The sequence below is a fragment of the Polypterus senegalus genome, chromosome 3 (genome assembly GCF_016835505.1).
Source record: "Polypterus senegalus isolate Bchr_013 chromosome 3, ASM1683550v1, whole genome shotgun sequence".
NCBI classification, from domain to species: domain Eukaryota; kingdom Metazoa; phylum Chordata; class Cladistia; order Polypteriformes; family Polypteridae; genus Polypterus; species Polypterus senegalus.
The window spans coordinates 291,289,796-291,361,884 of NC_053156.1; the positions used below are offsets into that span (position 1 = coordinate 291,289,796).

Consider the following 72,089-nt stretch of genomic DNA (forward strand, 5'->3'; position numbering starts at 1 on the left):
CATATTGTTAAATTACAAAAAAGTCCACTAGATGTCAGTATTGCTCAAATTAGGCACTAGCTTATTGGTAATATGAGATCCAAATCAATAAAGTTTATCGTTAAACAGTATCAACAAACTTAAAGTACATTAATGTAACAACATAAAACTATTATTAAATAATATTGCTGCATGTAAATAACACTAAGGCACATTCCCAACATATAAACGCTAAACAGTACACTTTAAACAACGTTGCGTCTTAACGTATAACAAACATACAATACAAGTCAAATGAAAATAAACCCACATCTGGTCATTAACGCATACTTCGTGGCTAATTTGGTATATTACTATTGTCATTATTATAAGTCCTTAAGGAAAATAACAAACAAGGAAAAACAAACACACATGAATCTTACATCTTGGCTAACATCCCATAATATGTGCTCTCCTGCATGATGGGAGGTGCACCTTGAAATGTGAGCCGTGTCTCTGAATTATTGCTGTCTCTCTAATAGTAACAGACGGACAGATCTTAGAATCTATATATCTATATCTATATCTATATCTATGTATATATAAAAGCCAAATACCACTGACTCACTCGTCACAAAATCTCCTGAACCAGGAGGACTTGGGACTTGAAATTTGGAATGTGGGTTACCCTTGGCCCATAGGTTCTCGCTAAGAAACTGTTTAAAAAATTTCTTGGTCCAAGCGCGTTCTGTCCATATGTCTGTCTGCTTTTCACAAGAGAATTACTTAATGGATTTAGATTGGGTTGTTTTCTATAATTTGCTTGTGTCCCAGAGTTCACTTGTGGTACCGATGTGTTTATGCGGCAGGGGGGCGGGGGCCTTCCTCATTCACCCGCCAGCCTCTGTTCGAGTCGCTCTACGTCTCGCCACGTGTTGCAGTGCACTTTGCCTCCGCTTAGCTAGCGATACCCGTTTGTTCAGCATAAATTATCATCTACAGATTGTGAAGGAGTAACGTTTGACGTTTTTGAGAGAGAGATCAGTGCTACGTGTGTATTAGAGGGTAGCTGCTGATTGCCAGAAATATCACGGCCATGTGCTTTGCTCCCCAGGCAGAGGACGCTCTCCCATGAGAGCTGAACACGATCAGATACACTGGCAACATCTATTGATTTTTAAAGTTTGTCTTGTTTCATTACTATGTGGGTGAAGCCACCGGGTACAGCTAGTTTATATATATTTAGATCCAAAGATAATGTATTCAAAGTTGAATTTAAAACTGCTACAAATCATAACTTTGTTTTGGCATCAAATCCTAAAATTAGAACAACAACGACGTTTATTTCTATAGCATATTTTCATACAAATAATGTGGCTCAAAGTGCTTTACAGGATGAAGAAAAGAAAAATAAAAGACAAAATAGGAAATTAAAATAAGACAACATTAGTTAACATAGAAAAGGAGTAAGGTCCGATGGCCAGGGAGGACAGAAAAAACAAAAAATAAACTCCAGACGGAGTCACCATGAATGATAATAATTAAATACATATACAGAATATCAGGGTTACACTAAAATGAAGCTACTGTATGAGAAAACCATGTTAAAGTAATGAGTTTTTAGTTTCAGTTTGTTTAAAGTGCTCCACTGTATCAGCCTGGTGAATTTCTATCAGTCAGCTATTCCAGAGTTGAGGTGCCTAACAGCAGAAGGCCGCCCACCCCACCACTTCTTTTAAGTTTAGCTCTTGGAATTCTAAGCAGACCCTCATTTGAAGATCTAAGGGTACGATTTGGAGTGTAAAGGGGGGAGGCAGAGCAGATTATTGAAGGCTTTGTAAACCATAAGCCGTATTTTAAAGTCAATTCTAAATGGCACCGGTAACCAGTGTAGTGACACTCAGACTGGGGTGATGCGCTCGGATTTTCATTTCCAAGTTAACATTCTAGCAGCTCCATTCTGCACTCGTTGCAATCGATTGATGTCTTTTTTGGGTGGTCCTGAGAGGAGTGCGTTACAGTAATCTAGTCGACTGAAAACAAAAGTGTGAACTCATTTGTCAGCATCTTTCAATGATATAAGAGGTCTAACTTTTGCTATATTTTTAAAGTGAAAAAATGCTGTCCTAGTAATCTGATTAATATGTGATTTAAAATTCAGGTCACAGTCAGTAACTACCCCTAAACTCTTTACCTCCGTCTTGACTTTTAATCCTAATGGATCAAGTTTATTTCTAATACCCTCATTATATATTATTATACAGCCTCCTTATGAAATATATATTGCTCAGAAAAATGAAGAGAACACTTAATCAGCCCAGTTTCACACCAGCAGGCAGTGTGGTGCAGTGGCTAAGGCTTTAGACTCTAAAACCTGAGTTTGTGGGTTCAGATCCCCCTTGTGTTTTACTGATTTTATTTATTATTTTATTTTTTCTCTAGCCATCTGGAGTTTTTTTTTTGTTTTTTCTGTCCACCCTGGCCATCGGACCTTACTCCTTTTCTATGTTAACTAATGTTGTCTTATTTTAATTTCTTATTTTGTCTTTTATTTTTCTTTTCTTCATTATGTAAAGCACTTTGAGCTACTTTTTGTATGAAAATGTGCTATATAAATAAATGCTGTTGTTGTTGTGTGACCCTGAGCAAGTCACTTCACGTTCCTGAGCTCCAATTGGAAAAACAAAAGAAATGAGACCCATTGTAATGTTGTCCGCCACTTTGGATAAAAGCATCGTTCAATTTAACAAATGTAAATGTATTAGTCAGTGACACTTGAGGGATATCAGTTAAGATGTCCTATTAGGAAGCACAGGCGACTGTGAATCAACGTCACCTGCTTTGGTGCAAATGAAAATGATGACAGGAGAGGCAACAGCAAGGCAGACCCCCCCAAAAAGGGAATGGTGGACACAGACAGTTGCTCTCTCCTTATCCTTCCTGACTGATTCTTCACAAGTCTTGTATTTTGCTGATGTCCTTGTCACGACTGGTACCTGCAGCTGATTCAGGTTGCACAGGTAGTCCAGCTCCTCCAGGACTGCATATTCATATGTGCCATCGCAAGAAGGTTTGCCAGGTCTCCCAGCACAGTCTCAAGAGCATGTGGGGGCTGTTACATGAGGAGAGCTGGTTAGGGTGGTAGAAGGGTATCAACCCAACAGCAGGACCAGCATCTGCTCCTTTCATGTGAGGAGGAACAGGAAGAGCACCACCAGAGACCAAATCAGGCCTTGAAATACCAGCTGTGGACTGAACACTTCTCTCTATTATAAAAAGAAATCCTGAAATACAAAAGCAAGGTGACGATTCGTGATTTTCTCAGAAGTTCTCGAAAGACATTTAAAAGACCTGCGAGGCACTTGCCACAGAGCGTCTCGCGGGGACCGTAGACATGAGGATTTTGAATTATTTAATCTTTACTATCCATCCATTTTCTAACCCGCTGAATCCGAATACAGGGTCACGGGGGTCTGCTGGAGCCAATCCCAGCCAACACAGGGCACAAGGCAGGAACCAATCCTGGGCAGGGTGCCAACCCACCGCAGGACACACACAAACACACACTAGGGCCAATTTAGAATCGCCAATCCACCTAACTTGCATGTCTTTGGATTGTGGGAGGAAACCCACGCAGACACGGGGAGAACATGCAAACTCCACACAGGGAGGACCTGGGAAGCGAACCCAGGTCTCCTAACTGCGAGGCAGCAGCGCTACCACTGCGCCACCGTGCCGCCCTTAATCTTTACTAATTCATGTGTTAATAACATAACGTTCGTATTTTTAGCATTACTTTTAAGGATAAGAACTTAAGAAATCTGACAAGCAAGAGGAGACCATTCAGTCCATCAAGCTCATTTGTTTAGCGAATAGCTAAGCTGTCCCAACATCTCACCCAGGTGTTATTAAGGTTTCTGCTGTCAGCTACACAACTTGGTAGTTTTTTCCCGATCCAGATAATTCTTTGAATAAAGACGTGCTTCTTTGTTTCAGTTGTAAATGCTCTTCCTATTAATTTCCATTGGTGTCCTCATGCACGTCATTCACTTCCTTCTCATTAGTTGAAAGAATTGTACTGGATGGACACCACTGGTCAAAAGTTAAAAATACCTCCGTTTTTCCATTTTTTTTTTCTAATTTAATCAAATGAAATGAAGTGAATGACCAGAAATGGTGAAAGGGAAAGCAGTAAACTGCCAGAGATTTAAATTTAAACCTTAGGTTAGCCAAAACTGAAAAAAGAAAAGATATTTACGAATATTACAAATGGACCTTCTTCAGGGAACAAATAACAGGCTACAATCTGCAGCAATTCAAGTAAATGAAGTCTTGCAGGTTGAAGCAAACAATTTGCACGGGTGTCCCAAATTCTGTTGATTACTTAAAAACCTTCTGTCTGTCTTAAAGTTGGGACAGACTACTGTGTTACTACACCCTCTGAAGTACTGCTTGGACAATTTTCCAGTGATAATAGTGATAAAAAACAGCAGTTAACAAATGAAATGAGACCGAGCATTGTTACTCTAAGAAGTGTAGGCCTTTCATTTTGAGAAATTGCAAAAAAAAAAAATAATCTGTGGTAATAGGGTGTTGTATCACGTTAGCCATTATGAATGTAGTAAGAAAGTCAAACGAAATGACACCTTTTAGTAGCCAACTGAACGGATTACAGTATGCAAGCTTTCGATGCAACTCAGGGCCCTTCTTTAGGTGAGATGTAATAAAGAAACTGGAGTTCCCTGTGTGTATATAATGACCAGGACATATACAGCATTAGAAAACCGTTAAGTGAAGACATCTTGCATGGAAAAAAAATAATAGACCTCTTCAGGCTAAGAGTCATTTAGCAAGAGAGGAGACCAACGTATAGTCAAGATCTTTGGATAAGATGACCGTCCAACAAAGTCTTTGGATGTTTCTAATGAGGTTTTCAATACAATGTGGGTCTGTAGTCAGGTGGTCTGTCAGTCCGAGAGATGCAAACAATCCTCAAACAGTTGTGCTTGAAAGTTTGTGAACCCTTTAGAATTTTCTGTATTTCTTCATAAATATGACCTAAAACGTCATCAGATTTTCACTCAAGTCCTAAAAGTAGATAAAGAGAAACCAGTTAAACAAATGAGACAAACATATTATACTTGGTCATTTATTTATTAAGGAAAATGATCGAATATTACATATTTGTGAGTGGCAAAAGTATGTGAACCTTTGCTTTCAGTATCTGCTGTGACCCCCCAATAACTACAACTAAACGTTTCCGGTAACTTCTGATCATTCCTGCACACCGGCTTGGAGGAATTTTCGCCCATTCCTCCGTACAGAACAGCTTCAACTCTGGGATGTTGGTGGGTTTCCTCACATGAACTGCTCGCTTCAGGTCCTTCCACAACATTTCGATTGGATTAAGGTCAGGACTTTGACTTGGCCATTCCAAAACATTCACTTTATTCTTCTTTAACCATTCTTTGGTAGAACGACTTGTGTGCTTAGGGTCGTTGTCTTGCTGCATGACCCACCTTCTCTTGAGATTCAGTTCATGGACAGATGTCCTGACATTTTAATTTAGAATTCTCTGATATAATTCAGAATTCATTATTCCATCAATGAAGGCAAGCCGTCCTGGCCCAGATGCAGCAAAACAGGCCCAAACCATGATACTACCACCACCATGTTTCACAGATGGGATAAGGTTCTTATGCTGGAATGCAGTGTTTTCCTTTCTCCAAACATAACGCTTTTCATTTAAACCAAAAAGTTCTATTTTGGTCTCATCTGTCCACAAAACATTCTTCCAATAGCCTTCTGGTTTGTCCACGTGATCTTTAGCAAACTGCAGACGAGCAGCAATGTTTTTGGAGAGCAGTGGCTTTCTTCTTGCAACCCTGCCATGCACACCATTGTTGTTCAGTGTTCTCCTGATGGTGGACTCATGAACATGAACATTAGCCAATGTGAGAGAGGCCTTCAGTTGCTTAGAAGTTATCCTGGGGTCCTTTGTGACCTCGCCGACTATTACACGTGTACCTTGCTCTTGGAGTGATCTTTGTTGGTCGACCACTCCTGGGGAGGGTAACAATGGTCTTGAATTTCCTCCATTTGTACACAATCTGTCTGACTGTGGATTGGTGGAGTCCAAACTCTTTAGAGATGGTCTTGTAACCTTTTCCAGCCTGATGAGCATCAACAACTCTTTTTGTGAGGTCCTCAGAAATCTCCTTTTTTCGTGCCATGATACACTTCCACAAACATGTGTTGTGAAGAGCAGACTTTGATAGATCCTGTTCTTTAAATAACACAGGGTGCCCACTCACACCTGATTGGCATCCCATTGACTGAAAACACCGGACTCGAATTTCACCTTCAAACTAACTGATCATCCGTGAGGTTCACATACTTCTGCCACTCACAGATATGTAATATTCAATCATTTTCCTCAATTAATAAATGACCAAGTATAATATTTTTGTCTCACTTTTTTAACTGGTTTCTCTTTATCTACTTTTAGGACTTGACTGAAAATCTGATGTTTTATTTCATATTTATGCAGAAATATAGAAAATTCTAAAGGGTTCACAAACTTTCAAGCACAACTGTATCTGGCAATAAAACTCTCGTCTGTATATATGTTATGTTGTCAGCCAGTCATCTTCCAATCCGGGGTCACAAGGGTCTGCTGGAGCCAATCCCAGCCAACACAGGGCACAAGGCAGGAACAACCCACTGCAGGGCACACACACACACACCAAGCACACATTAGGGACAATTTAGGATCGTCAGTGCACCTAACCTGCATGTCTTTGGACTGTGGGTGGAAACCCACACAAACACGGGAAGAACATGCAAACTCCACGCAGGGAGGACCCCAGAAGTGAACCCAAGCCATGTTGTAATGTGTTCAATTGTACCGTAAGTTTAACTTCCCATTCTTTTCTCTCTTGCTGTGTTCTGAAGTTGCCCATAAGCCCTGTGACTTTAAAGTCCCTCTCACAGTGTCCATGGCTGTTGAAGTGGGCTGCTACAGGAAGATATGTGATGCCAGGCTTGAAGTGGCACCTGTGTAAATTTCATTCTCTGGCAGAGTGTTTCTCCAGTTTCTCCCGCATAGACTGCAGCATCAGGACATTTCATGCAGAGAATTAGGTAGACCACATTAGATGATCTGCAGGAAAACGATCCCTTTATGAGATGTTCAAGTCGGCATTGTGGTATAACTATGCGGTCTGTATTATAAATGTGGGCACATATGTTGCATCTTTTCTGTAGGCAGGGAGATGAGCCATTTTCTGTTGGTTCACTTAGGGAGCTTTGGACAAATAGTTGCTGCAGGTTTGGTGGTTGTCTGCATGGCAGGACGGGAGGTTCTGGAAATTCATTTTTCAGCATTTCGTCATTGTGTAGTATTGGCTGAAGTTCTTTTAGAATTTTTCAAAGTGCTTTAAGATGTGGGCTATAGGTGACAACAATGGCTTTTTAGTGAGCCAATAAAAGGTGTCACTTTGCTTGACTTCTCACTAAAAAAAAATATACAGTTTTTACTCTTGCACCACACGCCCTCGTGTAGGACGTGCACCCTAATTTTTACAAAGAAAATCGCGAAAATGGCTTTGCCCCGTGTACGACACGCATTGTGATTGTATAGGAAGCGTTTAGGGCACGTTTTCCGCGAGCGAGAGAGAGAGAGAGCGCGCGAGTGAGCGAGCCCAAGCAGAAGGAGGAAACACATTTCCACGTGTATGACGCGCACCTGATTTTCTAATGCTAATTTTCGGGAAAAAATGTGCGCGTGGTACACGCGTAGATACGGTATATCAAAGTGTCAGGGAGTCCAGTGGTGTCCTACACAAGCAATCCAAAGGCAACTGGAAACTGGAAGAAACTCAAAAGGAAGAGAGGAAGTCACAAGCCAATCAGAAGACAAGTTTCTGAGGGTCACCAGGTCACATGATCACAGGCGCCTCACAGCATAGCATCTTCAAGCACAGCTGAACAGTGCGGGTTGACAGAAGCAAAGGGTCAGTTTGTACTGCGAAGAGGAGACTCGGTGCTTCAGGTTTGACAGGACAAGAGTGGCAGGAAGAAAGCCATTCCTTAGAGGACAAAAACGAGGAGGAGGTACACCGCCAAACATGGAATGGCCAGCGCAGTCTCCAAACTCGAACCCCACTGAGTTAGTTTTGGAGGAACTGGAAATGGAAAGAAGGGTGACGGGCAAAGCAAACCTACAAGTGCAACACATTTGTGGGAACTTCTGCAACAGTGTTGGGGAGATCTTTCTGTCTGATACTTGATTTCCCTTATAGAAAGAATGGCACACGTGTGTGTTGGGCTGTTATATCAGCAAAGGGTGGCTACTTTGTTGCATTAAAAATGTGAAGAACATTTTGTACACTTAATGATTTCTTGGCTTAGTTTTTTTCTTTTATTTCCTATTGTTTATTTGCTCTATGCCTTGATTAAAAAAAAAAACATTAAGACATTAAACTGCATGCATTTGTATAAAAACTGAAAAAACTAACTGTAAATCTTTGGACCGGTAGTGTATAGGCCACAGGTGTCCATCACCGGTCCTGGAGGATTGTAGTGGCAGCAGATTTTCATTCTAACCATCTTCTTAATTAGTGGCCAGTTTTTGCTGCTAATTCACTTGTTTTGCCTTCGATTTAATTCACATGACTCTGACCCCTTAGTTGTTCGGTGTCCGTCTCTACTACTGGTGGGCCACTGTGGCTGCAGATTTTCATTCTAACCATCTTCCTCATTAGTGAGCCATTTTTGCTGCTAATTCATATGCTTTGCATTTTTTTTAATTGACGTGACTCTGACCCCTTAGTTCTGGGGTGTCCATCACCGGTCCTGGATGGCCATAGTGTCGGCAGCTTTTCATTCTAACCATCTTCTTAATTAGTGACCAGTTTAAGCTGCTAATTAACTTCTTTTGCCTTTGTTTGAATTGGCGTGACTCAGACCTCTTAGTTCTGGGGTGTCCAGCTCTGGCCCTGGTGGGCCGCAGTGGATGCAGGATTTCAATCTAACCATCTTCTTAATTATTGGCCAGTTTTTGCTGCTAATTCACTTGTTTTGCCTTTGATTTAATTCACGTGACTCTGACCCCTTAGTTGTGGGGTGTCCAGCTCTGGTCCTGGTAGGCTGCAGTATCTGCAGGTTTTCATTCTAACCATCTTCTTAATTAGTGGCCAGTTTTTGCTGCTAATTCACTTGTTTTGCCTTCGATTTAATTCACATGACTCTGACCCCTTAGTTGTGGGGTGTCCGTCTCTACTACTGGTGGGCCACTGTGGCTGCAGATTTCTGGGGTGTCCATCACAGGTCCAGGAGGGCCGCAGTGGCGGCAGGTTTTCATTCTAACCATCTTCTTGATTAGTGAGCCGTTTAAGCTGCTAATTAGCTTCTTTTGCCTTCATTTTAATTAGCTTTACTCAGGCCCCATTTTTTCTTTAATTAGCAGCCAAACAATACCGAGACACGAAATGAGCCGCACACATGACCAGCTCACCTGTGCCCATCACACAATATCTGAAAATAAAGAGAGGTGAAGGTCTCAGTAAGGTTGATCGGCTCAGGTCACCGAAACATCTTGACTCTGTTCTGAGGAAAAACAAAAAAAAATCACATGTTTTGGAAATGCCTGCTGTGACAGAATGAGAGCAGCAACAAGCCATGAAATTAAATAACGAGTTTAATTAACAGCAAGAATCGGCTTCTTATTAAAAAAGTGGTTGGAGCAGGGCGGTCTTAACAGCATTATAGGCCCCCGGGCAAAGCAGTGCATTGGGGTCCCTATCTACACAACCACTCAGCAAGTCACAAACATACATAGATTAGCATGGGGACCCCGGGCGACTGCCCAGCATGCCCAGGCATTTAAGGCAGCCCTGGGTTGGAGTTTGAAATCCCAGTTTATCTGTCGGCTCGTTTCACGTCTCATTTCTATTTGGCTGCCATTTAATGAAGAAAAGAATCAATTCAGAGGACTGAATCCTTAAAAAAAAAGCCATTAAAATGAAGGGAAATTAATTAACAGTGAAACCTGGTCACTGATTAGGAAAAGGGTGAGAATGAAAACGTGCAGCCACTGCAGCCCATCAGGCCCGGAGATCGACACCCCTGGTATAGGCTAAACGTTTCCCAGGCCCCAATGGACCCCCTGGTTTCCCCGAGTCTGTGCTATCAGATAATATTTTCACTTGCTTTTCTTTAATTTTTTATCTTTAGTTGTACTTGTGCCTCAGTGCTTTTGTTAATATCATGTGAAGTGCACTGTTAGCAAATAAATAAGCATTTACTGGGCTGGACTCCTGACCAATGAGGGATTGCGGGGAGGTGAGTCTACAATTCAAGTGCTCCTTTCCACTTTCGTTAAAGAGAGCATTTTTCCAGAATGTGTTTCTTTAACCATATTTGTGTGTGATTTGGATATCGTAAACATGCGCCCGAATGACCTGACGTGTGGATTACGCAACGTGAGATTTTTTGTTGCTATTTTTTCTTGTTGTTCAGCATTGGGTCACTATAGCCGCATATTTTATCAGTAACTTTGTGTGACCTCCGATCTGCATGACAACATGAGAATGGGCAGATTTGTGGCAGATGAAGTTTTATGTCGGTAAATGTAAAAGATTACACATAGGAAGTCAAAATGTGAGGTTTGAATACACAATGGGCGGTCGGAAAATCAAAAGTCCACCTTATGAGAAGGATTTAGGAGTCGTAGTGGAGTCTAAGATATCAACTATCAGACAGCCTTCAGAAGCCATTAAGAAGGCTAACAGAATGTCAGGTTATATAGCGCCTTGATATGTGGAGTACAAGTCACAGGAGGTTCTGCTCAGTCTTTATAACACACTGGTGAGGCCTCATCTGGAGTACTGGGTGCAGTTTTAGAGTCCAGGCTACAAAAAGGACATAACAGCACAAGAAAATGTCCAGAGAAGAGTGACTGGGCTGATTAGAGGGCTACAGGGGATTACAAGATCAGTGAATGGGCAGATAATCTCAAATCTGTTGAATGATCACAGAGGGACTTGGACAGCAGACAGGCTTGGGCAGATTTGTGGACGTTGAAATGTAATGTCAGTTAATGTAAAGTATTACAAGTGGTAAGGTTTGAATACACAATAGGATGTCTGAAAATGGAAAGTCTACCTCATGAGAAGGATTTAGGAGTCATAGTGGACTCGACACTATCAACTGCCAGTCAGTGTTCAGAAGCCATTAAGAAGGCTAACAGAATGTCAGGTTATATAGCGCCTTGATGTGTGCAGTACAAGTCACAGGAGGTTCTGCTCAGTCTTTATAACACACTGGTGATGCCTCATCTGGAGTACTGAGTGCAGTTTTGGTCTCCAGGCTACAAAAAGGACATAACAGCACTAGAGAAGGTCCAGAGAAGAGCGACTGGGCTGATTAGAGGACTACAGGGGATGAGTGATGAGGAAGGATGAAAAGAGCTGAGCCTAACACTTGCTAAATCTTTAGGTCTTGTTAGGTCTGAGTGGACAATAGGATGTCTGAAAATTGAGAGTACCCCTTATGGGAAGGATTTAGGAGTCATAATGGACTTGACATAATCAACTGCCACACAGTCTTTAGAAGCCATTAAGAAGGTTAACAGACTGTCAGGTTATATAGCTCCTTGATGTGTGCAGTACAAGTCACAGGAGGTTCTGCTCAGTCTTTATAACACACTGGTGAGGCCTCATATGGAGTACTGGGTGCAGCTTTGGTCCCCAGGCTACAAAAAGGACATAACAGCACTAGAAAAGGTCCAGAGAAGAGCGACTGGGCTGATTAGAGGACTACAGGGGATGAGTTAGGAGGAAAGATGAAAAGAGCTGAGCCTTTACAGTTTAAGATAAAGAAGATTAAGAGGAGACCTGACTGAAGTGTTTAAAATTAGGAAGGGAATTAGTCCAGTGGATCGAGATGGTGACTTTAAAATGAGCTCATCAAGAGCATGGGGACAGAGTTGGAAACTTGTTAAGAGTAAATTACACACAAACATTGGGAAGTTTTTCTTTACACAAAGAACGATAGACACCAGAAATAAGTGACCAAGTAGTGTGGTAGACAGTAAGACTTTAGGGACTTTCAAAACTCGACTTGATGTTTTTTTGGAAGAAATAAGTGGACGGGACTGGCGAGCTTTGTTGGGCCGAGTGGCCTGTTCTCGTCTAGATCTAGATGTTTAAATGTTCTAATGCTAGAACAAAATCTAATTCTTAAACCTTGAAAATGTTAAATCGGCTCCTGTAATGTGCAAAAATGTTATCTTATACAACAAAGTCTACGTATTCCCTCCTGTGAGTGTACGCCTTTTATTGACAGCAAAAAAAATGCAACATAAATTGAGTTCTGAATTGTGAAAATGTTGCAACTTCCAAAAGTTTGTGTCTACATGTCACAAGTTTTTTTGAGATAGGAGAATAGTGACAGGAATTGAAGCCACATTGGCATTGCTGTGCCAGCCCAGGAATTTAGTTTTAGTATCTTGAGAGTGTTTTTATTGCCACAATTGCAGCCACAATGACTTAATTATTCAATTTTTTTTTTGGACTGTCAAAACGAATTTTAGCAGACATCGACCAGTTTGGGAAACCAAAATTTTAGGTCGCATGACATTGAATAGATGTGAAGTGTAAACATGCGGGGTCGTAATCCCTCTACTTGAAGCATATATACTCAGCAAAAAAAGAAACGCTCCTTTTTCCAGGACTGTGTATTTCAACAATGTTTTAAAAATCCAAATAACTTTACAGATCTTCATTGTAAAGGGTTTAAACAATGTTTTCCATGCATGTTCAATTAACCATAATCAATTAATTAACATGCACCTGTGGAATGGTCGTTAAGACCTTAACAGCTTACAGAAAGTAGGCATTTAAGGTCACAGTTCTAAAAACGCAGGACACTAAAGAGACTTGTCTACCGACTGTGAAAAACACCCAAAGAAAGATGCCCAGGGTCCCTGCTCATCTGCGTGAACGTGCATTAGGCATGCTGCAGGGAGGCATGAGGACTGCTGATGTGGCTAGCTAGGGCAATAAATTGCCATGTCCGCACTGTGAGACAGGGAGACAGGAAGGACAGCTGATCATCCTCGCAGTGGAAGAGCCCGGATCTCAATTCCATTGAGCACGTCTGGGACCCGCTGGATCGCAGGGTGAGGGCTAGGGCCATTCCCCAGAAATGTCCAGGAACTTGCAGGTGCCTTGGTGGAAGAGTGGGGTAACATCTCACAGCAAGAACTGACAAATCTGGTCCAGTCCATGAGGAGGAGATGCACTGCAGTACTTCAAGCAGCTGGTGGCCACACCACATACTGACTGGTACTTTTGATTTAGAGGCTCCCTTCATTCAGGGACACATTGTGAAACATTTGTAGTTTATGTCTTATGGTGTTGACTCTTTTAGTTTTCATACAAATATTTACACATTAAGTTTACTGAAAGTAAAAACAGTTGAAAGTCAGAGGACGTTTCTTTTTTTGCTGAGTATATATGAAGCAAAGATCCCTGGGATATGGAGCTGGTGGCCATGATGACATTGACACATTAGGAAACCACAGATATTACTTATCCCAATAAAGGACAAGTGACCATACTGCCTCATCTTACTGGTAAACTTCTGCTTTTCTCCTGAAAATGAGGGTCTACATTGATTTACGACATCACATAGACACAGCTTATGAAGTGGGGGGCAGTGTCCCCGTGGTGATAAAGCAGGCCACAGCATGTGATGCCGCCTCCGGTGTGTTATATGTCTGGTGGTGGTCTCCAAAAGAGAGTTTCAGTCGGGCTGGGAAAAGCAAATAGGGCTGAAGCCCTGTAGCTCTGGCGTGCAGAATGATGGGTGTGTAGGCCTTCCGTCTCTGTGCCGTGCGGGAACTGAAATCGGGGAAAAAGTGCAGCGTGGATCCTCGGTATTGTGGGGCAGGTGCCTGACGGGCAGCCTGCAGAATGTGTTGTCTGTCGGTGAAGTGGACGAGGTGAACAATCAGGGTACGAGGAACTGCCGAGGATGAGGAGGTGGATGAAGAGATTCGGTGGGCGCGCATGATTTTGATGTCTCCTGACGGCAGGGTGGGGAGCCACACTGGGAGCTGGCACCGCAGGAAGCTCCTTGGGTCGTCGCCTTCGGCACCCTCTGGTAGGCCGGTGATCCGGATATTGCAACGACGGGAGCGGTCCTCGAGGTCTGCCATCTTGTCCCAGAAGGCCTCCAGCTGAGCCTTCACCGACTCAATTTTGTTTTCGTGACCCGCTGCTTTGATGTGGAGGGCTAGCAGGTCGGATTTGACCGCAATCAATCCATCGCGCATTCCGGAGGCGAGGGCTTCTAGAGAGCTTGTTATGGTGGATGTCTGCTCTGCAATAAATCTCTGTAACTTCTTGAATTCATCTGAATTCGGGGCTTCTTCTGCAGTGCAATCGTCATTTGTGGAAACGTTGGGCAAGTCGACAGAGGCAGAGGGATTCCACTCAATTGTTCGGGACATGATAGTGAAATACACTGAGAAGAGTGTAGGAGGAGGAACAGTAGATGAACATCACAGAAGTGAAGAGTTAGAGAGTCTTCATCTCTCAGCCATACCAAGGAGACCTCTACTAGCTTTTATAGTCTGAAGTCTGTGCAAGCTCCGCCCGCTGAGCCAAACCATCTGGTCCACTTACTCAGTAGTGTCTTATCTGCAGGGCGGGAAATTCTTGCATGTGTACATAAACACGCTTACATTTATTGGTCTTTTCACTGTCATGCGATTGAGAGAATAAGAGTTTGAGGGCCTATTTGTCCACTCGTTCACAGTTCTCCTATATTGGCTTCTCCCCTGTGCATTTGGAAGGTTCCGGGACCTACCAATCACACACACACACACACACACACACACCCGCTTTAAACATTAAGATCACAGTGCAGGTCTGGCATTCAAGCAAGAAACTGTCAGCAGTGGCTGTGGTCCGAACCCCAGACATGAGTGGGAAACCTGCTCTGGTGCTGGAGAGTGACACCGATCTGAGCTGGTGCTGGAGATTGGCACCGATCTGAGCTGGTGCTGGAGATTGGCACCTATCTGAGCTGCAATGGGGCATTTATAGACAATGAAACCTGCTGCACTGCACTGAGGTGAGATTTCCTTAACCCACCAAATTCACTTACAGGGTAATACAGAGCCTGTTTTGGTATCTTTGGGTATAAAGATGGGGTGGCAGTGCCTAACAGGGCACACACACACACACCAGCACTCCCTCACACTAGGCCAGTTTAGAGTGTCATCTGAGTAGCTAAGCCTCTTAGAATCTGAGTTTGGGGACATGGAACAATTTTGAATTATAACACAGAACAGGGCAGCACAGCAGCACAATGGTAGCGCTGCTTCCTCACAGTAAGAAGACCAGCATTCACCTCCTGGGTCCTCCCTGTGTGGAGTTTACATGTTCATCCCCTTGTCTGTGTGGGTTTCCTCCGGGTGCTCCAGTTTCCTCCCACAGTCCAAAGACATGCAAGTTAGGTCAACTGGCGATTCTAAATGGGCTCTAGTGTGTGCTTGGTGTGTGTGTGTGTTTGCCCTGCGATGGCCTGGCACACAGTCCAGGGTTTGTTCCTTGCCTTGTGCCTTTTGGTACTGGGATAGTAGACCCAGCAGACCCCCATGACCCTGTTCAGGACTAAGTGGGTTTGATTGACATAAAACAGCTCACAAGTTACACAATAATCATATAATTACACACAATTATACATTATTATTAGTGCCTTTCATATCTGTTGGCATGCTTATCTGTTATATAATGTCTTTCATATAATCTAATTTTATTGTTTTCTCTTTTTGAGAATACTATACAGAATTACATCAATATATAGTGCCATTCATATTTGAGAAGGTTTAATCAATGTATGTATCTATCTAGTATTTAGTGCCTTTCCGATCTATCTATTATCTAGTGCCTTTCCTCTATTTCTGTCTTATATTGTGCTTTTCCGATCTATCTATCTATTACAACAACAACAACAACAACAACATTATTTATTTCTATAGCACATTTTCATACAAACAGTAGCTCAAAGTGCTTTACATAATAAAGAATAGAAAAATAAAAGACACAATAAGAAAACAAAATAAATCAACATTAATTAACATCGAATAAGAGTAAGGGTCAATGGCCAGGGGGGACAGAAAAACAAAAAACTCCAGACGGCTGGAGAAAAAAATAAAATCTGTAGTGGGTCCAGACCATGAGACCGTCCAGTCCCCTCTGGGCATTCTACCTAACATAAATGAAACAGTCCTCTTTGTATTTAGGGTTCTCATGGAAGGACTTGATGATGATGGTCACGTAGAATTCTTCCTTTTAATCCGTCCATCATTGTTTGAGCATCATGAAGCTTTGAGTAGGTGGAGGTGGCGCAGGCCATCACCACAAAGAAACCGGAAAAAGAAACAGAAAAGAGAGTAGGGGTCAGTACGGATTTTAGAGCCACCATGAGTAGTTATTATAAGGAAATTGAACATATAGAGTATCAGGATTAAGTTAAATTAAGTTAAATTGAAGTTATAGAAGGCCATGTTAAAGTAATGTGTTTTCAGCAGTGTTTTAAAGTGCTCTACTGTATCAGCCTGGCGAATTCCTATTGGCAGGCTATTCCAGATTTTAGGTGCATAACAGCAGAAGGAGCCTCACCACTTCTTTTAAGTTTTGTTCTTGGAATTCTAAGGAGACACTCATTTGAGGATCTGAGGTTACAATTTGGAATATAAGGTGTCAGACATTCTGATATATAAGATGGAGCAGATTATTTAAGGCTTTATAAACCATAAGCAGAATTTTAAAGTCAATTCTGAATGACACAGGTAACCAGTGTAGTGACGCTAAGACTGGTGTGATTTGTTCTGATTTTCTTTTCCTAGTTAGGATTCTAGCAGCTGCATTCTGCACTCATTGCAAGTGATTGATGTCTTTTTTGGGTAGTCCTGAGAGGAGTGTGTTACAGTAATCTAGTCGACTGAAAACAAACGTGTGAACTAATTTCTCAGCATCTTTCAGTGACATAAGAGGTCTAACTTTACTTATGTTTCTTAAGTGAAAAAATGCTGTCCTAGTGATCTGATTACTATGTGATTTAAAATTCAGATTACAGTCAACAATCACCCCTAAGCTTTTTACCTCCGTCTTGACTTTTAATCCTAATGTATCCAGTTTATTTCTAATAGCCTCATTGTATCCATTATTGCTGATCACTAAAATTTCAGTTTTCTCTTTATTTAACTTGAGAAAGTTACTATTCATCCATTCTGAGATACAAGTCAGACATTGTGTTAGTGAATCAAGAGAGTCGGGGTCATCAGGTGCTATAGATAAGTACAGCTGTGTGTCATCAGCATAGCTGTGGTAGCTCACGTTGTAACCTGAGATAATCTGACCTAACGGAAGCATGTAGATTGAGAATAACAGCGGACCCAGGATAGAGCCTTGTGGAACACCATATTGGATATCATGTGTCTTTGAGTTGTAATTACCACAACTCACAAAATATTTTCTCCCTGTCAGGTAGGATTCAAACCAATTTAAGACACTGCCAGAGAGGCCCACCCATTGACTAAGGCGATTTCTAAGAATGTTGTGATCAATGGTGTCAAATGCAGCACTCAGATCTAAGAGGATGAGAACAGATAAATGGCCTCTGTCTGCATTTACCCACAAATCATTTACTACTTTAACGAGTGCAGTTTCTGTGCTCTGATTTGTTCTAAAACCTGACTGAAATTTATCAAGAATAGCAGGTTTATTGAGGTGGTCGTTTAACTGCATAATGACTGCCCTCTCCAGAACTTTACTTAAGAAAGGCAGGTTAGAGATGGGTTTAGTAGGCGATCGATTGTAGAAAATAAGACTCTGGGATTACTAGCATTGTTATTTATAATATTAGAGAAATAGCAGCGCCTCTCAAGACGGACACTGTTATTGTATTCTGTTATTTTGACTTTTAATATTTCATAGTGGACAGTTAGTTTAGTCTTCCTCCATTTACGCTCCGCTCTACAGCATGTTCTCTTTAAATCAGACACTCTTTGGGTCAATGGTTTGGGTCTTCCATGGAATACCAATGCTATTAACTGTCTTTTCAGGTGCAACTCTGTCAACAGCAGCTCTCACTTTAGTATTAAATCTTTCCACCTTACTATTTACATTATCCTCACTATTATAGTTAGCACTATAAACGGACTGATTACTTAGAATGTTTGTAAGTTTTAAAGCTGCTGCCGAGTCAAAGAAGCGTTTTTTAACAATATGCTTCTCATGAGTGTTTTTTATCATTATTTCTATATTAAAAAGTAGAAGAAAATGGTCTGATAGACCGATATGAATGATCTGCTTTATATCAACTTTCAGTCCTTTAGTAATCACTAAGTCTAACGTATGACCTGCTTTATGTGTAGGCTGATTTATGAGTTGTCTCAAATCAAGAGTCCAGGAGGTTCATAAATTCTTTTACTTTTAGATCACACTGATTATCTATATGAAAATTAAAGTCGCCGACTATTAGGAGTGTGTCATAGTTAGTAATTAAAATTGACATTAAGTCAGAGAATTCCTCAAAAAAAGACACGTTATATTTAGGAGGTCTATACACGGATAATACTAGAACTTGAGAATCTCCATGAATGACAACGGCGAGATACTCAAAGGACTTGAACTTACCAAAACTGATATCTTTATATTTTAATCGGTTCGAGTAAATGTTAGCCAATTCGCCCCCCCTTTTTCCCCTGGCGGTCTGCACGAGTAAAACTGTAATCCGGAGGCGCAGATTCAATTAAAACAGACGCACCGTTTGAGTTAAGTCATGTTTCACTTAGTGCAATAAAATCAATCTTTCTATCACTAATAAGATCGTTTATAAAAAATGTCTTGTTAGTTAAAGATCTAGCACTATTATATAGTGCCTTTCCTCTATTTCTGTCTTATATAGTGCCTTTCCTATCTATCTATCTATTTATCTATCTATCTATTATATAGTGCCTTATCTTTCTATCTATCTTATATAGTGCCTTTCCTGTCTGTCTATCTATTTATCTATCTATCTATTATATAGTGCCTTATCTTTCTATCTATCTTATATAGTGCCTTTCCTGTCTGTCTATCTATCTATCTATCAGCCTGAATATGTTCTTGAATCCGTTCCCCTTGAAAGTCATAAATATGTAAATATTTACAATGGAATAGGAAAGTATTGAGGCTGCTTTACTTTCTGCACACTTCACTATGTTGCAGGTACATTTCCAAACTGAATATATTTGCAATTTTTTTCTACACTCAAAAACCCATAAGGACAAATTGAAAATTTTTTATAAGTTTTCAAATTTATTAAAAATCAAAAACTGATATTTCTCACTCATGTAAGCATTCAGACCTTTAATTCAGTACTTTGAAGAAGTCCCTTTGCCCTCAATTCCAGCTTCCGTTCTTCTTGGGTAACTCTCTACAAGCTTTGAACACCTGGGTTTGCACAGTTTGTCCGAGAATATTTCTGGAAGATTCCGTTAGATTGGATGATAAGCGTCTGTCTGTAAACTGCCCATGCACTCTGGAGGTGGTTTTCTTCAAGGACTTCTCTGTATTTGTTTGCATTCATTGTTCTCTCAGTTCTGAGAAGCACCCATCGTCGCTATGCTTCACCGTGTGGATGGCATTAGGCAGGTGATAAGAAAAGGCCAGACATGGTGCTTGAAGTTCTGCCCAGAGAGTTCAGTTTTTGTCTCATCTGACCAATGAATCTTGATCCTTCTGCTCTCCTTTAAACTGTGAAATATTCAAGAATGGTCTCCTTCTAGCCACTCCACTGTAAACACCAGTGTGATGGAGTGCTGCTGAGATGGTTGTCCTTCTGCCAGGTCCTTTTATCTCAACTATAGTGACCATTTGGTTTTCACTCAGCACCCTGACCAAAAGCTCTTTTTGTCCCGTTACACAGGGGTGGGACCAAATGTCTTTCAATTTTGCAATTATTGACACCTCTGTGCACAATATGATCACCGGGGTCCACAGGGAGTTCCTTGGACATCATGGTTTGCTTTTTTGTCCTGACATGCACTTTGCATTGTGAGACTTTACTTATAGACAGGTGTGTGTGCCTTTCTGAACGATGGGCAATCGAATTGTTTTACCACTTATGGCCCATCTGGCTGGCACCACCAACTGAACCTGACACAGACAAGCATGGGACACAAGTTCAAGGCACACATGGCTTATTTTCTCTTTGTGAGAAAAGCCTTCCCCATTTCCCACAGGCACAATACAGCACAATACCAAAAGTCATCCTGCACTCTTTTCCTTCTTTCTCCTCCACTCCTCTGGACAAGCTTCATCTACCCCCTCCCGACTCTGGCTCCCCATGCAGTGGCTGCTGGCTCCTTTTATAAGGCACCTGGAAGTGCACCAGGTGCTTGATGCCTCATTTCCGGCAAGTGTGGTGTAAGAACTGCCCATCAGGACTCAGCAGCTCCTGCTGCAGCTCCCCCTGGTGGTGCCTGTGGATCCCAACAGGACTGCACCAAACTCCAACTCCCATGAAGCCCTGCGGGAGTCCGAGGCACCGCTGCCACCCAGGGGGGTTGCCATCTAGCGTCCCGGGGGAGGTAACGCTTTGGACACACTTGCTCCCCCGGTCCTCCCAGCCTGGAGGCGTCCCGCATGCAACACACTGGTGGACCCCTAATTACATTGTATACACAGCTGGAGGTAATTAAGGCAAACAGGATGAACCCAAGCACAATTTGGAGGTGCCCAGAAAAAGGGTCTGAATATTTCATATATTTTGAACATTATGGGTTATTGAGTGTAGACAGATGGGCACATACGTTTCTATTTCAAGTTAAATTTACAACAAAGAAAACTGTACAGAAAGTGATGGGATCTGAAGATGTTTGGTAGATACTGTATGTTCTACTGCCCCCTGGTGGTAGTCCAGTTAGCCACAGCATTTTCAATTCATTTTGCCTGGCCTGTCCTCCTTATTTGTTCTGTCTATGCTGACATTTGCATCTCAATAAATTAGAATATCATCCATCCATCCATCCATTATCCAACCCGCTATATCCTAACTACAGGGTCACGGGGGTCTGCTGGAGCCAATCCCAGCCAACACAGGGCACAAGGCAGGAAACAAACCCTGGGCAGGGCACACACCAGGGACAATTTAGAATCGTCAAAGCACCTGACCTACATGTCTTTGGACTGTGGGAGGAAACCGACGCAGACATGGGGAGAACATGCAAACTCCACGCAGGGAGGACCTGGGAAGTGAACCCGAGTCTCCTAACTCAATTCAAAAAGTGAAACTTATATATTTTATAGATTCATTACAAAGAGCGATATATTTCAAGTGTTTATTTCTTTTTATTTTGCTGATTATGGCCTAAAGATGATGAAAACTCAAAATTCAGTATCTCAGAAAATTAGAATATTACATAAGATTAATAAAAAATAAAAAGATTTTTAATACATAAATGTTGGCCTACTGAATAGTCTGTCCATGTACGCCCTCAATACTCGGTCGGGGCTCCTTTTGCATGAATTACTGGCATGGAGGCGATGAGCTTGTGGCACTGATGAGGTGTTATAAAAGCCCAGGAGCCTTCAGCTCATCTGCATTGTTGACTCTGGGGTCTCTCCTCTTCCTCTTCCTCTTGATAGATTCTCTATGGAGTTTAGGTCAGGCGAGTTTGCTGGCCAATCAAGCCCAGTGATACCCACCACGGTCATTAAGCCAGGTATTGGTACATTTGGCAGTGTGGTCAGGTTCAAAGTCCTTTGCTGGAAAATGAAATCAGCTTCTCCATAAAGCTTGTCAACAAAGGGAAGCATGAAGTGCTCTAAAATGTCCTGGTAGATGTCTGCCTGTCCTGACTTTGGACTTGATAAATAAAACACAGCGCACCAACACCGGCAGATGACATGGCTCCCCAAATCATCATTGACTGTGGAAACTTCACACTGGACCTCAGGCAGCTTGGATTCTGTGTTTCTGCACTCCTCCTCCAGACTCCTTGATGTCCAAAATACAAAATGGACTTTCATCTGAAAAGAGGACTTTGGACCACTGAGCTGTTACCAGTTCAGTCCGTTTTCTCCTCGGCTCAGGTAAGACGCTTCTGCCGTTGTCTCTGGTTCAGGAGTGGCTTGACACAAGCAGTGCTGTGACAGTTGTAGCCCACATCACGGACATGCCTGTCTGTTTGTGGTGGCCCTTGAAGCACTGACTCCAGCCGCAGTCCACTCCTTGGGAATCTCCCCCAAATTCTTCACAATCCTCTCCAGGCTTGCGGTTAGCCCGGTTGCTTGTGCAACTTTTCCTGACCCATTTTTTCCTTCCACTCAACTTTCCATTAAAATGCTTGGATATGGCACTCTGTGACCAGCCATCTTCTTTAGCAATGACCTTTAGTCGCTTCGTGTCAATGGCCGTCTTCTGGACAACCGTTAGGTCAGCAGTCTGATGATGTGGCCTACTGAACGAGACTTGAGAGACCGTTTCAAGGCTCAGGACCCCTTTGCAGGTGTTTTGGGTTCATTAACAGAGTGGAGTGGGACACCAGGGGCCTCATGCATAACGCTGTGCGTAGAATTCACACTCTTAACATGGCGTAAGCACAAAAGTGGAAATGTGCTTACGCACAAAAAATCCAGATGCCTAAATCTGCGTGTTCGCCGACTTCCACGTTCTTCCGCTACAACAAAATCCCGGTCAGTGTGAAAAGTAACGTGCCTGCTGCCCCGCCCCGTCTCCTCCCAGAATTACGCCTCTTTGAATTTGCAAATCAATATAAATAACCCTTAAGCTCAGCGTTCTGTAAAAAGACAATGGCAAAAGCACATGGGGAAAATAGAAGAATTTCAGCGAATACCAAGTGGAGGCAAAGAAAAACGTACTATTTGTTGGTTTAAACAGTGGTATAAATAAGAAAAGGAGGTCGATCGAGTGACATAGCGTGTTGGAGAAACTTAAAAGCTCAAGTTCAAAAAGTCGCACAGTGCCGGAAATAAAAAAGAAGTTGTCAGATATCAAAGTCGCCACGAAAAGGCGAATCGTAGCCCACCATCGTGAGTGTCATATGAAAGCTTATTAGGGTACAGAGTTGGAAAAAAGCACGAAATGTCAACTTTAATCTCGAAATTTCCACTTTAATCACGTAGTTTATTTTGTCATCAAAGTAGAACATCATAAAGTTAATCTTAAAATCGTTTAATTTACTAGTTTCTCAAATCCCATCGTAACTAAAGTAGCACGTTAAATGCTTTGTTTTGTATTTGATCTTCTATGTGTGTGAATCACTACGTGCTTCCATTCTTTCTCTTCCTCCGACAGGACACAGAATCCATTACATTCGTGATATTACAGCTCTCTGAATAATTAAAATACTGAGATGTATGCGTGATATCTTTTTCATGATGACAGGAGTTAAAGCATGTTATTAAACATGGGAACACGGTGGCGCGGTGATTGTACGCGACCTTCGATGAAATACTTTACTGCAGCAGTACAGTCTCTTTCAAACGTACTAACCTCCAATTCCTGTCCTTACTTTTCTTTCTCCAAATACCCAATCGCCACACATTCAGTTCAGTAATAGACGTTAAGCCATCTGTAAGCTTAGAACGCCTGTTCTTCAAAACTTTTAAGGAACACTGAAATATCTTCGTAGTACGTGTTTAAATTAGTCTATCCATCTATCCTTCCAGTGTCGCATCAGCACCAGCAAGAATACGGCACGAAGTAGGATCAATCCGTGAAAGGAGTACAAACTCCTTGCTAGCGCTGCGTCACCGTATCCTCACATGTTTAATTATTAACAATATAGATTATTTAAATGAAGTTAAACTTTTATCTATATAATATAATCAACATCTTTTGCTGCATTTCGTCTTAAAAATGATATCGTCATCATATGTAAATACGCACTTTATAGAGTGGCTCAGGTTGTGTAATATTATAACTGTAGTGCAAGTTTACAGTGAGGTGATTCTACTTATAAGTACAGACAGTTCAACAAGGAGCACTTGATGGACTGATTGAGTGCGTTTAGAGTTCTTGTGATGAACCTGTTTGTGAACCGCGAGGTCCGTACAGGAAAGGCTCTGAAGCGTTTGCAGTATGAGAGCAGTTCAAATAGACAGCCTGGGTTTGATGCTGTATCTGATATTCTCTTTCTGATCAGCTGCTGTACTCCTGTGATTCACATTTAGATACAGTGATATAAATACTCTGAGTGGTGCAGTGAGAGTAATATGGAAAAAGATGATCCGCTGTGGCAACCGCGAGGTCCGTACAGGAAAGGCTCTGAAGCGTTTGCAGTATGAGAGCAGTTCAAATAGACAGCGTGGCTGAGACAGCGTGGGCTTGATGCTGTATCTGATATTCTCTTTCTGATCAGCTGCTGTGCTCCTGTGATTCACATTTAGATACAGTGATATAAATACTCTGAGCGGTGCAGTGAGAGTAATATGGAAAAAGATGATCCGCTGTGGCAACCCTTAACGGGAGCAGCTGAAAGAAGAAGAGTAAGGTGCAGTGAGAGTAACAACGCTAAAGCAGCTATGGTATTTAAAACAGTTTGGCCATTCTGTGGACCATTATATTGTTACTGGTTAATTACAATCAGATGCATTAAACTAATAAACAATATGCGGTTAATTTCAGTGTATTTATAAAGCTGCGTCAGGGATGTGGATCTAAAAAAGAAAGGGAAAGCACACAGGAACAGTAGCACTGCTTTGACGCTGGGCGCCGCCAGTTTAGAAAACCGAGTGCAGAACTTGCGTACGACAGGGTTTTAGCTAGCGTGAAAATGTGTGTGGCTTTACGTCAAGTTTAGGTTTTATACATCTTGATTTGAACGTGGAAACGGGCGTATGCACCATTTATACATGAGGCCCCTGGAGTCTACAATATGAACTTTCGCACAATATTCAAATTTTCTGAGGTGCTGCATTTTGGATTTTCTTTAGCTGTAAGCCATAATCAGCAAAATGAAAAGAAATAAAACACCTGAAATATCTCACTCTGTGTGTAATGAATCTATATAATATAGGAGTTTCACTTTTTGAATTGAATTACTGAAATAAATTCACTTTTCGATGATAAGAGATTCTAATTTATTGAGATGCACCTGTTTATGCACTGTTGCCCCCTGGTGGTCGTTCAGTTCTCCACAGCATTGTCAATTCATTTTGCCAGGCCTGCCCTTCTTATTATTCTTAGTACCTTAGTAGTAGAGTGTTGTACCATGTTAGCCATAGATTGATACAGGAGAAAGTAGGGTGAAATGACGCCTTTTATTGGCTAACTAAATAGATGACAAATGCAAGCTTTTGAGGCAGCTAAGGCCCCTTCATCATGTAAGGTGTAACAAAGAAACTGAGAAATACTCTCACTTATATTGGGACAGCAAAGTGATTTTTTTTCTTTCATCTTAACAACCTTTTTGTTCAAATGTTAGCAAAATTAACAAACCTTAGATTAATTAACAGAAGAGAATAATAAACTGAAGGATATATTCCCCTGTGGTGGGCTGGCACCCTGCCTGGGGTTTCTTTCCTGCCTTGCACCCTGTGTTGGCTGGGATTGGCTCCAGCAGACCCTGGTGACCCTGTAGTTAGGATAATGGATGGATGGATGGATATATTCCCAGAACCTCCCCTCCTTGCACACAGACAACCACTAAACCTCAAACAACTGATTGTCCGGAAACTCTTATGTGTGGCTTCAGCAGCAAGTGGCACATCTCCCTGCCTACAGGACAGGTGTGGCACCTGCACACATATCTACACGACAGATCAGGTAGTTGTACCACATTGCCAGCAGGAGCATAAAATAAACGGTTCGTTCACATGCAAAGCTGCTAATGCGGTCTACCTAATCATGTGCATAAGCTGCCCCAACACTGGACTGTACGTAGGGGAGACTGGTCAGACACTGCGTCAGCGAACGAACTCACATAGATTTCATATCAATCAGAACAGTGTTGATCTTCCGGTGGCAGCACACTTTAACAGTAAAGGCCACAGCATAAAGGATCTGAGGGTCACTGTGCTTATGGGTAATTTCAAGACCCAACAGGAGCGGAGAGAATGGGAATATAAGCTCTACAAAATGGTCTGAATAGAAAGAGGAGTTTTTTATGACCAGATATGTGGACTAACAGACTGACTGACCAGCTGACTACATCAGAGGCCGATCTTACAGACAATGCACTTCAAAAAAAAAACTTACAGGACTTTCTCTAGTGATGGTGATCTTATCTCTACATTTTATTAGTTCATTGTTCTCTTCTGTCAGGGTTAATTCATCTAAGATTTATTAATTTTGCTAACATTTGAACAAAATGGTTGTTCAGATGAAAGAAAAAAGTCACGTTGCTGTCCCAATATAAGCGAGAGTATTTCTCAGTTTCTTTGTTACACCTTGCCTGATGAAGGGGCCTTAGCTGCCTCGAAAGCTGGCATTTGTCACCTTCTTATATTAACTCTTTTAGGGCTGATGTTGACTTTTGTCAAAAGGAGGAATTGACGATGGTAATCAACTGTAAACTGTGACAAAACCAACCGTTATGTTTTATTTGGTGTCTCTTTGGTAGACGGAAAGTTAGCTTCATTGGATTTCACTGAGATTTCCTGCACTGCCATGAGTAGCAAGGCACAAACATCTGCAAAAATGGCCCTGGCCCCTGGCGAGAGGTCAAAGCGGATGCATAAAACAGAATATTCCGGCTACGACATTTTGCCTATTCTCTCTGAACTGGACTATGACTTGTTGGACTCCGATTTTGAATGTGAGTTTCTGGCTTCAGTTGATTGGTCTCATACTATTTGTGGTGCCACCACAGGTTCAGGTAGCTAACACGTCTATGGCACTGTTCGCCTGGGAGGACTGCCACCTAACAATGATAAGAGGTAGAATCCAGATTGCAATGCACCGCGACAGTGTCAGCTGCTGCTGCCCCAGCCACGCGAAGACAGCCTGGCAGCAAGCCTGCCGCACATTCATGGCAAACTGGCAGCCACAGCATGCAAAAACGATGTTTTATATTGTGTTATGTTACATATTTCTGTGTGAAGCCATTGCTTTTTAGAAAACTATGTTTTTTGGAAAAAATATTCAGCCCTCAAAGAGTTAAGTGCATTGAGCATGGGAAAGGCGCTATATAAATAAAATGTATTATTATTATGTCTATGCTTATGCACTGTTGCCCCCTGGTGGTCGTTCAGTTCTCCACAGCATTGTCAATTCATATTGCCAGGCCCATTATTATTTGTTCTGTCTATGCTTATGCACTGTTGCCCCCTGGTGGTCGTTCTGTTCTCCACAGCACTGTCAATTCATTTTGCCAGGCCTGTCATTTCTTTCTATTCTTATTTTGTAGGGCTCTGCCCCTGGTATGTAGACTGCAGTGCCAGCCTCCAGACTGGCACATCATGATACCCATTTTCAAGTGGTGACACTTCCATGCTTTTGCTTTTCTATGGGGTGCTCATTTTGAATTTTGCTTTTTCTCTTCCTTTCCCATTCCAGGAATGAGTCGCCACATGGCAGCAGCCCTCCCAATGGGCACATTAAAGTACATTCCATCCCCCAAAGCGCCCGTTGCAACCAACAGCGACTTGGCCAACCTGTTTGAGTGCCCTGTCTGCTTTGACTTCGTCCTTCCACCAATTCTTCAGTGCAGGAGCGGCCACCTGGTCTGCAGCAACTGCCGGCCCAAGCTCACATGCTGCCCGACATGTCGGGGACCCCTGGGCTCCATTCGGAACTTAGCCATGGAGAAAGTGGCACATTTTGTAATGTTTCCTTGCAGATATGCCTTACTGGGCTGCAAAGTCGCTTTGGCACACAGTGAGAAAGCGGACCACGAGGAGCTGTGCGAGTTCAGACCCTACTCTTGCCCATGCCCTGGCGCCTCGTGCAAATGGCAAGGCTCGCTGGGCGACGTCATTCCGCACCTAATGCACAAGCACAAATCCATCACGACGCTCCAAGCAGAGGACATCGTGCTGCTGGCCAGGGACATCAACCTGCCAGGGGCTGTCAACTGGGTTTTGATGCAGGCCTGCTTCGGCTTTCATTTCTTGCTGGTCCTGAAGAAACTGGAGAAGTTTGACGGGCACCAGCAGTTCTTTGCCATCGTTCAACTGATCGGCACACGCAAGCAGGCCAAGAACTTCATTTACCGCCTGCAGCTCATCGGCCACTGCCGGCGTCTGACGTGGGAGGCGACCCCACTGTCCATCCACGAGGACATCTCGGTGGCAGTCATGAACAGCGACTGCCTGGTCTTCGACATGAACATCGCGCAGCTCTTTGAAGACAGTGGCAATCTGGACATCAATGTGACCATCTCCACGTGCCACCCCACGCCAAGTGACCAAGAGGGATGACCTGCCGGCTGGGATGGACTTACAAATTCTGCAATTCTTCAATTTCTACAAATGTGTGTCAAAAGTGGCAACCCCTTCCTGTTTCACCCACCGAACTGCAGCTGTTTTGTCGAGCCCTTCGGGCGTTTTTCATTTTTCTCTATTTTTTTGCTACCTTGTCTACTTTACATTTAATAAACGTGATGCCATATTTTTTCATATTTGGGGTCTTATTTTGAAAAAGGGCTTTTTTCTCTCTTAAGTTATGTACTGCCAGATCTGGGCAGAGTGGGCAAGAAATCGGGATTACAAGTCAAGATAAGGAAGGCTATGGTGATGTGCCAACATGAAGCCAAAGTGCCAACGGATGGGGAAGGGGCAAAGTAAAAGAGCCAGGAGATGAAGTCAAACGTCGAAAAACATGCAAGAATAAGTCAACCAGATTGAGAGAGCGGCAAAACAAAATGGTAACCCAAAACGTAGAGCCAGAAGGAAAGCAGTGACAATGATCAGAAAACACTCACAAGAGAGTCCGCTAATGAGGACCACAGTGGCATTTAGTGGACTCCTTCATGTGGGGGTCTCTTCGGAGAGTCCTGGGGTACCACTGGTTTGACTTTGTGTTGCTCATAGAGTCCCGATTGAGGCACTTGACCTACATTGTGAGGGGGCGTGTGGCATGATTACCCGAGGGTGATCCGGCTAGCCGAGTGGCTGGTCCAGGCCAAGGGGATGCCCACATAACACCTGGCGTGCAGCAGATAGAGGGTCATTTCTGGATGGTGGGATTGGACTGTGTGTCTGCCTGGGGGGTTGCCAACCAAGCTGTTTGGTCATGTGGTGGGTGCTCGCCAACCTGACCTGACCTGACCTGTTGTCAGGGTCACGTCCCACATTTCTAGGGGCGTGGCCTCTGGGGTCGTGACTTTGAATTAATGAGCAGAAGCGATAAATGGTCAGCCTTGTGCTCTGAGCCTTCTCCGATCTGCGGATAAAAACCTGATTTAAATCTTTGACTTCTTGTGTGATTACTGTTTTAGAGAATCCTTAGGGTGCCGCTGGTTTGACTTTGTGTTGCTCATGGAGTCCCGAATGAGGCACATGACCTGCGTTGTGAGGGTCCGTCAGCTATGGCACTACGGCCATGTGGCGCAATTCTCAACCCAAGGGTCATCCAGCTCAGAGGATCCTCAACCAGGCTGGACCAGGCCAAGGGGTCACCCACATAACACCTGAGTGCGGCAGGTTGAGGGTCACTTCCGGCAGGTGGGACTGGACCGCGTCTGCCTGGGGGGTTGCCAATCAGGATCCTAAGCTGTTTCATCATGTGGCGAGTGTGCCAATGTGCTGTACCAGTGCATGATCCCTGACCAGACGTGACCTGACCCTACCCATCATCGTAAGGCACCTGTCTGGCTGCCAGTTTAAATAGGGAGCTACTTACAAAAGTGCAGGTGATAATTTGATAAAGTAGGAAGGCTTTTAATTTATTTACAAAAGCATTAAATACAAATAAATAAATAAAGCCTGCTAATACAGCTCAATTCCTTTACGTTTTCTTAACTCTTCATGAATCTGTATAGCCTGTTTTTCAGAGTCTTATAAACCGACACTACGATAAGTTAATCCATCATCCATCTCGAGAGTATCAGTTTGTAGATTTAATATTTTGTATCCAAGCCCTCCATATTTTCTCAAGTCCTCCATGGCCGGCAGGTTGACTTTTACAGCTTCGCCTAAAAGGGTAGCAAAAATACCCAAGCTGGCCTTGACAATTGTGACAGATAGAGGGCGCTATCGTCCTCTTGAACCCTCAGAGCAAACGTCAGACACCAGGTAGAAGTCCAATAAGTTGACATTTTATTAATACACAGTGCACAAAGCACCCTCCTCTCCACAATACTCATAAATAATAAACAATCAATAAGCAATAATCACACCACCACTCCCAGACCTGTTGCCACCCTTCCACCCACCTCAGCTCGACGTCTGGGATCTCCCATAGTCCTTTTCTATTGCCTGACCCGAAAGTGTTTCCAATCCTTCAGTCCATGTTACTTCCTATCACTTCTGGGTCAGATCAAAAGTCCTCTTCTTCATCCCGGAAGTACGTCATTCCTCCTGTCGCTGTGACTCAGATGTACTCCCGGGTTATAGGGCACATACGATTCTCTGGGCCTCCCTGCAGCGTCCTCTGTTGGCCCCTGTGGTATCCAGCAGGGCTGTAAAGGAAAACTCCACTGTCCATGATTCCCTGCTGGTATTCGGGGCACCTCCATGCTGCAGGGGGAGCTCCACCTGGCGGCCTGAGGGTATTGGCCGGGATGACTGGCTGGCCATAGACCACACAATATAACAACTTTTTTTTGTGTATAGCTGTAGTTTTGTAAATTCTCCGGAAGGTTTTATAGTTTACAGTAAATGTATGATTGTACATGGTAATATGATAAATGAGCATCCACCAACCCCAATACTGAGCCCCGCCCCAATATGGTAATATGATAAATGAGCATCCACCAACCCCAATACTGAGCCCCGCCCCAATATGGTAATATGGTAAATGAGCATCCACCCACCCCAACACTGAGCCCCACTCCAATATGGTAATATAATAAATGAACATCCACCCACCCCAACACTGAGCCCCACCCCAATATGGTAATATAAGAAATGAACATTCACCCACCCCAACACTGAGCCCCACTCCAATATGGTAATATGATAAATGAGCATCCACCCCAATATGGTAATATGGTAAATGAGCATCCACCCACCCCCAACATTGAGCCCCACCCCAATATGGTAATATGATAAATGAGCATCCACCCACCCCCAACATTGAGCCCCGCCCCAGTATGGTAACATGATAAATGAGCATACACCCACCCCATCACTGAGCCCCACCCCTAACATCTAGCTCCTCCGCAATCTGCTGGCTGTAGTCTGGACAGTGCTGCTATCTCTCAAGTCACAAGGATGCACCCCCTTTTGTATGGTAGGCGTTCCAAGCCAGGTTTATACTCTGATGCTGACTCAGATCAGCGGCACTGTCACCTCACTGGCGAGATTGTCCTTTAATGCAATAGAAAAGATTAAACTCAAAAAGATAAACGCGGGCATCTGCATCAGCAACATGCTGATATAGTGCCATTCATAGTATGTTTAATGCAAAAATCATTTTACATAATACTCTGACATGACGTTTATATGTACGTCTTACAGGCATGGATGATGTGCCACTCGGGGTCACACAATTGAACTGGCATCTTGTAGTTTAAAAAACACAACTTTATTGGCGGAGAATTTTATTTAAAGATCAGAAAACAGAAGCCAAAGTGAAATCTAAAGTCATTGAGGGTGTCTGCACATGTATAGCACCACCTCAAACACACACGCGAGTGACTGACGTCTGCTATATCTCCAGCTTTAGCCTTGCCCACCTTCCAAATGAACAGAGGACCTTCTAAAGCAGGTGGGCAAACGGCGGAGATTGGATGTCAAAATGCATTTTGTATAAGCCCACCGATTGGCGAGACGCGCACGACTCTGATTGTGAAGGCTGATTTGATCTGAAGGGCTAGCAGCACAGACAGCAAGATAGACGACATCTTTAACTGCCCTTTGCTCTGTACTAGACACACTTTGGGGAAATAATCCATCATTTATAAAGATTCATCTCCGCTTTGTACATCAACGGTCAATGGCAGCCTGACCTTAGCTGGGGAGAAGAGTGTGACCACTTCGGAGTTCAGAAATGACATTTAAAAACTTAGATGACTGGCAGAGACGGAGAGTCAAGCTCTTCAGAAGTAAGCACTGTTCAACTTCCAATCCATAGACAGATCGATGTGAAAAGCGATAGATAGATAGATAGATGGATAGATGGATAGATGGATAGATAGATAGATAGATAATGTGAAAGGCAATACAGTATATGATAGATAGATAGATAGATAGATAGATAGATAGATAGATAGATAGATAGATAGATAGATAGATAGATATGAAAGGCACTATATGATAGATAGATAGATAGATAGATAGATAGATAGTTTTAAAAAGATCTTTATTGTAAAAATAAGAACATCAACATAATATACACAGTCGAAATGACGAAAACAAATTTCAGAATAAACAAAAAAGCCATATCAAACCTCTATTACTCCCCCTTTACACTCCTCCTACTCCACACATTAATAAGCACTTGGTATTGATGCCCACCATTACTTTATCTTTCTCTTGCCCACCACAGTGAAATCAGAAGTTCATTTTCAGCTCCCCTTCATCAACTGAGCACAGCACCCCTTTCACCCCCCCATTCTATTCATCTGTTTATAATACGCATATTCCATTCTTATTCTTGAATAAACATTCAATTTAAAAATCAAACAAATATCCGTAAGTTCAGATCCACGTTGCTTATTATTTCGACTTTTTAAAATGGCCAGCTTTGCTTCACCTAACAGAAAGTTGAACAGTTGCATCCTGCATCGAGTTTTCTTATTATATTTACTTCCAAAAATGAACAGGACTTCATTAAAAGTTCCAGTCAATTCGGTACACAACGCTTTAAAAAATCTGAAGAATCCCGCCAGTCGATAACAATACAAAAACAAATGAAAAACTGTTTCTTTCTGTCCACAGAAAATGCAAGAATCAGTTTCAGCTTCTTTAATAATTTTTAAAAAGGACTTGGTGGCGATGATCCCATGCCCGATTCTCCACTGTAAGTCTGCAGTTCTTTTGTTGCTCGGTGGCTTGTAGAACTCCCTCCACGCAGGCCCCCTGTGCCCCTCCACTGCCAGCTTCTCCCTCCATGGAGTGTCCAGCACAGACGCCAATGCAGTGAAGTGAGTCACCTTGACGCAGTACTCATAGAGCTCTCTCTTGGACAGAGAAGCAAAGCCCACCACTGTTCCTTTGGTGAAGTGAACAACTGAATGTTCTGGTAGTAATGAGAGGTCCACAGCGGGGCAAACATCCAACTTATTAACAGTGGAGCCGATGGATTCATTTAGCAAGTGGTAATCTTTAGCTATGGAGGACTGCTGAATCATCCTGACTGACTTTACTTCGAGAAGAGAAGCCAAGACATCAGCATCAATGAATGATTTGGTAGTGGCATCATAAATCTGTGCCAGTTTCAGTACTTGATGCTTAATAAGAATTGAAACAAAACTGTCACTGTGCAAGAGGGGGCATGAAAAGACAGAATTATAAATTAAAGGCTCATTTTGAAGCCACCCAGTTGTATTAAAGTTCCTCCTAAACACCACGTGCCATGTTAAAAGGACACCTCTGTAAAATTTTGGTAACACAGAAAGGTCCAGTTTTTGTAGATTTATAACCAAAAGTGCTTCATCAAACCCTAACCCGGCCACACGATGAAGGAAACTCAGCTAACTCCCTCCAACTCAGGGAATATGAAACGCAGAAAAGCTTCAGTAGGACTTGGAGCCTGAGGGCTGCGACTTTTGAGGAGATATCTAGAAGTCCCTGACCGCCTTCTTCCAACGGTAAAAACAGCAGACTCTGCTTTAGCCAATGCAAGCCATCCCAGAAGAAATCAAGCAATATTCTTTGGATCTTCTTTAAAAGCCCCAGAGGGGGGTCACCACACATGAGTTTGTGCCACAGCATTGAGGCCACTAAATTATTGATGACGATCACCCGCCCTCTGTATGACAGTTTAAGTACAATCCACTTCCACCTGTTCAGACGAGAGGTCACTTTCTCCAAGAGTCCCTCCCAATTACTCTCGTCCACCCCCTCACTGCCCATGACCACTCCAAGATACCTGAAGCACTTCCTGTTCCACTTTAGGCCTCCAGGTAAGTCTGGTAGTGGACATCCAGACCAGGAGCCCAGTAAGAAGGCGTTACTCTTAGTCCAGTTGATTTTTGCAGATGATATGTTCTCAAATAGTTGTTGACAATAAATTAAAACTTCAATGTCACCCTTCGATTTGACGAAGACAATAATATCATCAGCGTAGGCCAAGCATTTGAAATTAACATTTGGGCAGGATGGAAATGTCACCCCCTGTAGTCTCCTCTGCAGCTGAAAAAGAAACGGCTCGATGGCCAATGCGTAGAGCATGCCGGACAAGGGCAGCCCTGCCGAATTCCCTCCTGACTGGAAACGGTGCGCTCAGAGTGCCATTAACTTTTACAATCCCAAAAACGTTGGTGTACAGCAGTGCAATCATATGAACAAAATTATCACCAAACCCAAAACATTTCAATGTTTTAAACAAAAAACGGTGATCTACTCGATCAAAAGCTTTCTCCTGGTCAATGGATAATATTCCTAAATCCATCCCAGAAAGATTAGAGGCTGAAATGATATCCCGCAATGCAAAAATATTATCATAAATAGTCCTGTCAGGCACACAGTATGTCTGGCAGGGACTGACGAGCAGGTCCATCACAGTCCTCAGGCGGCTGGCCAGGGCCCTCGAGAAGATCTTATAGTCCGTGCACAGCAGGCTCACCGGGCGCCAGTTCTTTATTTGGCAAAGGTCGCCTTTCTTAGGCAGCAGAGTGACGACTGCTCTTCTGCAGCTCAATGGTAATTCTCCATCCTGTAAACTTTGTAAGAACACCTCGTACACCTCGGCACCCAGCAGGTACCAGAAATGTTTATAGAACTCAGCTGGGATGCCATCGAGTCCTGGTGCCTTTCCAGTATTCAAACCAGCCAGTGCATCTGATAGCTCCTGAAAGGTGATGTCTGCCTCCAGCTTCAGCTTGACCGTGTCTGTAAGTTTGGGTAATCCGCTCAAATAGTCCAATATGGCCGAATCATCAATTACACCATCCTTAAATAAATCAGAGTAAAAAGACACAGCAAAGTTCCTGATCTCCTCCGTGGTGTGCAGCTCGCGACCTTCAGCGTCCTGCAGCATGTGGATCACCTTACTCTCGGCCTCTTTCTTTTCCAGATTAAAGAAAAATTTAGTAGGCGCGTCCAAGTGATTTAAAGTTTGAAAACGCGAGCGCACTAAGGCACCTTGGGCACGAAGCTCCAGGAGTTCAGCAAGGGATTGTTTTTTAGACTTTAAAACAGCAAGCGTTTCTTCACTAAAGTAGTCCTGTAAAACGCTGTGCAGATTTGTGATGTCCTCCTCCAAGCTCTTCATTTCGTGAAGACACCGCCTGGTCACATGCTGAGTGTACTGCTGGCAAAAGACTTTAATCTGCACCTTCGACACATCCCACCATTGCCGAAGAGATGGGAATCTGGACTTGGTTTGAGTCCACTGCAGCCAGAAAAACTCAAACACTTGAGGAAATGAGAATCCTCTAACAGGGAAACATTAAAGTGCCAAAGAGATTGAGAGGAAGGTTTTTTAGGGACAGAGACATTCATTCCCACCAGAGAGTGATCGGAGAATCCGACTGGGCAGATATAAGCCTTAGTGACCGTATTCAGCAGGTGCCTCAGACAGTAAAAACGGTCCAAACGCGCCATCAAATGCACCCACCGCCCCCCTTTACCCAGGTGTACTGTCTATCTGACGGAAATTTACTTCTCCAGACGTCCACCAGGTCTGAGTGGTCTAATAAGGAGTGTAAAGCACGGACAGACGCTGGGTGAGGCTCAGCACCATTACGGTCCAGTAAGTTATTCTCCGTACAATTAAAATCTCCTCCGACCAACAGGATCTCCCCATTAACAAAGGTCTCCAACACCTTCCTCAGAGCTTTAAAAACAAAGTCTCTCACCTCCATTTGTTGGAGCGTAAGTGTTAATAAACACCAGATCTTGGCTCTTATCCTTCACCTGAACTACCAGGAGGCGCCCAGCCACCACCTCACTAATGTTAGTGATTTGTAAAGTTGACGTGTTAGAGAACAGTATGGCCACCCCAGCACTGACGTGTGAGCCATGACTCAGGACAGCCTGACCCCCTGACCCACTCACGTAACCAGTCCGGCTGATTTCTAACATCAGAGTGAGTTTCCTGTAAGAAAGTGACCTGAAGAGCCTTTTGGTTTAAAAAGTCAAACAGAGCGGCCCTCTTTGCAGTCGCCCTACAGCCATTCACATTTAAACTCCCAATGTGTAAAGACTGCATTGATGATTCACAAATGGGAGTGAACAGTATTGCACAAGTCAACCAAAATAAAAAAGTTTCAAAAAACTATCCATTATTTCTGAAAAATGGACTTTCGCACCCTGCTAATCACATTTTTAAGACGGGTAGTTTCCTTTTGGTCCATTCCCAGACGTGCCGCTTTGCGCATCACCCTTTGAGCTGACACCACAAACAATGGAAGGTCAGGAAGTCATCCTCCACTTTAACACCCCTCTTGCCTTCGATGAAGTCTAAAAACTTCCTAATACTCGCAGTGTTATACCCGCCACTGAGTCTGTATTGGGACGAGGTCGTACTCCTCACTGAGACGTCAGTGTCACCGCCTTCGTGCTCACGATCACTCAGGTCGCTGTGACAATCACTCTGACTTCTAAGAATCCTGCTCGATACTTGCGATGACTCGCCAGCCACGTGACTTTTCTTTGCAGATTTTTTAGTGTCTGATTTTTCTTTTCGTTTTCGAGTACGAACTGTAAAATCCTCCTCACACCCCCCCACTCCTGCACTCTCCCTCTGATCGGTCTCGCCACTCACACCCGCTGCTGTTTCACTCCTCTGTCCTTCCACAGAGCTCATCTCAGTGCGCTCAGTCAGGCGCCCGTCAGCACACGCCGGTGTTTCTGCGATCACGTCTGTAGCCATAGCTTCATTCACAGCGGGGCCGACGGGCGCGGCACTCTCTGTGCCGATCATCGCCGTCTTATCCCTCCGCAGTCTCTGGCTCATTTGTACTTAGTTCTCCTTCCACAGACTCGCACTGAGCACTTTGAACGGACTCGTTTACAACAGGATCGCTGGGCTCAGCCAACGCATTCCTTTCGGTAGTCAGCAGGCTCGCCTCAGGAGCGACTGCTAACACTACAGTGGGGTGCAAATCACTCACAACCTGTGATCCGGTTACGAGCTCAGCTACCTCTGCAGTCTCCTCGTCCTCCATACTGTCCACCTCCTCACCGCTTTCATACTCCGTCTCATCACTTACTGAAGCAGGGGGAGCGCTTCGGCCCACCGGTAAAACGGTCTCATTTTTACATTGAGAGGCCTTGTGTCCGGCCCTCCCACAGTTAAAACACTTCATCGAGTCCGAAGTAACAAAAACCACATAATCACAGCCATCAACCTTGAATCTCAGAGCAACATTTATGTCCTCCTTCATGTTGTTTAACACCATAAAAACCTGCCTCCTAAATGAAACAACGTGTTTCAATTCTCTCATTTTACAGCCCAACGGAATCATCACTATATCTGATAAAACCTGGCCATAGCGGCGGAGTTCCTGCACCAAAACATCATTCTTTAGGAACGGTGGGACATTTGAAATAATAATCTTTTTCGCAGGTGCTGACAGAGGTAAAACAGGAACCAAAGCGCCATTAATAATAATCCCTTCTACTATAAGTTTATCAACTAGAGATTCCTCGTTAAGAAAAACTACTACGGCTTTATTCATTCTTGATGCTGAACGAACATTCTTAAAGCCAACAACTTTACCGACAGCCACAACACACTCTTCAGCCGAAACGTGCGGCTCAACCAGTACTTTAGCCCCATGCCGGGGAAAGATTTTCATAAAACCTAGGCATTAGACCAGGCGACGACACTTTGGACGCGGCCATGGCTACACGCCAAAAGCCGCGTCTTATTTGATAAAACCCCCTGATATAGAAAAATAAGAAAAGGAGTTACAAATAAAGAAAAAACTTACAGAAGACAGAAAACACGTCCGACTTCCAACGAACGCCACGACTCAGCCACGCCCACCCCAGACCACACTAATCGAAAGACACACCGACAGCAAGACAGTAGCGAGAGATAGATAGATAGATAGATAGATATGAAAGGCACTATAAGATAGATAGATAGATAGATATGAAAGGCACTACACAATAGATAGATAGATAGATAGATAGATATGAAAGGCTCTATATAATAGATAGATAGATAGATAGATAGATAGATATGAAAGGCTCTATATAATAGATAGATAGATCCCTAATCTGGGATCCTGAGTTGGTTTGCCATGTGGCGAGTGTGTCAATGCGCTGTAGTGTATCAGCGTGTCCTTCTAACCTCTCACTCTCTCCAGACCACACCCTCCTGCTGACCTCACTTCCGCCAGTGCCCTGTTGGACCCTCCTCTTCCTTTCCACCACCTATAAAGCAGTCACTTGCCCTCCCCATTCAGGACTCCGTCTTTTGAGATCACTCTCTGGAGCAAACCTTTAGACCAGGGGTCCCCAACTCCACTCCTGGAGGACCATCGTGGCTGTAGGTTTTCATTCTAACCCTTTTCTTAATTAGTGACCTGTTTTTGCTCCTCATTAACTTCTTTTGAATTCATTTTATTTGACTCGCTCTTGAAGACTCGGACCCCTTAATTGTTTCTTTTACCTTAATTAGCTGCCAACCAATAATGAGATATAAAACATGACCAGCAAACTGTGTCCGTCATACAATATCTGAAAATAAAGAAAGGTGAAGGTCTCAGCAATGCTGTTCTGCTCAGGCCCCCCAAAATATTTTCCCAGTGATCTTAGAAAAGAGAAAATATATAATTACACAAATGTCTGCTGTTAAACAATGAGAGCAGCGACTAGCCATGGAAGTAAAGAACAAGTTGAATGAACAAGACTTAACAAGCCTAATTAAGCAACTGGTTGGAATGAAATTGGTTGGAATTTGAGGCCCTGACTTAGTTGGTCTGTTGGCTCCCACACTTCACATTTCATTTCTGTTTGGGTGCCACTTAAGGAAAGAAATGAAGAAATTTAGGGGAACAAATCTTAATAAAACAAGTTAAACAAATTAAGTGTATACAAAATGGTTCAGATGGGATTTACAATGAAAGGCAGTATAAAATAAAAGGCACTATATACTGTCTGGGTGATTGCAGGCATGTTTCATAACCTGCTTGTGTGGTATAAATTTGGAAACAACTGACTATAATAGACAGTATATGTAAACTGATTTGGATGGCGCTATATAAAGCCAGTGAATCACCCTGACTTACTTGGTGACTGTAAACTCATCACGTCACCTACTCATGGATTGTAAATCTGGAGACAAATCCATCAGAATGTGCAGTATCTGTAAAATGGTTCAGATGGCGTTTACTGTGAAAGCGCTCTATAAAATCCCAGGTTCAATCCCAAGTCTATCTTGACACATAAGCAGTTGTATTCTAATACACAATATCTGGAGACCAGTCCAGGGTTGGGAACTGGCATCATAAAAGCTGGAGTGGTTGGGAGACAGATGAAAAGGCAACATTTAGGTGCAGATGGGTGCCATCAGGAGGGCAACATTTCCTGCATAAATGATATGTGGTAAGGACTCATATCAGGAAAGGACACCAGCAATAAAATCGGAGGCCAATATAACCAATAAACTCTACAGCTGAGGCCATGTTGTAGTGCCTTGCCCTCAGTCTCCTTTGTATCCATGAGCATAAAGAAGGCATAGAGAAAATTCACCATCTGGCCGCTAGATGGCACATAGTCCTGGATAGGAAGTTACGAGAGGCTGAGATGTTATTTTTTTGGTAATACCGATTGCTGCAAGGACCTTGGAAAAGAAAAGGCTATAATGCTGCTTGTGGCCACTAGATGGAGACCTTGGCTGCTTTTAACGATTTCAATTATACGGCACAGTTGACGAGTTTCCAAAATGGGGGACTTACAGGACAAAAAGAGCTGAAATACACACACACACAAACATATCTAATTTCCAAAAACACATATAAACTGTATATTTGCATATATGTGCTATATATGTGCATATACATTATATGTGTATATATTTACATATATAAATATGTGTGTGTGTAAATGTATGCATTTTTTTCTTCTGACTCTCTATTTTCCGTGGTGATTTAATTAGAAAATTAACAAGACAGACAGCGGCTCAGCACATTGGGAAAGCCTGATGCCTCTTTAATCACAAAGTATCTGTAATGAAAGAAAGCAGGTGCTGTGGAGACGTGTCGAGTGTGCCTCAGAGGTGAGGCGCTGCTGCCAACTCGCCGAGATGCGTGCCAGGCCAGCTCACAGACCGGCATCACGCCACAGAAGTGTTAGAAAGTAGACCAAAAAAGTTACACGATGTAATTTAATCGCTCAGTCTCTCTTCGGCAGACTCATTTTCTTTCCCGCCTCATTTCCCATCACACCAACGCATGCATGCTAATGAATGGCACTTGATGAATATTTCATTTTTTTGATCAATTTAGAGATCTCTCTACATGACGCTAATGAATAAATCGGCGTCTTTCTACTTGTATGTCCTCCTCTGATAGCCGACAGCTTGTGTAAGACAATAAACGCTTGGAGAGTGCAGTGGGCGGGGCCGAGACACTTTAATTAGCATAATAAAATGCAAAGACTCCCAGAAGAAACCTCCGCGTGCCTCTGTGTACACCCACCTCCTCATTACTGCCCACCCATGTCTCATACAATTCTGCCTTCTTGTCATTATCTTCGCAATGCTGCTGATGCGCTGGTCAGCCAGGCTGGTCCTATGTGCCTCACTGCTACATCACAAACATGATGGGCACGATGGCTGACTGAGGATGGTCTTTCCATTCTTACTACATCTCCGCGCTTCTGTGTCTCAGTCATTAGTATGGCTGTCATCGCGGCTTTGTACAACACCAGTTTGTTTGTGCAGCTGGAAGTCTGAACACTCACTGCTGCTCATCTTCGCACCACCATCCTCAAACCTATCTATCTATCTATCTATCTATAAATCTATCTATCTATCATATAGTGCCTTTCATATCTATCTATCTATCTATCTATCTATCTATCTATCTATCATATAGTACCTTTCATATCTATCTATCTATCTATCTATCTATCTATCTATCTATCTATCTATCTATCTATCTATCTATTATATAGTGCCTGTCACATCTATCTATCTATCTATCTATCTATCTATCTATCTATCTATCTATCTATCTATCTATCTATCATATAGTGCCTTTCATATCTATCTATCTATCTATCTATCTATCTATCTATCTATCTATCATATAGTGCCTTTCACTATCTATCTATCATATTGTACCTTTCTATCTATCTATCTATCTATCTATCTATCTATCTATCTATCTATCTATCTATCTATCTATCTATCTATCTATCTATCTATCATATAGTGCCTTTCTATCTATCTATCTATCTATCTATCTATCTATCTATCTATCTATCTATCTATCTATCTATCTATCTATCTATCATATTGTACCTTTCATATCTATCTATCTATCTATCTATCTATCTATCTATCTATCTATCTATCTATCTAGTGCCTTTCTATCTATCTATCTATCTATCTATCTATCTATCTATCTATCTATCTATCTATCTATCTATCTATCTATCTATCTATCTATCTATCGCCTTTCATATAATTTATCCATTATATAGTGCTTTCATACTACAGTAATCTATATATTATATAGTTCCTTTCATATCTATCCCTCCATTTTCTGTTTTCTGCATGAGTGTTCATCATTGTTCATCACAGTGTCACCTCTTTTTTTCATTGTCATCCCTGTATAGTTGACATTTCCCTTCTGCAGGTGACACATATCTCCCACTCCCCATGTACCTGTAGATTGTTCTATTTTTTTGCCCTCTGTCTTTATCATAGAGCACCAGTCACATTAATAAAAATATGAAAGATGCATCTCCTACCCCTGATGGTCTCCCAATTATCTCCGTTCTCCTCTCTGTGAGTGTGTCCTGTCTTTTTACTTGGGTTTGAGTTAATGGCTTGTTATTCATGAAAGCATGTCATTTGCTAGGGTATCCAAGTTGACAAATTAGCAGTCCACGGACTCTCTTTAGGATGAACATGTCCGTGTTGTGATTTTTAAGAAGATAGTAAGAGTAGCTGCTGCCTTGAGGGCTAAGCCCTTCTGGGTTACTCAGTGTTTAAGCTTGTAGAAGACTCTGTGGCCACAAGAGGGAGCTCTCATGTGGAGGCCCAGTACATGTGAAGGACTCCTGCTGTCCCCACAACAGACTCTGCAGATGAACCCAGAGGTGAGCCCTGCTGGACTCCATTGGTTGCTTCCTTACAGGCAGAGAGCAATTCGTGGTGAAGTATTTAGAGGTTAGAGGGTGGACTACAATGAGCATCATGGGGTGGAAACAGGAGTAACTGCACCACCAGCCAGACAGATAACAAACAATATATGAAGGCTATCTCAGAAGGGTGGCAAAGCCTTTTCCTTTTTAGGTATTTTGTGTTCTGCCTTTCTTTCATGTTCTCCCATCCTTGGGTATCAGTTCATGTATTTTTTATTTTTTTATTTTTTTAAAGTACATTGTGGCTTCCAGTTATCAGACGACATCAGATGGTGGCTGTCCTATCACATTCCCATACAGCCCCTCATGTAGATTCACCAGCCATATGGATTATGTTAATTGCTGTATTCTGGAGTTCGCCATGAAAGGTGCTATATAAAATAAACTGCCTTGTTCCTGTGCTGCCTCAGTCTCACAATTCGACTACTTTGAGTTTTCTTAAAACAAAAAAAAAAAAACTTGTTGCCATTTCTTCGTGCCGCGCTTTGATCTTATCTGCTCATCTGCCGCTCTTGTCGGGCGTGTGGCATTTCCAGCAAGACGTGCGCGCTTGTCAGACGGGCTGCCCCCTGATTTCGGCGCGAAACCTTTTCATGTTCATTTTTTTCACTCTGTCCTCAGTGAGCCACCGTGACGGCGCCCTGATAAGCGGATCATCCTGTCTGTGGCGGAGATAAGCCGCAGAAAATGACTGCTGTCCAATTAGTCTCGAACAAGAGCAGAGAATTTGGGTTTTCAAGAGGCTCGGCTTTGTCTTTTCAGTCAAGGGAAGGCAGGAGAGGCTCAAAAGCCGGGGCTTTGAAGAGCGCCTTTCAAGTCGGATCCATTTATTCAGCCCGAGCCTTTTCAATTATATTATATAGCACCTTTTCGCAGAAAATTATGATGGCTCCGAAGTGCAAGCGGCAGAGAATTAAAACAAGGGACACGCACATATTAAGAGGTGACAGTCTTTCTATGCAAGGTGACTGAATAACTAAACCTTATACGTACGGCGTGAAGCTAGCGCGCAAAACGCAACACGAGAAGTGCGCGTGCGCCAAAGACCAAAACACATTTATACTCGCGGCTTGCCGCTCGATCGGCGCGTCGATGTTCTCTAGTCAGTCGGTGGCAGTGTGTTCATATCTGTTAATCTATCCATTCACTAATGCTTTTCACATCAATCTATTGATTATATAGTCCTCTTCATGTCCGTCTATGTATCTGTTAAGTAGTGCCTTATCTATCTATCTATCTATCTATCTATCTATCTATCTATCTATCTATCTATCTATTATATAGTGCCTTTCATATCTATCTATCTATTATAGTGTCTTTCCTATCAATTATATAGTGTCTTTCATAACCATTTACTATAAAGCCAAGGTTTTAAATAACGCGTTTCAATTGGAATCCATTTATTCAGCATTAGAAAAATACCCGCGCTTCGCAGCGGCGAAGTACTGCTTTAAAATTTTTATTAAGAAGAAAATTAAACCTTTTTAAACTGAGGGAAAATATACCAATAATTATTTGATAAGGATCTCTTTGTATACCACATTGTGAGTTTGGCCCTCCGGTTGTAATATGACCAAGCTGTGCGCTGAGCTTACTCTTGAGCATGTAACGTACAGTCGGCCATGTGAACAGTAATCTTGTTTCAAATCTCACAGCTTGGATTGCTGCTGTTATAATCGGTTTGAGTTTCATAGTTTGTTTTAATTACGACAGTATTTGTAGGACTTGTGTTGAAGAGACATTCGGCATCTGTCAAGCGTTGTAAGTATACAACCAGTTTCATCGATAACTTCACATCCAGCTTGTGAGAGTTTAAACATTCATAAACATCAAAGTGTCCACTACTCAAATCGTCACCTGTCAATCTAAGATGTTTAAGAGGCATTGGCGGTTGTCGAAAGGTGTAAAATATTTGGCCATTTCAGTACACTTGAAAGGGACAACCGAGCAATTCAGCGGCAGCCATCAACTCACATGCAGATCCATAGGTGAAGGGCTTAAGCATTTCACTCTTCTAGTGCTCCTGTGTAGTCTAATTATCTCCTGTACCGTCATCAGTCCACACCTTGAACCTGTCCCAGTCATTCAATACATAAGACACAATGTTCCTCCGGATATCAAGAGTGAGCCTGATATGGCCGTGCAATATGTAACACAGAGAATGGAAAAGGTAGGTGCCATCTCCGGGCATGGAAACCACTCGGTAAGTGACAGTTCTTTGATCGATGGTGATCACCTCGATAGACATGGTAATGAAGGTACGGTTGGAATGATAAAGGAAATGGGAACCTGAACAATGTAAAGTAAGTCTAAAATACCTACACAATAACTATAATCGTAATAAATGAACAATAAAACAGCAGAGAAGCCGTGGATTAAATAAAAAGGCTGTAGTTATCAGCAGGGAGACATGAATCCCGTGGCGATGCAAGGAAGGGAATGTAGAGACTGGAGCGACGGACGGCCTTATATAGGCAGGCAGCCAACAACGTGGGAGGCGTTGGGATGGGGGACCCAACGCCGCCTCACACGGTGACCGAGCTGCAGGCTATGGACGTATATATGTACGTAAGTAGGATTCAGTTAGCGTTGGGCACCCACGTACCAAATTTCTTGAAGATGGACCCATAAGTAACAAAGACTGTTGACAAGTTCAATATGGCGGCTGACAATGGCATCATACCACCAAAATAAGTACGTACATCGGTTTCAGTTAGTGCAGGGTAGCCACCTACCAAATTTCGTGAAGATGGGGACATAAATAAGAAAGTTCAACATGGCGGACGTTGTTGACCGTTATGACCGTCATTCGTAGAATTTCGTAATGAAACCTCCTTAACTTTTGTAAGTAAGCTGTGAGGAATGAGCCTGCGAAATTTCAGCCTTCTACCTACATGGGAAGTTGGAGAATTAGTGATGAGTGAGTCAGTGAGTGAGTGAGTGAGTGAGTGAGTGAGGGCTTTGCCTTTTATTAGTATAGACTAGCAGAATACCCGCGCTTCGCAGTAGAGAAGTAGTGTGTGAAAGAAGTTATGAAAAAGAAAAGGAAAAATTTTAAAAATAACGTAACATGATTGTTAATGTAATTGTTTTGTCATTGATATGAGTGTTGTTCTCATATCTCTCTCTCTCTATATATATACACACATATATATATATATATATATATATATATATATATATATATATAGCAAAATACCTGTGCTTGGCAGCAGAGAAGTAAAAATAACGTAACATGATTGACAATGTAATTGTTTTGTCATTGTCATGAGTGTTGCTGGCATATATATATATATATTGTAGCAGATAGAGGCGTGGTCCACCTCTAACACCCTCAGGTACCACTCTGAACACCAGGTGAAAGTATAATAACTATTCTTTTTATTATTATACCGTGCACAAAGCACCCTCCACTCTACACTCATAAATTACAAATAAATCCAACACTGCAATTCTCTCTCCTCCTCGCCCAGACACTTCGCCCTCCTACCTCCCAGCTCAGCTCAGTGTCTTGACTGAGGCTTCGCCCTTTTATAGCTCCTGACCCGGAGGGGTTCCTGTCCCAACAGTCCACAGTTCCTTTTTCCTTCCGGGTCAGGGCAAATAGTCCTTTACTTCACCCCGGGAGCACGTCGTTCCTTCCTGTCACATGACTGTGACGTACTCCCGGGTCATACGGCAGAAAAGAGCCCATAAGCCCCCCCACAGCGACTCCTGGTGGCCCCCAAGGTATCCAGCAGGGCTGTGTATAAATACTACAAAGTCTATGAGGCCCTGCTGGACCTATCCTGCTGTCGGGAGAGCTCCTCCTGGTGGCCTGGGGGTGAGGACCGGCATGAAAAGCCGGCAGTCCTCCACTATATATATATATATATATATATATATATATATATATATATATATATATATATATACATACGTGTACATAAATACACACACACACATACACTATGGGGTGCCAAACAGGCAAATACATTGATTTTATGAATATATAAAGTTGGCGTCAGAATATATAAAGTCAAAACTTGAATATATAAAGTCAGTGTCGGAATTTATAAAGTCATTCCTGATTATATAAAGTCAAAGTCAAAATCTACTGATTGAAACGACTCTGAACTGAACTAAGTTAACAAAAACGTATTCAGAAAAATAAATTAAAAAAACACTGTTCGGTTAATGTTTTGAAAATGACGCATGTGCCCTGCCCAGGATTGGTTCCTGCCTTGTGCCCATTGTTGGCTTGGAATTGGCTCCAGCAGACCCCCCGTGACCCTCTGGTCGGATTCAACAGGTTGGGAAATGGATGGATATTCCAGCGCTGACTTTATATACTCAGAAATATTCCAACGCCGTCTTTATATATTCAAGTTTTGACTTTATATATTCAAGTTTTGACTTTATTTATTCCGACAGTGACTTTATATAATCAAGTTTTGATTTTATATATTTGAAAATGACTTCATATAATCAAGTTTTGACTTTATATAGTTAAATTTAGTCATCATTGCATAACTTTTTGTTTACCATAGAAATTTAAAGACTAAATTCAACTTCCATTCCTACCAAAGATATTTCTGGCGACTAAAAAGAAGCTACTTGTATCCAAATTCGAGCTATTGAGCTGTCGCCTGCCTGCCTGAATAAGTCACCCTCGCTTCGCTCTTACTTTTTTACAGTTCATTTAATCATAGCTAGTCGCAAAAAAATTATAAAATGGAAGGAGGATTACACTGAGTATGGCTTTACCAAAACAATTATTGATGGCGAATTAATCGATTATTCATAAAGCTTCAATTGGTGATCTGTTTTTCTGTGTTAACCTCATATTTTTTCATACTTCTTCTCAAACCAAGGGTGTGCGAGGGTAAAATGAATCGGGATGCGCTGATCAAAGTAATCGGTGTACCAGGAAATCATGCATTGACAGAAGTTCCCCTTTGCTTGTAATGCAAACTGTGATTAAATGTATTAGTTTTTAACGCGTTATGGAGCACATGCATCGAAGCTTGTCAACTGTGCTTGTGCTAAGAAGAGGAAACATTTTAAAAATAACGTAACACGATTGTCAATGTGACCTTTTGTAAGTAGTGCCTGGAGGATTCAGTGTGGAGAAACTCTAGAGACAGCGTGTGTATTAACTTGTGGATTTTTCTGTGAGTATTTGGTGGCAGCGTCACAAAGTCACTTCTGTAAGACTGCGTTAGCTGCGGAGCTCAGCTCAGAGCGAAATGAGGTGAATGGGAGGGGAGATGATGACGTGACTCCCCCACCCACCTTCACTGTCAATCCCCCACAAACACAGTCTCTCGGAATTTGCATAAGCACAGCCCTTCACCTACAATTTTAACTTAGTTACAAAGTGATCAAAACTCTCGTTTATATCCTGCGTCCTCTCATTAAACTTGTATCCCGCATTACCTGTGGGCATGTGAAACGCCAGCAGCAGCCTGTCTATGAACTTAATTTAAAGTTTAGGTTTACACCGTGTGCTTTCTTTCCGAGGTAGCAGCACTCATGAATATGGTAGTATGTGTCACTCGCTCGCTTCTTATTGTTTTGCTGCCTTCTCATTTATATAATGCATGTTTTCTTCAGCGCTTTTTGGAGCTCTTCCTGGGTTTGTATGTACTGCGTTGACAGTCAGTTCACGTGATTACGTGGGAGGCGTGATGATGTCACACGAAACTCGGCCCCACGTCATTCCAGCTCAACTCCATTACAGTTAATGGAGAAAAATACCTTCCAGTTATGACCATTATGCGTAGAATTTCGAAATGAAACCTGCCCAACTTTTGTAAGTAAGGTGTAAGGAATGAGCCTGCCAAATTTCAGCCTTCTACCTACACGGGCAGTTGGAGAATTAGTGATGAGTCAGTGAGTGAGTGAGTGAGGGCTTTACCTTTTATTAGTATAGATTAGCCTTTGAATTATATAAGACCTGTTCGGGCTGAAGGTGAAGACAATTCTCTTTGCACCAAGAAACAACGTTCTCCCCCTGAGTCCTCTCCTCTGTCTCATCCCCCTTATCAATTCACCCTGTAAGTGCAGAATCATCTGAGAACTTCTGGAAATTGCTCTGAGGGACTGGACACACATAGAGAGCATAGCATAGATAAAAGCGAAAATAACCCACTGAGACAAAATTTCCTGACCTTGTGCTCTGCCTCAGACGTGTCCCATTCTGATGATCAGCACTGAGATGTTTGGAGGTCAAAGGGGGCTCCTTTATACCAAAACACCAGTATAGTGCCTGACTGGGACTGGGACTGGGACTGCCAACTTGGGCGTTTTAATTTTGCTTAAGTTTTCTTTCTTTTTAGTCATTTTGGTGTGTGTCTAAACTACTCATCTTACTATATAAAAGCGGTCGGGATTGTCCTTCCGTCCCGTGAGTGCTACGCAGGCGCAGAGTTTCACACACGCCCCGTCCATTTTGCAATGCACGATGGGATTTGTAGTTTCGTTTTTCCAGGTAAAAGATGATTTTCTACTCCAGACTGTGCGATATCTTCTTCTTCTTTCTTACTATATAAAAGCGGTCGGGATTGTCCTTCTGTCCCGTGAGTGGAAAGCGTAGCGGTATGCCGCTTATCACAGACTTACAACTTGCGGTACGAAGCGACATGATGTGAGCAGAGTTCTGGTGCTCCCATCGTTCCCTTGCTTTTGTGCGCGATGCGCTGGAAAAATAGACAAAATTATGTCTCTGGAAATAATTAATGTTGATGGAGTACAAATGCCTCACCGCGTAGTAAATATCAGGGGGGTTCAAAAGGGCGACCTCAATATCGAAAAAAAAGTTTAAATTTCATCACAAAAATAACAGAAACTACGAGTATTAAAGTAATACCGCTCAAATGCAATATAACCAAATGAATGAGTTTGTATAAAATATCAAATTAATCTACATATTGAATTGCCTTAAGAAGTGGTCAACTTAAAAGGCGGGTCAGTCTAGTATATTATATCTATCTATCTATCTATCTATCATATACTGTATTGCCTTTCACATTATCTATCTATCTATCTATCTATCTATCTATCTATCTATCTATCTATCTATCTATCTATCTATCTATCTATCTATCTATTATAGTGTCTTTCCTATCAATTATATAGTGTCTTTCATAACCATCTACTATAAAGCCAAGGGTTTGAATAACGCGTTTCAATTGGAATCCATTTATTCAGCATTAGCCTTTGAATTATATAGGACCTATTCAGGCTAAATTCCGGTGGCCAATGAAGTGCATGTAGCCAGCAGAGAATTCAAACAAGGACCGTACACGGAATAGGAGGAGACGCTCTTTGCATGGAACATGACGGAATGACTATATGTCAACAGCTGCCTTGTTATACTTACCGTGTGATGGTCACGTGCAAGCCGCAATACAAAGCGCGCACGCCAGGTCAGCGATCAAAACGCATTTGTACTTATTTGCGTGAACATCTATACTGTTTGTCTGTTCAAATATTTTGAAAAAAACAACAATTTCCATGGGGTGTAGTTACTTTTTCACAAGACTGCATGTATCCATGTATCTATTATATAGTACCTTTCTTTCTTTCTTTCTTTCTTTCTTTCTTTCTTTCTTTCTTTCTTTCTTTCTTTCTATCTATCTATCTATCTATCTATCTATCTATCTATCTATCTATATTTGATTTGCACATGATAAACGCTGCATTTTTCTCCAAACTAATATCAGAGAGCACAGACAGAAATAAGAAAATTGCAGCCTCATCATTCACTGATATTGCTCAAAGATATGCTAGTGTTCGAAAGGTTATCATGCCTGTTTTTTTTTAAAAGATTAGATAGATAGATAGATAGATAGATAGATAGATAGATAGATAGATAGATAGATAGATAGATAGATAGATACTATCTAATCTTAAAAAAAAAACAGGCATTAGATTAATAAATATCTTCTAACCAAAAAGGTATTTTTTGGTCTTTTGACCTGCTAGACAAAGCGCAAATTGACAGGAAGAACAATTGGGACGCAATGCTGTTTGATATCGGGCTTAAAAAACAAAGGGCTCGGTGTAAATATCGGCCATATCAACAAAAAGATGAAAGTTTCTCGGATTTAAAGTAAGGTTTGCTGTCTCACTAAAGTTTTGTCCTCTGTGACTGCTGGTTTATAATGAAGAATCCACCTTCCTAGTCTCGTCTGGTTTTATGATGTCCGACTGGAAGGGGCGGAGACTGAGCAGTGTGCTGTGGGCGGAGTTAGGAGTCCACCCGGGACGGCCTCTCGGAACTGCGGGTGAAAAAGAAGATAATTTGTATGTTATGTAATACCTTGTAGGCTTTCCCACAATGGATGCAATTTTATGTTTTATAGTGCTTTATTTCGTAATTAATACATTCTTTTCCTTTATTTGAGTATAGGTACTGTTTATGTGTTTTTCAGGATGACCACCTTCTTACAGTGAATTTCAGGTTTAACACCATTAATTGTTTTTAGGTCTAATTTCAATTTTTTTTGTTGTTCATGAATGTATTCATCGTTTTCCAGCCACAGTGTCATAGTGTTTTGTCTTCAACTCTTTCAAAGAAAATACATCATTCTCTAGAGTGACAATATTTTCTTATCGCATATAGTGCCTTACAAGACTAACTAAGTCTTGGTTTAGGCTGAATGTTATTTTTTATCTTTCATAATTCGTTCAGGGAGAACATCCTCCTTTACCAGAATAAAAGCCTTTCTCTATCGTGCATAGTGCCTTACAGGGTGAATGCCATCATTTCCAGAATTAATACCTTTGTCTCTCATTATAGTGCCTTTCAGATGGAACATTCCACCTTTTCCAGAATAAATGCATTTCTTTCTGTTTATAGTGCCTTACAGGGTGAGCATCATCAAAATGCAGGCCTTTGACTCTCTTTATAGTGTGTGATGGATGGCAGGGGTCCCTTCCTGGAGTGGAGGTGAGGTGGGGATGGAGGTGGAGGTGTGGAGGTGGAAGAAGACCGAGACAGAGAGAGAGAGAAAGAAGAAGAGAAACTGCTGTACTGTGCTGTTTATTGGTGCTCTGTATGGTGCTGTGCACTGGGGAACCAACTAAATGGTTTCCACAGTGGACTTGTGTGCGCCTGGTGGCTGTCTGTGTCAAGTTCGGGGAGCCGATGTGCCCCTTGGTGGCCACAAGTGCCTTTCACTGGAAACATCCCCATTTTCCAGAATGAATGCCTTTCTCTGTCTTGTATAGTGCCTTTCAGGGTAAGCATCATCCTTTTCCCAGAATACCTCCCTCTCCCCCCCCATCCTCCACTTCCCTGCCTCGCTCTTTCTCTTTTTCTGTCTCCGTTCAATCATCCTGCTTAATTCTGTCAACTCTTTCTATCCGCCCCCACTCCAGCTCCTCGGCCGTCTCCTTAGAAGAAAATAAGGTCAGCGGCAGCAATTTGGCCCTGTAGATTGAGGCTGGTTGACATGTGCAAAGAAACTTCACTGACCCACTTTATCAAAGAGCGGCTCTTTAGTGCCCAATCTGTCGTGGGTGACCGGGGAGCTGGCGGCCAGCCGGGTCATCTACCAGTCTACAGACTGAGCATTCGGATTCCTTTGGTCAGGTTTGCCTCATTTGGGGGCATCCACTCATTTTATGAACCCACAGCTTTCATTACCGGATCAAGAGACCCGCCCTGGTAAGCTGAAATTCTGGACGGGTGTTGAGCCCAAATGGAGGTTCAGTCCATTTGAGAGGTGCCCACCCCTGTGGGTACTGGGTCAGTTCAGAGGGACACATTAACCCAACAGACACAAATGGATTTGGAGGAGAGGAAGACGTCACACAGATGGGATGTGTATAGGAAATGAACCCAAGTCCCCACAGGTGTGAGACAACACCTTTCACCAACTGTGCCACTTGCTAACAAAGATTTATTGCTGTAAGTGCCTTGAGCATAGGAAAGGCGCTATATAAATAAAATGTATTATTATTATTATTATTATTATTATTATTATTATTATTATTATTATTATTATTATTATTATTATTATACTGTCAATTGAACAAAGTACCATAAAAAAGGTTTGGGGCAGTCATCTGTCTACTTGAAATAAGGCTGCAAAATCAGGAAATTGATTATGCAGTTGTGATCAGATTTGAGTCCAAAACAGAACTGACTTAGATGAGATAAAATGGGTCTGGCTGTGATTCATTTATTTTGAAGGCATGTAGCTTTGATTGACGTGTACGGTGATGTACGTAGTGGCTGAACCCTCAGTGTTTCACATGACCTGCATTGTGTGGCGGACGGCTGGGACCCTTACCCGGCTGGGACACCTGGAGAACAGAAGGACCAGGAGAGCAGCAATATCTCCCCTGGGACCCAAGAGGGTAGCTTCCCTGGGTTACAGGACTGGAACTTGGAAGCTCAACCCTGTTGGGTCCCGTGGGCCACCACCAGGTGGCGCCCAGATCATTCTGGAGCCATGTACCACACCAGGAAGTGCTGCAAGAAGTTCATCAGGACTTTGTGTGTTCTGGACTTCTGCGTGTCCTGTACTTGTCTGGGGCCGGGCTGAACTTCCACAACTGTTAGTTGTAAAAGCAATCACGTCATGCATGTGCCAGGTGATAGCACCTACCCGCTCAGACGCTGGCGCCTTACCCCGAGAACACAGAGGAGAGGCACTGTAATGCCACTCATGATCTTGAGCTCTCAGTTACGGAGCACAGCCAGATGTTTTTTGAATGCAGGGGGCGGGGTCTCAATGCATCAGACTGCTCTACCAGCCAATGAAGTTCTGCAGCATTGTGATTGCATATGTATGAGACTAATTATCATACTCCATATCTGGAGGTTTCAGGGTGGCATTTGTGGCGCATTGCTGTGCACATTTGATCTGTAAGCAGTAAATTGTATAGAAATGTTTCATAAATCTGTTTTTTTAGCGCGTACATTTTCCTGTTTTTTTGGTGTGTGTGTATTTTCACCCTCGAATCCAGTTTTATAAATGAGGCCCCAGGTCTGTCGTGTTCCTCTGACACCATGTGTGTGTGTTACACTCCACCACCAGAGTTCTGATTCTCTGGCTTTCAGTGGGTCCAAAGACCCAAAGACCCTACCCAGTCTGTGCCCCCCTGGAGTCCAAAGGGCAACTTGACCACATTCTCATTTCACTGTCTGGGAGGGGCCAAATTAAAATCCTACTTAGGACCCCCATAAAAGAGCCCAGCCCTAAACTGACGACCCGAAATGCATATCAATTTGGAGGCCACAGTCCATCGATGCCGATTTCAAGGTCACTTAAGACTGAGAGGACATTTTTGCACGAGGCTCCTTTTCTCCCTGCAGGCTGCCACCATTGTCACACCGCACTCTTTATCTTTCTTCTGTCATTTGCATTTTAAGTGCCTGTCACCAAGATTGGAATTGAGTTGCAGCTCCGTAAATGGACAGGGTCAGGAGAAGAGGCCAGGCCGGCTCTCTGGAGGCTCCCACCTCAGGCAGCATGAAATTGCCAGGCCTCGTGTCCGCGGGGATGACGGCAAAGTCTTTAGAAAATAGGAGACGGGGGCAGAGGAGGAAGTTGTGAAGAAGAAAGGCAGGCTTGACGTTTGGGAGTTGACCCTTTCTTTAATGGATCCGGCCTGTCTGGGAGTTGAGGTGACCTTTAAGAGTCACAGATCTGCTAGCTCTGATGGCCGTTCTGGTGACACAAGACTGAAGAAACATGAAAGAATGACCAGCGGTTCTCCGTCTTAATGGTGATGTCTTGCAGGCATTAAAGGGTTACAGCCAGGGCCGTCTTAACGCATGGGCACGCTGGGCAGTTGCCCGGGGGCCCCATGCTAATCTATGTATGTTTGTGACTTGCTGAGTGGTTGTGTATTTAGGGACTCTAGTGCACTGCTTTGCCCAGGGGCCTATAATGCTGTTAAGATGGCTGTGGTTACAACAGGGGTGCCCACCAACCTGTCTTGTCCTCCTCTTTTTTTTTCCTGTCCTCCTGTCTGATGAGACCGCAAGCCACCCTTGGCCATGTCCTAAAGTGATCGTCCTCAGAACCCAGCAGTGGCTATTACTGACCCAATGGAGACCCCCAGACAGTCCACATGGGAAACACCATCTCCAGTACCATCACATGACATGAGAGGGTGGGCATTAAACTTAAAGAAGTGGCAGTTCAGGGTGTGGTGTGTAGGAGGGTGAAGAATTGGCTCAGACACAGGAAGCAGAGGGTGATGAGGGTGTGAGGAACCAAATCAGAACTGGTGACATTAAGAGTGGTGACCAGCAGGGGTCAGTACTGGGGTCGCTGCTATTTTTAATAAATATAAATGATTTAGGTAGGAATATAAGTAACAAGCTGGTTAAGTCTGCAGATGATACCAAGATAGGTGGATTGGCAGATCATTTGGAATCCGTTATATCAGGCATGTCAAACACGAACAGAAATCTGTGCGGCCCGCGTGACAGATCCTAGTTAGCACTGAACTTGTACAAAATGATTACTATCGTTTGTGATTGAATCATTCAGCATCTTCGGCGTTGCTTATTGACTTTTCTTACTTCTGCCTTCTGACAAAAGCGCGTGTTCCCATGGCATTACGGTACATGAAACGTCATCTGCTAGTATAGCCACGAACCGTTAACCAAAGTGAATGAGCCGCAACGTCACAACTGAAGTGCTGGGCTGCAGCAGGGGTGGCCTTAGGCGTGTGCAAACTGCGCACTATCACAGGGCCACCACGCCAATAAATATTGAATATGAAACAGCGAAAATAACGACATAGCTGACAGCCAGGCGGCCGAAAAACATTGTGTTTCTTGTTAATTAGTACGCTGTATTTACTAATGTCGCTAGAGTCGGAGCAGTAAGCTATATGTAGTATTATCACGTTCTGCCGTAATGAGAATATTACATATAGAAGCGTGTCATGAGCACGAGGCGGCTATGCAGTGTCCGCAATGGACGTGGCCATCCGCTGTGCATCAGATACCATATTGACATTGGCGGGCGAAGGGGCCCCTGTAAGGTTGCACTACTGGCTGAGCTGCTGAGACTGGCCACTGGGCAGAACTGACCATCACGAGTAGTAATAGCTCGCTTATTTTCACATTTTTTTGCTCTAGTTTTATGTAATTTTGTGCTAGCATTTTAACGAACAGTTAGTGCAGACTACAGCTGAAGGTCTGAAGTGGACGCAAGAAGTTGGTGAGTTGTTTATTAACATATTTTTGTGATTTTGGCCCAGAGAAGAGCGACTGGGCTGATTAGAGGACTACAGGGTATAAATTATGAGGAAAGATTAAAAGAGCTGAGCCTAACGCTTGCATTAAGTTTAGATCTTGTTAGGTCTGAGTGGACAATAGGAGGTCTGAGTGCACCTAATGAGAAGGATTTAGGAGTCGTAGTGAAAACAACACGATTAACTTACCAACAGTGTTCAGAGGCCATTCAGAAGGCTAACAGAATGTCAGGTCATATAGCGCCTTGATGTATGCAGTACAAGTCACAGGAGGTTCTTCTCAGTCTTTATGACACACTGGTGAGGCCTCATATGGACTACTGGGTGCAGTTTTGGTCTCCAGGCTACAAAAAGAACATAACAGCATTAGAGAAAGTCCAGAGAAGAGCGACTGGGCTGATTAGAGGGCTACAGGGGATTACAAACTCGGTGGATTAGCAGATAATCTCAAATCTGTTGAATCATCATAGAGTGACTTGGACAGCAGACAGTCTTTGGCAGATTTGTGGACAATAAAATTTAATGTCAGTAAATGGAAAGGTTTGAATACACAATGTGTGGTTGGAAAATCGAGAGTACACCTTATGAGAAGGATTTAGGAGTTGTAGTGGACTCGACACAATCAACTGCCAGACAGCAGCCATTCAGAAGGTCAGGTTATATAGCGCCTTGATGTGTGGAATACAAGTCACAGGAGGTTCTTCTCAGTCTTTATAACACACTGGTGAGGCCTCATATGGACTACTGGGTGCAGTTGTGGTGTCCAGACTACAAAAAGGACATAACAGCACAAGAGAAGGTCCAGAGAAGAGCAACTGGGAAGATTAGAGGACTACAGGGGATGAGTTATGAGGAAAGATGAAAAGAGCTGAGCCTAACGCTTGCATTAAGTTTAGATTTTGTTAGGTCTGAGTGCACCTAATGAGAAGGACTTAGGAGTAGTAGTGAACACAACACGATCAACTTACCAACAGTGTTCAGAGGCCATTCAGAAGGCTAACAGAATGTCAGGTTATATAGCGCCTTAATGTGTGCAGTACAAGTCACAGGAGGTTCTGCTCAGTCTTTATAACACGCTGGTGAGGCCTCATCTGGAGTACTGAGTGCAGTTTTAGAGTCCAGGCTACAAAAAGGACATAACAGCACTAGAGAAGGTCCAGAGAAGAGCGACTGGGCTGATTAGGGGACAACAGGCGATGAGTTATGAGGAAAGATTTAAAGAGCTGAGCCTAAAGTTTGCATTAAGTTTAGGTCTTGTTAGGTCTGAGTGGACAATAGGATGTCTGAAAATTGAGAGTACCCCTTATGAGAAGGATTTAGGAGTCATAGTGGACTTGACATAATCAACTGCCACACAGTCTTTAGAAGCCATTGAGAAGGCTAACAGAATTTCAGGTTATATAGCGCCTTGATGTGTGCAGTACAAATCACAGGAGGTTCTGCTCAGTCTTTATAACACGCTGGTAAGGCCTCATCTGGAGTCCTGGGTGCAGTTTTGGTCTCCAGGCTACAAAAAGAACATAGCAGCACAAGAAAAGGTCCAGAGAAGAGCGACTGGGCTGATTAGAGGACTACAGGGGATGAGTGATGAGGAAAGATTAAAAGAGCTGAGCCTAACGTTTGCATTAAGTTTAGGTCTTGTTAGGTCTGAGTGCACAATTGGAGGTCTGAGTCCACCTAATGAGAAGGACTTAGGAGTCGTAGTGAACACAACACGATCAACTTACCAACAGTGTTCAGAGGCCATTCAGAAGGCTAACAGAATGTCAGGTTATATAGCGCCTTGATGTGTGGAGTACAAGTCACAGGAGGTTCTGCTCAGTCTTTATAACACACTGGTGAGGCCTCATCTGGAGTACCGGGTGCAGTTTTTGTCTTCAGGCTACAAAAAGGACATAACAGCACAATAAAAGGTCCAGAGAAGAGCAACAGGGCTGATTAGAGGGCTACAGGGGATGAGTTATGAGGAAAGATTAAAAGAGCTGAGCCTTTAAACACCTTTGCCAACCATCATCATGATCAACGCAGAGTCCTTGCGAAATAAACTGAACGAGCTGAGAGCATCTGTGCGATACCTCCACAAGTACCATGAAAGCTGTCTGATGTGCTTTATGGAGACCTGGTTTAAGAATACAGACTTGGATACTGCAGCTGAAGTAGATAGATTTGTTTGTGTACGGCAGCGTATTTGCGACCCGAATTTTCATAACAGTTTTAATCGCGCCCCCCTAACGTTTTTTTGAAAGGAGCCCACTAACACCAATTTGTTCTTTTTTAATTAATGATATATCATAGAGCCCTGAGGTGAGCTGGCGCCCTGCCCAGGGTTTGTTTCCTGCCTTGCGCCCTGTGTTGGCTGGGATTGGCCCCAGCAGACCCCTGTCACTCTGTAGTTAGGGTATAGTGTTGGATAATGGACGGATATATCGTAGATGCATATTTTATTATACCTACTTTACTTTTATCGACATTTATCTAACTCTATATTTATTTTTCTAGTATCAGAATGTAGTGTAAGTCACTTTGTTTTGCTTTCAATAGACGTATTTTTCATATTTTTGATACTTGTTTACTTTTTTTCACATCTTCGCACCCTCTTTTTGTTACTTTCGCGCCCTCCTAGGCGGGGGGCCGCCCCACAGGTTGAGAACCACTGGTGTACGGCAAGACAGAAATCCAGCTTCTGGTAAGCAGACGGGTGGTGGGGTCTGTCTTTACATTAACAAAAGGTGGTGCGGAAATATCACTGAAAAAGAGCACATCTACAAGCCAAATACAGTGGTGTGACAAACTATTTGCCCCCTTCCTGATTTCTTATTCTTTTGCATGTTTGTCACACAAAATGTTTCTGATCATCAAACACATTTAACCATTAGTCAAATATAACACAAGTAAACACAAAATGCAGTTTTTAAATGATGGTTTTATTATTTAGGAGAAAAAATCCAAACCTACATGGCCCTGTGTGAAAAAGTAATTGCCCCCTTGTTCAAAAACAACCTAACTGTGGTGTATCACACCTGAGTTCAATTTCCTGATTACTGCCACACCTGTTTCAATCAAGAAATCACTTAAATAGGAGCTGCCTGACACAGAGAAGTAGACCAAAAGCACCTCAAAAGCTAAACATCATGCCAAGATCCAAAGAAATTCAGGAACAAATGAGAACAGAAGTAATTGAGATCTATCAGTCTGGTAAAGGTTATAAAGCCATTTCTAAAGCTTTGGGACTCCAGCGAACCACAGTGAGAGCCATTATCCACAAATGGCAAAAACATGGAACAGTGGTGAACCTTCCCAGAAGTGGCCGGCCGACCAAAATTACCCCAAGAGCGCAGAGATGACTCATCCGAGAGGTCACAAAAGACCCCAGGACAACGTCTAAAGAACTGCAGGCCTCACTTGCCTCAATTAAGGTCAGTGTTCACGACTCCACCATAAGAAAGAGACTGGGCAAAAATGGCCTGCATGGCAGATTTCCAAGACGCAAACCACTGTTAAGTAAAAAGAACATTAGGGCTCGTCTCAATTTTGCTAAGAAACATCTCAATGATTGCCAAGACTTTTGGGAAAATACCTTGTGGACTGATGAGACAAAAGTTGAACTTTTGGAAGGCAAATGTCCCGTTACATCTGGCGTAAAAGGAACACAGCATTTCAGAAAAGAACATCATACCAACAGTAAAATATGGTGGTGGTAGTGTGATGGTCTGGGGTTGTTTTGCTGCTTCAGGACCTGGAAGGCTTGCTGTGATAGATGGAACCATGAATTCTACTGTCTACCAAATAATCCTGAAGGAGAATGTCCGGCCATCTGTTCGTCAACTCAAGCTGAAGCGATCTTGGGTGCTGCAACAGGACAATGACCCAAAACACACCAGCAAATCCACCTCTGAATGGCTGAAGAAAAACAAAATGAAGACTTTGGAGTGGTCTAGTCAAAGTCCTGACCTGAATCCAATTGAGACGCTATGGCATGACCTTAAAAAGGCGGTTCATGCTAGAAAACCCTCAAATAAAGCTGAATTACAACAATTCTGCAAAGATGAGTGGGCCAAAATTCCTCCAGAGCGCTGTAAAAGACTCATTGCAAGTTATCGCAAACGCTTGATTGCAGTTATTGCTGCTAAGGGTGGCCCAACCAGATATTAGGTTCAGGGGGCAATTACTTTTTCACACAGGGCCATGTAGGTTTGGATTTTTTTTTCTCCCTAAATAATAAAAACCATCATTTAAAAACTGCATTTTGTTTTTACTTGTGTTATATTTGACTAATGGTTAAATGTGTTTGATGATCAGAAACATTTTGTGTGACAAACATGCAAAAGAATAAGAAATCAGGAAGGGGGCAAATAGTTTTTCACACCACTGTATTGAACTACTCACCATCGGACTTCGCCCATACAATCTACCACGAGAGTTTAATCAATTATCAATTATTATCCAATCAGTTGTTTCCATTCCGCCGCATGCTGATGAGGGAGCTGCTCACAATTTCGATTCTTGAAATTGCTCAGAAACTAGAAACCAAATCATCCGGTCCTTTCAAACTTGTGATGGGTGATTTTAATTTATTAAATCTGGAGTCAGTATTACCAAATGACCATCGGTATGTGAATATTAACATTAGAGGGGGCAAAACTCTGGACAAGTGCTATGGAAACGTCCCTGGTGCCTACGTATCGCATCACAGAGCTGCCCTGGGTGCGTCTGACCACGTCGTTATTCATCTACTCCCGAAGTACAAACAGAAACTGAAACAAGAAAATTCAGCCAAATGAACAAAACAAAACTGGTGCAAGGACAGGGTAGAGGAACTGCAGGAATTCTTCTCCAGTACAAACTGGGATGTGCTGACATCCTCACAGTCACTGAATGAGGCCACTGTCAGTGAATAAATGAAATTCTGTGAGTCTGTGATCATTAAGGAAAAAACGGTCAAGGTGTACCCAAACAGTAAGCCGTGGATCACTAAAGAGGTGAAAGCATTACTATCGGAAAAGCAAGAAAAGAAGATGGAAGATAAGCGGATTCTACAGCAAAGGATTAACAGGTTAATTAAACAAAATTAAAAGATGTATGGGGAAAAAATCAAGAGGTGGTTTAATGATAACAATCCAAAGCAGATCTGGAAGGGACTAAAAATAATTACAGGACTGGGCTCTAAAAAGAATGTGAATTTTCCAGCTGACAAAGACCACACGCTTTTAGCAGATTTGAAACAAGTGATTTCAGCACCCAAAATACAGAAATAAAGGGGATGCTTTATAAAAATGGTGCGTATGCACAAAAATGTTGCGCAAGAACATTTCCACGTTCAAATCGCGATGTATAAAACCTAAACTTGACATAAAGCCGCGCACATTTTCACGCTAGCTAAAACCCTGTCGTACGTAAGTTCTGCACTCGGTTTTCTAAACTGGCGGCACCCAGCGTCAAAGCAGTGCTACTGTTCCAGTGTGGTTTCCCTTTCTTTTTTAGATCCACATCCCTGACGCGGCTTTAGAAATACAGTGGAACCTCGGGTCACGACCATAATTCATTCCAAAACTCAGGTCGTAAACCGATTTGGTCGTGACCCGAAGCAATTTCCCCCATAGGATTGTATGTAAATACAATTAATCCATTCCAGACCATACAAGCTGTATGTAAATATATTTTGTTAAAGATCTGTAAGCACAAATATAGTTAATTATACCATAGAATGCACAGCGTAATAGTAAACACATTGAACAACAGAGAAAACTAACACTGCAACAGTTTGCGCTATAGCGCTACGAACCACTCGCTAAAAACACTTTTTTTTTAATGAGTTTTAAGCACAGGGAAAAAATGAACATTTGAAAAATCCGTAATTTAATAAACCACCAAGAAAAGTAACATTGCAACAATGCACGCGACGAACCGATCGCTGTAAACAGAACTGAAAACAAAAGGAAAAACAAGCCCAGTGCATTGTTTAACTGCCTTCTCTACCTTATGCGTCCAGCTCTGTCTCTCTCTCTGCGCCTGTGTGTGTGTGTGTGTCTCTCTCTTGTGTGTGTCTGTGTGTGTGTGTGTCTCACTCTCACGCCTGTGTTTGTGTGTGTCTCTTGTGTGTCTGTGTGTGTGTGTGTCTCTCTCGCGCATCTGTGTGTGTGTGTCTCTCTCTTATATGTCTGTGTGTGTGTGTGTCTCACTCTCTCTGCGCCTGTGTGTGTGTGTGTCTCACTCTCTCTGCGCCTGTGTGTGTGTGTCTCTCTCGTGTCTGTGTGTGTGTGAGTCTCTCTCTCTCTCTCACGCGCCTGTGTGTGTGTGTCTCTCTCTCTCTCGCGTGTCTGTGTGTGTGTGTGTGTGTGTCTCTCGCCTGTCTGTGTGTGTGTGTGTCTCTCTCTCTCTGCGCCTGTGTGTGTGTGAGTCTCTCTCTCTCACGCGCCTTTGTGTGTCTCTCTCTCACGCGCCTGTGTGTGTGTGAGTCTCTCTCTCGCGTACCTGTGTGTGTGTGTCTCTCTCTCTCTCGCACACCTGTGTGTGTGTGTCACACTCTCTCTTGCTCGCTTGCTGCACAGAAAAAGTACAGGGAGAGACTGAACATGTACAAACTGAAAGGGAAACTGGCTTGTTCGTATACCGAGTGTGTGGTTGTGAACAGAGGCAAAAATTTGGCGAAACTGTCGTAAACCGATTTGTACGTGTACCGAGACATTCGTGAACCGAGGTTCCACTGTACACTGAAACTAACTGCATATTGTTTATTAGTTTAATGCATCTTGTTGTAATTAACCTGTAACAATATAATGTTCCACACAGAATGGTCAAACTATTCCAAATACCATAACTGCTTTAGCGTTGTTCCTCTCACTGCACCTCGGATCCCACAGCAGATCATCCTTTTTCCATATTACTCTCACTGCACCACTCGGAGTATTTATATCACTGTATCTGAGTGTGAATCACAGGAGTACAGCAGCTGATCGGAAAGAGAATTATCAGTATACAGCATTAAGCACACGCTGTGTTGTTTATTTGAACTGCTTCCATACGACAAACGCTTCAGAGCCTTTCCTGTACGGACCTCGTGGTTCAGAAACAGTTTCATCCCAAGAACAACAACAACAACATTTATTTCTATAGCACATTTTCATACAAATAATGTTGCTCAAAGTGCTTTACATGATGAAGAAAGAGAAAAAAGACAAAGAAAGAATTAAAATCAGAGAACATTAATTAACATAGAAAAAGAGTAAGGTCCGATGACCAGGGAGGACAGAAAAAACAAGAAAAAAACTCCAGACGGCTGGAGAGAAAAAAATAAAATCTGAAGGGGGGTCTGAGACCACGAGACCACCAAGCCCCCTCTGGCCATTCTACCTAACATAAATGACCTCAATCAGTCCTTTTTGTATTCAGGGTTCTCATGGAAGGACTTGATGACGATGGTCGCGTGGACTTCTGGCCTTTAATCCATCAATGTAGGGACATCACGGTGCTTTGATCAGGTGGTGGTGACGCGGATCACCACCACAGAAAACCGGGAAAAGAAACAGAAAAGAGAGTAGGGGTTAGAACTCTAAATGCACTCCATCAGTCCATCAAGTGCTCCTTGTAGAACTGTTTGTACTTATTAGTGCAACCTGAGACACTTTAAAAGTGTGTATTTACATATGATGACGATATCATTTTTAAGATGAAATGCAGCGAAATATGTTTATTATATTATACAGATAAAACTTTAACTTTAACTACACGCTGCTGCAGCGCTAGCGAGCCGCTGGTGCTCCATTCACGGATTGTTCCTGCCTCCTGCTGTATTCTTGTTGGTGCTGACGCGACATTGAAAGGATAGATGGATAGAATAATTAAACACATACTACAAAGATATTCCGATGTCCCTTAAAAGTTTTGAAGAATCGTCATCGTCAGCTTACAGATGGCTTAACGTCTATTACAGAGCTGATTGTGTGGCGATTGGTTACTTGGAGAAAGAAAAGGAAGGACAGGAATTGGAGGTTAGTATGTCTGAAAGAGACAGTACTGCTGCAGTAAATTACTTCATCGAAGGTCGCGCACGGCGCAGCAAGCATCTTGTGTGAGACGTGAACAATCACCACGCCACCGTGTTCACTTGTTTAATAACATGCTTTCATTCCAATCATCATGAAAATTATATCACGTATACATCTCAGTATTTTAGTTATTCAGAGAGCTGTAATATCACGAATGTAATGGACTCTGTGTCCAGTTGGAGGAAGAGAGCCAGTTTAAGAAGCAAGTAGTGATTCACACACATAGATCACATACGAGTAGAAGATCAAATACAAAACAAAGCGTTTAACGTGCTACTTTAATTACGATGTAATTTTGAGAAACTGGTTGATTAAACGATTTTAAGATGAAGTTTATAATGTTCTACTAAATGACAAAATAAACTACGTGATTAAAGTGGAAATGTCGAGATTGAAGTTGACATTTCGTGCTTTTTCCCCCACCGTGTGCCTTTTTTTTTTCTCTGTACCCTAATAAACTTTCATATGACACTCAGACGGTGGGCTACGACTCCCCTTTTCACGGCGACTTTGATATGTGACTTCTTTAATAACATGCTTTCATTCCAATCATCATGAAAATTATATCACGTATACATCTCAGTATTTTAGTTATTCAGAGAGCTGTAATATCACGAATGTAATGGACTCTGTGTCCAGTAAGAGGAAGAGAGCCGGTTTAAGAAGCAAGTAGTGATTCACACACATAGAGCACATAGAAGATCAAATATAAAAAAAAAGCATTTAACGTGCTACTTTAATTACGATGTGATTTGAGAAACTGGTTAATTAATTGAATTGAACTTTATGATGGTCTACTTTAATGACTAAATAAACCACGTGATTAAAGTGGAAATTTTGAGATTTAAATTGACATTTTGTGATTTTTCCCGACTGTGTGTCTATTTTATTTCTCTGTACCCTAATAAGTTTTTTTATATGACATTCAGACAGTGGGCTACGACTCACCTCTTCACAGCGACTTTGATATCTGACAACTTCTTTTATATTTTGGGCACTGTGCGACTTTGTGAACTTGAGCTTTCGAGTTTCTCCGACATGCTATGTTGTTGTTCATACCGCTGTATAAACCAACAGATAGTACGTTTTTCCTTTGCCTCCACTTGGTATTCACTGAAATTCTTCTATTTCCCCCACGTGCTTTTCCCATTATCTTTTTACAGAAGGCTGAGCTTAAGGGCTATTTATACTGATTTGCACATTCAAAGAGACGCAATTCTGGGATAAGACGGGGCGGGACAGCAGGCGCGTGCACGTGCGTTACTTTTCACGCTGACCAGGATTTATGTAGCGGAAGTACGTGGAAGCTGGCGTTCACACAGATTTATGCATCTGGATTTTTTTGCGCGTGAGCACATTTCGGCTTTTGTCCTTACGCCATGTTAGCGTGTGAATTCTACGCACGTCGTTATGCATGAGGCCCCAGGAGTTCTGCTGTGATGGGGTTCAGTTTAACTGAAGTGGAGAAAGGCCTGCGGCATGCCAAAAGAAAAGAAAGTGCAGTGGGACTTTAAGACGTTAGGGACTTTCAAAACTCGACTTGATGTTTTCTTGGAGCAAACAAATGGATAGGACTGGCGAGCTTTGTTGGGCTGAATGGCCTGTTCTCGTCTAGATTGTTCTAATGTTCTAATGTTCTAACTAAAATCCTAGATGAACGCCTAAGTAATTAAGAGCATTGTTAAGAATTTTTCAAATGTCTGGGACCAGACGGCATATCAGGTCAGCTCTTAAAGTCCTGCTTTACGCAGCCCTCTCCAGTTTTTCATTTGCTTTTTAACTGGTCTCTGAACTGTGGTATTGTACCTAAGCTGTGGAAACAATCAATCATTACCCCTTGTGGAGCCAACCCGGACACAGACAGGCGGACATGTTGTTCTTCAAACCACCACACGTTTATTTACAATAATATTAATTGGTCACTCAGACCCAGTTCGTGCACAATACCCCAAACACACAGTCCTGGCCACAAATGCCTCTTCTTCGGCCGCCTCCACACCTCTCTCATGCCTCGTCCTGCTTCCACCCAACTCCAGCCTGGAATGAAGGGAGACGGCCCCTTTTAAACACTCCCCGGATGAGCTCCAGGTGCTTCTGACACACCCCCATTGGTGTCGGCTGCTCTGCCGGCAGCTCCCTGGGTGTCCTCTTAATTATTCCCCCAGCGCTTCATGGTGTGGTGGAAGTGCTGAGGTAACAGGTCCCCAAGGCATTGGGGCGCCTCCTGGCGGTGACCACGGGCCCCTACAGGGTGGGGCTTCCATGCCCTCAACCCGTGGCCCCCACGTGATTCAGGGTGGGCACAGACCCACATCCGGTCCCTCACGGTGTCCCGGCTGGGTCATTGCCCCTGGCATCCCTGACACCCTATATCTAAGGTTTCTAGGCCAAGCTGTTTAAATGACTTCAGACCAGTGGCACTTACATCCATTCCAATGAAATGCTTTGAACATTTGGAGACAAAGTCTATTCAAGACAACAATCAATTTGATTACTGTCCAAAGAGAAGTGTGGAAGATGCTCTGCTTGTTATCTTACATCAAATCTACACCTTTCTTGATCTGCCTGGTTCATATGTCATATTCTTCCTCGTTCAATTCCATACAGCCTCATATATCCATCCATCCATTATCCAACCCGCTATATCCTAACTACAGGGTCACGGGGGTCTGCTGGAGCCAATCCCAGCCAACACAGGGCTCAAGGTAGGAAACAAACCCCGTGCAGGGTGCCAACCCAACGCAGGGCGCACATACACTCACACACCAAGCACACACTAGGGACAATTTAGGATCGCCAATGCACCTAACCTGCATGTCTTTGGACTGTGGGAGGAAACCGGAGCGCCCGGAGGAAACGCACTGCGCCACCGTGCTGCCCTTTAATATCCTAACACAGGGTCACAGTGGTCTGCTGGAACCAATCCTAGCCAACACAGGGCACAACGCAAGAAACAAACCCCGGGCAGGGTGCCAGCCCAAACGCAGGGCGCACACACACTCACACACCAAGCACACACCAGGGACAATTTAGGATCGCCAATGCACCTAACCTGCATGTCTTTGGACTGTGGGAGGAAACCGGAGCAGACACGGGCAGAACATGCAGACTCCACGCAGGGAGGACCCAGGACATGAACTGCGAGGCAGCAGCGCTACCCACTGCGCCACCGTGCCGCCCGAGCCTCATATACTGATTGGGAAATTGAACAGTATGACTGTAAACCCATTTATTACACTATGGATTCAGAACTTTCTTTTAAATCATTCACAGACAGTTAAAGTACAGGACACTTTTTGAATAGTCATTCATTCAAACACAGGAAGTCCGCAGGGGTGTTGTCTTATCACCATTACTGTTTACTCTGTAGACAAGTGACCTGTGACAGAATAATGACCACTGCTCCATTGTCAAGTATGCTGATGACACCAGGCTCATAGGACGCATATCTGGGGAGGATGAAAGCCACAATCTAAATCAGGGGTGTCGAACTCCAGGCCTGGTGGGCCGCAGTGGCTGCAGGTTTTCATTCTAACCCTTTTCCTAATCAGTGACCAGTTTTCACTGCTAATTAACTCATTTTCTCTTCATTTTAATAGCCCCGTTTTTAAGGATTCAGTCCTCTGAATTGATTTGTTTCTTCATGAAATGGCAGCCAAAAAGAAAAGAGACGTGAAACGAGCCGACAGGTGAGCAGCTAAACTGTGATTTCAACCTCCAACCAATCTATCAACAAGAAGCTGATTCTCGCTGTTAATTAAACCCGGTATTTAATGTTGTGATCTGTTGCTGCTCTCATTCTGCCACAGCAGACATTTCCAAAACTGTCGATCTTCTCTTCGTCAAACTGTTTTGGTGACCTGAGAGATCAAACATACCGAGACCTTCACTTTTCTTTATTTTCAGATATTTTGTGATGGGCACAGGTGAGCTGGTCATGTGTGCGGCTCGTTTTGTGTCTCATTGTTGTTTGGCTGCTAAGTCAAGTTAATGAAAACTAAAGCAAAAGAAGTTAATTAGCAGCAAAAACTGGTCACTAATGAAGAAGAAGGTTAGGATGAAAACCTGCAGCCACCGCGGCCCTCCAGGCCTGGAGTTTGACACCCGTGATCTAAATCAAGTGGATTGTACGGTAAACTGGTGCAATAAAAACTCTCTCATTCTGAACAGACAGAAATCTGAATGTTCACCTATTGTAGTTCTGGGAGAGGAGGTAGAAATAGTGACTGAATATAAATACTTAGGAACTTACCTAGATGAAAATCTTAATTGGAATACAAATACAAGAAAATGATTCTCTAAACTAGACATTAAGCCCGTTACAATAGCGGGCGCTAGAACAGTAGTGCATAAACATTATTAGGAAGAGTCTACTGTGTATTAAATGGCAAGGGACCTTGACCTCATTCTGTTTGTTGTCTTTTTTGTTAAAAATATTTTTGCAAGAAGCCTAAAGTAAAATAATATTAAAAATAAAATAGAAACGTATATGACAGTACAGTAAGTATAATCAATATTGCCTTAGTGTAAAACTTTCTAACAATCTGTAATACACAATATCTGAAGAAGATATTTAGGAAAAAGAAGATATTTAGGAAATTTTCTATAAAATTTCATTCTAGACAACATTTTTTGTAAATATTCTGTCTGAGTTTGGCAACAGTTTGCTTTGTTCAGGACCATCTACAACGTTGACAACAACATCTGGAAAACTTCTAACTCTTGATAATGCCACATACAGTGCATCTGGAAAGTATTCACAGCGCATCACTTTTTCCACATTTTGTTCTGTTACAGCCTGTGGACACTTCTTCTCTAGTGTCGTTTCTTGTGACTGAAGGCAGAGAGATATTAATTAAAGTTAGTAAAAAATCTTTTATTAATACACACCAGGCAAGGGTAAGATGACAGAGAAGGCACAGTCCTAGGACACCTGCCCTTCATCTGCCTCGAGGGGTCGGTATCCCAAATCTTTTATAGGGCCTTTGTCTTATGACTTTGGTTGCACAAGAATTTCAAACCGTTACATCTTACAACATTTTGCTTGGATCAGCATTTACCACATCCTTTAAGTTCATCAGTTGGTCACTTGTGGTTTTTTGTTCGTTAGGAGAAACAAGTTTGCACTTGCACTATAAAGACAGGTTCTGCGTGGCTCTATCATGTATACCAGATTGATCAAACTGATCAAACTATTTATTATTTTTCCACAAGCCTTATTCCAAAATGGATTAAATTCATTTTTTTCCTCAGAATTCTACACACAACACCCCATAATGACAACGTGAAAAAGTTTACTTGAGGTTTTTGCAAATTTATTAAAAATAAAAAAACTGAGAAATCCCATGTCCATAAGTATTCACAGCCTTTGCTCAATACTCTGTCGATGCGCCTTTGGCAGCAATTCCAGCCTCAAGTCTTTTTGAATATGATGCCACAAGCTTGGCACACCTATCCTTGGCCAGTTTCGCCCATTCCTCTTTGCAGCACCTCTCAAGCTCCATCAGGTTGGATGAGAAGCGGCGGTGCACAGCCATTTTAAGATCTCTCCAGAGATGTTCAATCGGATTCAAGTCTGGGCTCTGGCTGGGCCAGTCAAGGACATTCACAGAGTTGTCCTGAAGCCACTCCTTTGGTATCTTGGCTGTGTGCTTAGGGTCGTTGTCCTGCTGAAAGATGAACCGTCGCCCCAGTCTCAGGTCAAGAGCGCTCTGGAGCAGGTTTTCATCCAGGATGTCTCTGTACATTGCTGCAGTCATCTTTCCCTTTATCCTGACTAGTCTCCCAGTTCCTGCCCCCACAGCATGATGCTACCACCACCATGCTTCACTGTAGGGATGGTATTGGCCTGGTGATGAGTGGTGCCTGGTTTCCTCCTAACGTGATGCCTGACATTCACACGAAAGAGTTCAATCTTTGTCTCATCAGACCAGAGAATTTTGTTTCTCATGGTCTGAGAGTCCTTCAGGTGCCTTTTGGCAAACTCCAGGCGGGCTGCCATGTGCCTTTTACTAAGGATTGGCTTCCGTCTGGCCACTCTACCATACAGGCCTGATTGGTGGATTGCTGCAGAGATGGTTGTCCTTCTGGAAGGTTCTCCTCTCTCCACAGAGGACCTCTGGAGCTCTGACAGAGTGACCATCGGGTTCTTGGTCACCTCCCTGACTAAGGCCCTTCTCCGCCGATCGCTCAGTTTAGATGGCCGGCCAGCTCTAGGAAGAGTCCTGGTGGTTTCGAACTTCTTCCACTTACGGATGATGGAGGCCACTGTGCTCATTGGGACCTTCAAAGCAGCAGACATTTTTCTGTAACCTTCCCCAGATTTGTGCCTCAAGACAATCCTGTCTCGGAGGTCTACAGACAATTCCTTTGACTTCATGCTTGGTTTGTGCTCTGACATGAACTGTCAACTGTGGGATCTTCTATAGACAGGTGTGTGCCTTTCCAAATCATGTCACATCAACTGAATTGACCACAGGTGGACTCCAATGAAGCTGCAGAAACATCTCAAGGATGATCAGGGGAAACAGGATGCACCTGAGCTCAATTTGGAGCTTCATGGCAAAGGCTGTGAATACTTATGTACATGTGCTTTCTCAATTTTTTATTTTTAATAAATATGCAAAAACCTCAAGTAAACTTTTTTCACGTTGTCATTATGGGGTGTTGTGTGCAGAATTCTGAGGAACAAAATGAATTTAATCCATTATGGAATAAGACTGTAACATAACAAAATGTGGAAAAAGTGATGCGCTGTGAATACTTTCTAGATGCACTGTATAACTGACCGTGGCTGAATGCTGGTTCTGGCAAGTGAATGCCAACTTTTTCTAAGGTTTGCCCTTAAGCTTTATTAATTGTTATGGCAAAGGCTGATGTAACTGGAAATTGTCGCCTTCTTATGGTAAAGGGTAAAGTAGTAGAGGATGGAGCCAAATCAATACAGGGAATATTCTGACGCTCATTTTCTTTTTTACAATCGATCTATTGGCTCGTATTTTTCTTTGAATTTCAGCCTTTCTTCTGTTGATGTTTACTTGCTGAGCTGACCGTTCTTCCAGGAGATGTTGCTTATATAATACGATTTGAGTGTCTGTGTCTTTTGTCCTACTTGACGTGTCCTTTTTTTGGGTGGCATGTTGTTAGTAGATAGTTAGTTAGTAAACATGCATGGGGCAGTATGTGTGGCGTCTCCCCAGCAACGGATTTTATGTGCGCGCACTACCCAATCAGCACTCTCCCCAGCAATGCTGTCCTTTATTTGCTTATCATGCGCGGCCGCCGCGACGCCATTCACTGTGTGCCCAGCTTCCAGTGTGTGTGCGTCCACGGTGGCGTGCGCGTCACACCGTGTCCCGCGCATGCGCACTTCACCAGGAGACACACGCACACGGACACCTGGACGCACACAGGGGTTTTATTAAAGAGGATGATGCAACCAGCGCTTATTTCTCCTCCAAAAACTCAAACTATTTAAAGTAGACAAGGACCTCATGTTGTCCTTTTATCGCAGTGTAAATGACTGCGATATCATTCTGCACGTAGGGAACGTAACAACGTAAAATATCGGAAGTGTGAAGAAACATTGAGGACTAACGCTGTCTCTGAAACGGTGACCTTTAGATTTGTTGCACCCCTTGGTAAGCTGAGCGAGGTACGCATATAATTGTATGTTATTTCAGTTGTTCATTTGTTCTGTTACTTTGTTGAATGTTAAAAAATGAACGTTTATATTTTTGTTTATAGTTTTCATGGTGCTCGTGACGATATAATGACTACAATAAAGAGCCACAGTTTGAGACATAGATAAAGATAAAGGCACCAGTTTGAGACTCTCTGTGTGTCGATTCTTTTGAAGCCAAGGGCTGCTACACGCAGTCTGATCCAGTCTGTGCTCACTTTCAGTTTCATCGCCTGGTTCTGTCCCCCCTGGCCATTGAACCTTACTCTTATTCGATGTTAATTAATGTTGATTTATTTTGTTTTATAATTGTGTCTTTCATTTTTCCATTCTTTAATATGTAAAGCACTTTGAGCTACTGTTTGTATGAAAATGTGCTATAGAAATAAATGTTGTTGTTGTTGTTGTGGTTTAAAACTCTGACAAACCAAAGCTCAAAAAAGCTCCAGCAGATTACGAAGTATGCAGCTAAAGTTATTGGGGCTGAGGGAGATGATTTGACTAGCGTGTGTGTGTCAGAGGGCAGGCAACGTTAAAGAAGCTGGAAATCATCTCAACTGATGACAGACATGA

General features: G+C 42.8%; 1 protein-coding gene across 1 annotated transcript; it reads left to right on the forward strand.

The window, feature by feature from the left end:
• Positions 1 to 14,474: 14,474 nt before the first annotated feature.
• LOC120526714 (E3 ubiquitin-protein ligase SIAH1-like) lies at positions 14,475 to 28,406 on the forward strand. Its single transcript, XM_039749870.1, has 3 exons — positions 14,475 to 14,501; positions 27,395 to 27,407; positions 27,544 to 28,406. The coding sequence occupies exons 1-3, from the start codon at positions 14,475 to 14,477 to the stop codon at positions 28,404 to 28,406; spliced, it is 903 nt and encodes a 300-aa protein (XP_039605804.1).
• The last annotated feature ends 43,683 nt before the right edge of the window (positions 28,407 to 72,089 follow it).

What these genes read in the sequence shown, in the direction of transcription:
- LOC120526714 (XM_039749870.1), top strand. Translation starts at nt 14,475, where the DNA reads ATGATAGTGAAATACACTGAGAAGAGT.